Source organism: Condylura cristata, unplaced genomic scaffold (assembly GCF_000260355.1).
Source record: "Condylura cristata isolate star-nosed mole 26May11 unplaced genomic scaffold, ConCri1.0 scaffold00005, whole genome shotgun sequence".
In the NCBI taxonomy this organism is placed as follows: Eukaryota; Metazoa; Chordata; class Mammalia; order Eulipotyphla; family Talpidae; genus Condylura; species Condylura cristata.
Window position 1 is genome coordinate 56,410,548 of NW_004567106.1, and position 72,089 is coordinate 56,482,636.

The 72,089-nt window shown below is 37.5% G+C and overlaps 1 protein-coding gene across 1 annotated transcript; it reads right to left on the reverse strand.

Annotated features, from left to right (window-relative positions):
- Nucleotides 1-18,261: 18,261 nt before the first annotated feature.
- GPR37 (G protein-coupled receptor 37 (endothelin receptor type B-like)) lies at nucleotides 18,262-35,429 on the reverse strand. The gene is made up of 2 exons (XM_004677179.2): nucleotides 33,692-35,429; nucleotides 18,262-19,669 (listed from the first exon to the last, which is right to left on the reverse strand). The coding sequence occupies exons 1-2, from the start codon at nucleotides 34,694-34,696 to the stop codon at nucleotides 18,851-18,853; spliced, it is 1,824 nt and encodes a 607-aa protein (XP_004677236.1). The 5' UTR covers nucleotides 34,697-35,429; the 3' UTR covers nucleotides 18,262-18,850.
- Nucleotides 35,430-72,089: the final 36,660 nt, after the last annotated feature.

A 72,089-nucleotide genomic window follows, 5' to 3' on the forward strand; every position in this document is an offset into this window, starting at 1 on the left:
GAAATAAGAGAGACAATCGCTGGTGTATCTACACTTTGTGTACTTAGCTGGTTAACTCCTTGTCTGACACCTCTGAACATGCAGGGTGTATGCATCAGCAAACACTGAAAAATCTCCCAGATAGAAAACCTGTTGAATGTTACTGACTTTTCTCACATTGCATGTTTGATGGTCAGGAATTTGCTCTTGAATATTATCTAAGTGACAGTTACAATTAAAGCAACTTTGTTTTTAGCACTATGTCTCAGCCATAATTTCCCCAACAACCCTAGAAGGTAGTATAGTGAATACCTGTTGCTTTTAGCTTCCTGGGGCCCTTTCTCCTTTCTCTTGGTAATAATAGTCTTACTCCCCTTAAGAGAATTGCTTACCACCTCCAGATGCTGTTAAGATAATTCTCGAAGAGTTGCCCACAATAGTCTGCCATAAAGCCCAGGCTGAGTGTATGGACCAGCCGTGGGAAATCAAACTCCACTGAAGGTTTAATCTTGAGCAGAGTAGACTAGCACAGAAAAGGTCTTGGCCAAATTCATCTCCATGGTGCTACCCCCCCCCCCCCAGAAGAATTTATATCAGTTACTAATCTGGATTCCAGAACTCCCATGGTTCTTGTATATAAGCTACCTCTGTCCTCAATACATTTATTATGACACTTATATTAGTCTAAGGGAGCTTCCATTACTGTAGCCCATTGTGCTATTATGAAATAACTGACTTTTAAAAAATCAATTGAGTTCTTCAGAAGGGCATGACATAATGGAAAATATATAATATGGAATTAGAACTGTCAGTAGGTGAATCACAAGTTCAACCAAAATAACCACAGTTACATTCTGGTACCATTGCTATCAGGAAGTAGAGTCTATTTTTCTGATCCTTGAAGTTGGGCAGGTTGTAAATGCTGCAACCCATGGAGTAGACTGAAAAATTGCACTAAATAATTTTTGAGGGTAGGCAATAAGAAGGATCTAGATTCCACATGGCTCCCACCCAAGATGCTCATCCTCAGAATTCAGCTTCCATCTTGTGAGGAATCTCAGGTCACATGAAGGGGTCACAGGTAGGCCAAAGTTTACTAGCCCATAGTCCAAACTAATGTCTTAGCTAACAAATAATTTTTGAGGGTAGGCAATAAGAAGGATCTAGATTCCATATGGCTCCCATCCAAGATGCTCATCCTCAGAATTCAGCTTCCATCTTGTGAGGAATCTCAGGTCACATGAAGGGGTCACAGGTAGGCCAAAGTTTACTAGCCCATAGTCCAAACTAATGTCTTAGCTAACAAATAATTTTTGAGGGTAGGCAATAAGAAGGATCTAGATTCCATATGGCTCCCATCCAAGATGCTCATCCTCAGAATTCAGCTTCCATCTTGTGAGGAATCTCAGGTCACATGAAGGGGTCACAGGTAGGCCAAAGTTTACTAGCCCATAGTCCAAACTAATGTCTTAGCTAATAGACAACTCAACCAGCAGCCATGTGAATGAGGGATCCTTGAGGTGATTTCGACTCCCACTCTTTGCCTTCCAACTGAGTCTCTAGACATGCTGGAGCAGAGACAAGCCATGTTTAAAAGAATAAAGGAGATGAATGTCAACATTAAGGTGAGCCCAGATACTAATAAGCCTTTGAAAGTACCACATTGCTCAGGTTTGTAACTCTTTTCATGTTCCTATGATATCTATATTTCAAACAAAAAAAATGTATCTGTCACACCATTGCAGCTGCCAATAGAAATAATAGGAATGCTAGAAAGTACAAGAAGAGGAAACAATTTCTGCAGGGTGTGCACAAGCTACCATGGAACTCTTAAGGGCCACCTGCTTTTCTCACAGCTGCTTCTCAAGACACCCAAGAAAGGAGGCCCCCTTTGGCTGCCTAAGCAATAGTATTTTTAGAGAATTAAATTGAGATGACAGTCTGTCACAGCATTTTGATTTGAGCCTAGATTTTGAAACTTAACCAAATTTAATAAAAATTCTATATTGAAATTGCCCTGCAGAATATCTACTTGCCTTTCTAATGCAACATGTTTAATTTCAGTGGAAAATGTTTCTATTCCACTTGGGAGATGTGGGTTTCTCTTTTTCTATATAATTAATATCATCTACCATGGTAAGTTTATTTCCTTGTCCATAAATCAAACAATACATAATTTTTCTTAGACATTTAATAAAAGCAGACATACTATTACAAGCCAACAAATTCAAGCTTCCAACAGATCCAAGCCTTCAATCTGTATACTCATTACATTTTAAATATTTATCCTAAATCTCCATATTTTTAAATTACTTTTAAGGGGGGAGGGAACTATATTTAAATGACAAAGTGTTAGATACTGTTTTAACTATAAAAACTATATGACTTAAATCTTTTGAATATTTACTGAATGTTATGGTTAGACTCTTGCTAATAGAACTTTATAGAAGTTTTAGTCCTCGGCTGCTTAACCAAAAAAAAAAAAAATGTAATTAGTAAAAGTAAATTAAAATAAGTTTAAAATCATGACCAACAGAAAAGCATTGGTGGATCTTAGCTGAAAAAACTATTTTCCCAAGGATAGAAAAGCTTAGAAACTCGTGACTATTTTTGACAAAATTTTACTAGCGTATTTTCTGAAATATATTAAATGTAACCATACATTTTTATTACTGAAGTTTTTTTTTCATATCTATACTTCTATTCTTTGAAATACATTTTACAAATATATTCTTTAACTTCATTGAAAACTAGAGATTTCTATTGCTAATAATAATTACTTTTACCACTAAGTAATTATTTCCTTACACTGCCTTGTCAATTATCAGCTTTTTATGCCTTAAAACTTTTCTCATTAGGGAACGTAAAAACAAAGAAGAGGGAGAATTTAGCTCGAAAACATGATTCTTTGTTTTTCTTTTTTTAAACACTGTTGACCTAATTTTTTCATACCTAAAACCTAATTCTTTTCTCACATGATTATTAGTCTATGACTCTGTGGCCTTTATGTACACCCCTATGTCTCTTAGTTAATTGTTTTAATTAAAGTAAATTGTTAAAAGTGGCTGTATGAGGAGAAATATAATCAATATCTTTTATTTGGTGACCATATTTTTTTTCTTTGAATTTAGTGATGAGTCTTCTCTGGGATTCTTTTCGTTTCTCATCGGGGAATAGAATGAGTCTCTTTTTAACTCGGAAGTCATAATACAATAAACATCACTTCACTGATGTTATGAAATCAACTTTCTTATTCTGAGTTGGCCCAGGAAGAATTTTGATTAAAATAAAATTTGCTTTTTCTTTAGTTCCATTTTGCTCTATTTGGAAATATACTTCTTCTTATATCTAAATCTTGAAATTCAGTATTTTATCCTTTTACTGCTCTTCCTGTGCAATTCTATTTCTAAGGAAAGATCTATAACCTTAACTGCTCAGTACTAACCTCTTCTGGAGGTATCTGTATTTTAAGATATATAAATATTTTGAGCTTTTATGAATTTTAAAATTGCAGAAAGTGGATACGATTGTAGGTAAGATTAAATGTTGTGATCAGAATTTCTTTACCTAATTCAAAAACTAGTTTTGTAAATAACAACCATTGGTATTAGTCATCTCCCATTATTATATAAACTTTATGTTATAGGAATAAATATATATACCCCTATACCTAGGAAAAAAGGAGAGAGAATTAGATCCTTTCAAATACAGAAGTGTAAATACTGTGTGTGGCACAAGAATCACAGTAAACTATCAACCAAAATGAGAAACCTCGAGGAGTATGTAATGAGATTCCTTAGACACGTATGTGACCTGTAAGGACAAACATTGATTACATGCCATGTTCTGCAGTTAAATAATAACAGCCTCACTGGCCTAGAACTCTGGTCCCTGATGTCTACAAAACTTTAAGACCAGGATGGACCGCTATCTTGTGTAATGATGTTAAAGCAAGTGACCTGCCTTCTATTTGTTTACCTAGAATATATATAGCCCAACTCAGGTGGGCCTTCCTTAGTATAGTAAAATGGCTGTAGCTACTCCAGCTCATATCACAATAAAACTGCCTAGAATAAAGTCCATTTTCTCACAATCTAAAATCTAAGTATGTTAGGCAAAATAATGATCCACACAACAGTGGTCGTTAGAAGCTGCAGTGCATCCCTATCCATGGCAGTGGGACTTTACAGGTGCAGTTAAGTTAAGGATGTTGAAATGAGGAAACCATCCCTGGATCGTTCAAGTGGACCTGATTTAATTACACAAGTCCATTAAAACCAAGGGACTTTTCCCACTGTAATCAGAGAATGATATGGACATGAGAGAATGGTCAGCCAGGTATAGTGTTGCTGGCTTGAAAGTGGAGGAAAGGGGTCTTGAGCCCAGAAATGTGACTGGCCTCTAGAGGTTGGATAAGGAGAAGAGCTGATTAGGAATTAAGAACTGCTAACACTTTGATCTTGGTCCAGTCAGGGATGACTCCTCACCTGCAGAACTGTAACAGAATAAATCCATGTTGTTGATGCCATTAAATTTATAGGACAGTGCTACAACAGCTATAGACTACTACTACTCTGAATGAGGATGTGTGGGTTGGATAAATTGAGGCACATCACTGAACACATCACTATTGCAAAAGAAATACCATGAGCTGATTGAGGTGCGAGTTATGTGACCAAACAAATCACTCTAAAGACAAAGATGGCTAATAAGCAGTGAGCCTATCTTTGGAGCTAGGAGAAGTAATGTATAGAATCTGGTCCTAGGTAGTCTTGACATAAGTTATTTTTTAAATGCACTTTCACCATGAAACTAATCGGCTATAGGACAATTTTGCCATAGAAAATAAAATAACTAGTGACTGTTTTGACGGTTTAGTGTTGGTTGCAGTTAGGTTTCAACTGAAGCTCTATTTTCATTTTTGTGGCATAAAATCCACACCCCTCATAATAGTCTTTCCAGTGACATGTAGACTAGGTGCTCTTAAAAATAATGAATGTTAAACCCTACCTCTATTTCCTTAACAGAAAATATGAAAACAAATCTTAATGGAAATATGCAAAGCCAGATGGCACACTAGATCAGAAACTGATAACTCACCAGTTTGTCAATCTTTTGGCAAGCTCAGTCATTGCTTTCCACCCATTAAAAACATTGATTAGCAATTCTTCAGCTAATTTAGCTTGTTTTCTAATGCCATTTTTACTAACTTTATGTAAAGTTAGTCATTCTCTTCCACCTTCATGTAATAGAAGGTGGAAGTAAAAGAAGAAAGTCTCCCAACCCCCTAAAAAGTGGCTTTGTGATTCCGAAGGAATATAAGGCAAAATGGTCTCATAGTCAATGCATTATGTAGCAAAATTATTTGTAGTAAAAAATTTAAGCCTAGTTGACATAAACATGACCTCTGCCCCACAACAAAGTAGTATGTGGGTGGATGGGTGAATGGGTAGTGTAGAATCTGTATTGGCACACTCTCCTCACAAGGGATGTGAAACTGGTAGCTACTTTTAAGCTCCTATAGTCAATACAACTCAAAGTTACTTGGTAAAGCAGTTTCTTTTCTAAGTGGAATATAGATTAATTTTTCTTCCATGTCTTATAACTTCTTGATCAATGTATTTTTAATGTCTGGGGAGGCTGTAATTTGGCACAGGGCTTTTCTGAAATGAGGTAAATGATGTTTAGTGCTGGGAGACAGTTTGCCTACTGCCTAATGGAAGAAAAAATGATTCAGTGGAAGCAAAATGAGGCTAAGATACAAGTATCACCAACTGTTTATGGGAGTATGAGGTTTTTATTACCTAGAGAGAACAAAACTGGATCATAAACTCATAAAAAATTGTAACAGCAACCTGCCTAATTTATTACATAATCCTTAGTTCACTAAAGCTTTTTAAGAGTTCTTTTAATGCATGTGTATTCATGAAGACTGCTCTTTTAATTTTTCTATGCTTATTTCTACTTCTTTAAATCACTAAATTCTATATAAATATCTACTGTCATTCATGCTATTTTATATATATATATAACAATCTGTCCAGAGGAGACAGATTGAGAAGCTGAGCATCAAGGCATACAACAAAGAAAGAATATCATTCCAGGTTTCATGACCTGGAAGGAAACTGAGTTTCTTCTGGAGGAATGTTGAATGATGAAGAAGACTATTTCTCTGAAGTTAAAATTAATGCCAATAAGATCATTTCCTAGACATGTGAGAACAGTCAATTTTGCTAGAAATAGCATTCAGTTTAGTCAATGAAATTAACATAGACATATACAAAAGTATAATCCTATAGCTTATCTACCACTATCCAAAGGAGACAGATTGAGAAGCTGAGCATCAAGGCATATAATCAAGAAAGAACATCTTCTCAGATGTTTTCATGACCTAGAAGAACTAGCCCTCTAGACCTCCTGTCCTCTCCCTTCACTCACCATGTAACTACCACTACTAATACTAATCCTCAGTTTCTTTGATACCAGCTCACAGTACCTTGGGTTGAGAATACAAGCATATGTGTATGTCCCAAAATAGACAAATTGATTGATATTCTTTAGATATTTCAGTCAGTGAATTTGTCACTGAGTCACACTCTCTGGCTTAGATTGAAAGAGTTCAAGGCCAAGAAACAGACTGGATTTTGGGAAATTCAGCTTGGCAGGATCTCTTGCCTGATTCCATCTCCACATCCAGCCAAGACATTGGCCTTTCTATCAAGAGTCTACAACTAAAATAAACCTTGAAGATATAGCCTAACAGTTTCTTTGGGAAAATACGTGTAAAGTTACAAATAACTAATCTAAAAAATTGAAAAATCTTTGGAATAATATTTTTAAAGTCAGGAGTATATGGATTATATAATTTTAGGGCCAAATCATTTTCCAGATTCATAGTAAATTACACTAAAGGCCTCTGCCTCTATAATTCTCAAATTATTTCAGTAGCCTTAACACCTTACCATGGTTCTCATTCTGCTCAATCTAGCACTGCTTTACAGCTTCCCAGGGACATTTGAAAATTCAGAGTGTGGGGTGAAGAAGAAAAAACTTTCTTTGTCCCAAAGCCCAGGAGATGTCTAATATGTAGGTTCTGAGGGAGAGTGGGGGCAGGTATATAAAGCTTGCTGTGCTACTGTGAAAGCTACACACAACAAAGACCTATCTTGTCCCAAATGCCAGTTGTATTTCTGTTGAGAAATAGTACTAGTTTTTTATGATGAAAAGATAGATTGTGAGTTTCTCATTTAAAACAAAAAGACATTGGAGGTCTGAGTACAGTTTCTGCTACTGGATCAGGAAATGGTATTAGCAGATTAACTTTGTATTTCCATATCATGGTATGTAGCACTGTGTGTGTATGTAGTTGATTTTGTATGAGATTCCATATTTTTAACTGGCTCTATCAATAAAAAATTTCTTTCACCTTTATCAGGAGCTGAAATCTGGTGACATATCCTTGGATCGATAGAAAAAGAATCAAGTTGTAGTTAATTTGATAACTCATAGCAGCCACTCCAGATAGCTCACCGTGGCCACAGGGAATGACATCTCTAGAAACCAGGTCCTAACTCGGCTTGGTACAGCTTGGTCATTCCATGTTTTAAATTATTCATATAATGCTTGTTTCCTCCAGACTTATCATCCAAAGGTGACGGCATAGGGGAGCCTCTGAACACCCATGCATTTTCTCAACCAGATTACAAAGCCCATCATTATATGCACACTTTGCTGATGTAGGAATAGGTTGAAATACAAAACAGGGCTGATCAAATATCAGAGGGGGCTGACCGTTGACACAAAGGCATTCATTCTAGGGACCAACGCAGCTGGATCGTACAGGCTTACTCTAGACAAAGACTCTTCAGCTAAAATCCTCATCCTAAATGAGTGAGGTTTAAACAATCACACAATTAGTTGGTATTACAGCATCCAGTCTTTTTAACCTTAGTGACCAAAGATCTCTCCCAAGCAGTGAACTTTGTAATTGTTGCAAATGCCATATAAATGCCTGACTTGTCTTGCCCAGAGATTTCAGGAGATAAAAGTTAATTCAGAAACAAAGTTCTATGGAAGTCAATGAAGCTTTTTAAAGACACATTACTGAGATTTTTTAATTCCTTGCCAAGATGAAAAAAAAAAAAAGAGAGAGAGAGAAAAAGTTAAATTTCTGTCCAACAATCTCAAAATCAGCAAGACAAAGAAAAATAATCCAACCCCCAAAGCCTACAAAAGGGCCATTTACTATCTGACACCCTGGGTGGACTTTGAAGCCACACTTCTCAACAATCACTGTATTCTACCCATAGAATAATGCCAACCTGTTAATGTGAGGTTTGCCCAATCAATTTGGAATTCAAATCAGGATGAATGCTGACCAAGTCACTAAGACTTGGTCACAAACACACAAAACAAACCAAAATTTTTTTCTTTTCAAGAATAGTAAAAGCAAGATTAAAACTTAATCTCTGTCCATATGAGCCTAATTATATTGTGTATGTTTTTAAAGTGAAGGAACATATAAATGGTTTTTTAAAAAGATATCATTCTATTTATTACATCATCCTTTATTTTTGTACAATGTGTGAATCCCCCCTGAAATTCCCACCGCAGTTCCCCATGCACCATCACCATAGTCCCTTGTGTTTTTCCCATTTCTGTCCTGGTCCTTCCCCCTCCTCCTCCCCTGCAGAATGTCTCTGATCTGTAGTTTCTTGATGATTTTCATTTTTACTTTATTATGATTGCTTTTTTCAAACTGTTCTTAAAAATGTTTAGATGTGAAATGCCAATGTGATACAAACTACCTGTTGAGTTGTGAAATATGACTACATGTTTTAAGCATGGCTTTAAACAAAAACATGAATGTGTTTTAAAAAGGAATAGAGCACAATGTATCTTCCAACACAGCTTCCCTATTATCAAAGTGAAGTTGCTGTGCCAATGGCTTGGCAGCCTGGTGATCAGAGTTCACTCTTATTAGTAAATAAAATTTAAAATGGTGGGAAGTAGAAGTTTCCATCACAACCATCACAATATCTTCTAGACATTCCAAGTATCACCTTCTAAGTCCTATCCCCAGAAACTGTTCTCTTAAGTTTTCAAATTCTAAGGTATGTACATTCTATCAAGTCCAAAATGTTTCCTTTGAATAGAGAAAAGGACATCCTAGTACACCTAAATTCCTACATACATTATCAGCATTAATGCAAACGAGAAAAGTAAAATTACAAGAGACCTTTTCTCTTAAAACTCTAGACAATTATATAGGAAATTTTTTAAATGTCAATGGTTATACTTAAATTGGGTGTTTATAAAAAGTAAATCATATGCCTAGTGGTATAGTAATGCATTCAACTCAGAAGGTTTCTATGGATTTCACATAATGTATTATGTATGAATTATTTATATCCCTTAGAAATTCAAGAAAATATTGAATTCAGTTTGTAGAATTGACAACAATCGGACTAACGGGAAATGGGAATGTCATTTAACAGCTGTGTGATTCATTAAACATTACTAGTTCAAGAGAATGATCACTTTAAGATTGATTAAGCTAAACATATATATATATATATATATATATATATCAACCTTGAAGTTCTGTGCATTTGAGCCACCAAGGCTTCTAATTCTCTATAAATGTGTGGAATGTAATGGAAAACTGATTTAGCACCAGAGTTCTAGGTTTCAAATATCTTATAACTATAATAGTGAATAATTGTCTTCTACTTACACACATACAGTCTCATTCAACCGATTATTATCCTATTTCAGATTGCTACATGTGAGGTGAAAATGTGGCAATAATTCATTGAATTATAATAAAAAATTAAACCTGAGACTCTGATTTTGATATTACATTTAAAAATATGGGAAGTCAGTTTCCTAGTAACCATGATGACTGGCCTCTCATGAACCCTAGATTTTATGATCTTACATTGATCAAGTGAACTTATTCTATCTACAAAGAACAGAAACCCACTGTAGATGAGTAACACTTGGTTTCATACAAAGTCTGGCTTCATGCTACCACTCGATGTTTCTTGCCTTTGTGCATTCCAGCCTTCCTTGGCCTCTCTTGGTCTCTGAACTTGCTCTGGTCTATCTCACTACATAATCTTACCATGGTTTCCCTCTCTATCTGCATTTTTCCTTCTCTTTCTCTCCCCACTTCCAGTCTTTTCCTAGCCTTCATCTAGGGAACATTCTCTGACACTACCACTAGATCAGGCTACCCCCTTAAACATTTTCATAGCACTTTTCTTTCTGAAATTTTCTTTCTCAGCACTACTCATGTTTTCACTGAATATTTGATTGAGGAAACAATGTTCAGTGTCTGTAGGCACTGCCATAGTGAAAACATCAAAGGGATTGCATTATCTAATCTATTCACCGCTGTGTCCACTGGCATCATTAGTACAGTGTCTGCATAGAGGTGTTTATCTGACTGAGAGAGTAAAGGAGGGAAAGAGGAAAATGAACAAAGAACTAAAGTTACTTTTAGGATATTCTGGACTCAGTGACTTTGGGATAGAGAAATGTGAAAATTCAATTGTAGCACTCAGATATTTTAACTTGTCGGTAATACACATCTTTAATGACTGTGGACTACTAGTTTTATGACTTGAATACTATTACAAGAAAACTATACTTCTAAACCTCTGATTTTTCCTTTTGTTACTGCTTATAAACTCACAGTCCTGGCATTTCCTCTGATTCTGCTAAACTGGGGTTTCTGGATATTCTTTAAGTTTAAAGATATGATTATTCTTTCTTTGAGCAAATATTTATTGAATGCCTACTACATGTTTTCTGAATCTTGATAGTATTTCATAGATAGCTGTGAGCGTTCTAACTAGGTGAGAAATATATTATTTGCAATCCTGTAAAGTGTGCTCCTCTTTAGGATTCTTATGTTAAATTACTATCTGATCAGGTTAAAATTCTATGACTTTGGGTAAGTCAATTAGCTTTTCAGAGACTCTTCCATATCTATAAGAAAGCTGGTAATATTAGAAATTTTGAGATTACTTTGAGTCAAAATTAATACAATTCCAGTCTATTATAAAAGCACTATTTTGGTGGATTTAAAATTTAAAAAACTGACAATATAAGTAGCAAAGTAATACTGAGATTCAATAAGTATTTTTCAGTTTCATTCACTAACCACCAGACAATGAAATTATAGTGTATATATTTCTAATTCTCAGAAAAAGGGAGGGAACACTGATAAAACTTAATTAAAAAAATTTGGACTCATTTTAAAAGTTTTCTCCCTCTTTCTTTATGGAAAATTTAGCCATAATCAAGATACGCTGTGAATATTTTACTTAGAAAGGAAACATAGAAAAACAAACTGATAGACATTCCAGGCTTACCTCAGAGATATTATGGACTCATTTCCAGACCAACACATTAAAGAAAATGTGGTAATAAAGAGTTACACAATTTCTTTCTGGTTTCCCAACATACATAAATGTTAGGTTTACACTATGCCACATAATCTACTAAGGGTGCACTATTGTGTCTAAAACAACCCATGTACATACCTTAATCATCAATAAATGTGACACAGAGACATGAAGTAAGTACTTCCTGTTCATAAAAAGGTACAAATAGATTTCATCAGAGCAAGGTTCTCACACACTTGTAGAAAACACAATCTCTGTTAAGTACAAGTGCTACCAGTCATTGGAGTACTTTAAAATATAAGATACATTCAAATTATCAAGAGGGAACCTTAACCAGTTATTTTAGATCATGCCTGAAGACTTTAAAAAGTCTCATCCATGTTGTAAATGAGGGGACAGCATGAAAAAAGAACATATCTTAAACATATTTATCAAGTATTTCTCAGAGAAATCAAATTCCCAGTTAAACAATCTTTGGGAATGTGAATACAGAAGAGAAGTGCTATACCTGCCATAATTAGCACATGCTGAGAATATGAGGTGAAGGAAGGGGCTGTCACATGAAAACAAGGTATTTAGAAATGCCAAAGATGTGAGAATAAATACTACGTATGCATAGATGCTTTACAAATATGGACACATCTGCTGAAGCATAACTTTGTGTCTTGATGGTCTGATGCTTAAGACAGTCAAACTCTAAATGGAGATAAGCCCAAAATAATGGAAAACTTTAGTTCACATAAGCAATCTGCATAGTGCTAATAAATTGTGAAGGTAAGAAAAAATGAGGTCGTTATGAAGTTCATAGTGCTCTTAAGAAATTGTAATACATTACAATATTAATGGCTACATATAATACTAGTGGTTAATTGTCTCTGAGTCCTTATTGTATGAAAGCTGCAGTTCAGTGCATATGTTAACTCATTTAAACTCAGTATTAATGTTCACTAATACATAATTCTCATGTAGTTATAAAAGTCACAAGGACTTGGACATTCTAAGGAATTGTAAATGTTGAAGTGAATAAAGGAGGGACTGCCACCATTACGGAAAACTTCCTAGAAAATGTTTCTCTAAGTGGGGCCCTGTAAGATCCTCTTGGATGCGGGCCTTCCCTGGTGGCACAGTAGGTTAAAGCACAGCACTAAGAAGGTAAAGCCACTTCAGCATGAGTTCGAGCCCCAGCCCCGGAGGTGATACACATGGCTCGGCCGACCTCTCCTGACATGCCCGCTGCTCCCCTTAGCAGTGTACTTTGTCAGTCAGTCTGTTCTGCTCCCCACTTTGTCTCTAGTGAATCCTCTCACCTCCCCTGCACCTCTGGCCTGTACCCCAATAAATAAATCTTAAAAAGAGAGAGAGAGAGAGAGAAAAAAGATCCTTTTGGATGCTTAGTTCACCATGTCTTCACCAGAATCTAGTTTCCAAGGCTTATAGTTAACTTGGAGAAGAAAATTATGTTATGCAGATAAATCATGGGTCCAAAGAGTTTAAAAAAATGGGAAATTTGGTAAGCCAGAAAGAAAGGGAAAAATACTGGATGGTTTCTCTCATAGCAGGAGTATAAAGACCAGGGGAGAAAAATAATAATAATGATGAACAACTATAGATCAGAGACATTTTATGGGGGTGGAATGGGAAATGGGATCAAACATGGTGGGGGGAGGGAAGTGAACTAGACTATGGTGATGGAACATGGGTGATTTGGTGATGGGAAGCCTACGGGGATTACAAATGAGATGGAAAAGGGCACAAAATGATGTAAAAATGAACCATTATATTATTTGAAAAAATGGAAAATTTGGGGGGTTCCACTACATCGAGTGTAAAGCAGAAATCACTGTATGGTTAAAATATGTAAGACCCAAAGAAGTAAAGAATTAGAATATAATTGTCCCCAAACACATCAGTAACCTAGTCATCTAGAGAAAGTGATTAATATTATTAATATTATGTTAAAAGTCCCTAGTCCCATCAAAGAAAACACAATAACCTTGAGGCCATGGTGTATCAGGAGAAATGATCAGTTTGATGAAATTCAAAAGCAATGATAGAACCTAATATTTGAAGTAGTGATCAGTATTTAAAAGAAAGAGAATGACAAGTAAAAATTATGAGCCATACTAAAGTACTTGAGGTTTTAAAAACCTCTTCAATAATGCAGTGTCTGATTGTGCCCTCAAAAATGTGTTTCCTCTGTCATCCTCCCCATTTCTGCTCACAACTCCTCCCTTGCAGGTGTTAAAAAGCCAAAACCCTTGGTCACAACCTGACCTGTTCTCCTTTCACTGCCTACTTTTCAAAGCTGTACCTTTAATATAGGTCCAGAAAGCCTTGGGTTCCAGCTCAAGATGGAGATTTAGGAAGATCCAGCACTTACTTCAAATGGACACACAAAAACTATTATTACACATAGTACAATTTCGTCTGAAAACTAAAACGGCTGCGACACAAACTCAGCACAAAGACCACCTCCTCCCCCTCCAGTCAACACACCCACTCTGACCCACAGTCAGGAGGGCTTAAGTATTTCTATATTAGGTCTTAAAGTTATGTCTTAATTTTTTTAAAGATTTATTTATTTATGCATACAGAACTGGGGTACAGGCCAGCGGCTCAGGGGCGGTGAGAGGCTTCACCAGAGACAGAGTGGGGAGCAGAACAGGCAGATCGAAGGAGTACACTGCTGAGGGGAGCAGCGGGCAGGCCAGGAGAGGTCTGCCACACCATGCGGTCTCCTCCGGGGCAGGCGGGAATCCAACTCATGCGGAAGTGGCTTTAGATTCTCAGTGCTGTGGTTTAACACGCTGCGCCACCAGGGAGGGCCAGTTATGTCTTAATTTTAAAATGAAATCAATGCATAGATTAAGTGTAACTGAAAAATCGCATCACTTCTCTATCCAAAACCATCGAATCTTATTCAGAATACAAAGCGAATTCATTGCAGCTTTTAAGACCCTAGATCTGTCCTCCTTTAAGTTCTTTCTTTTCATCTACCACTTCTCATGAACTGTTCCAGCAACACTGACGAATTTGGATTATTGAAACTATAATCTATTGAAACTATAAACTATGTTTCTGCCTCAGAACTTTAACAGTGTCTCTTCCTCCTGCTCTTCCCACAAAATAAGATAGGAATCACTCGCTTGCCTCAGGTTTTACTTCAGCATTAGCTTTATCTTCTACATAACCCCACCTTACACTGGCACTGCTCCTCTTCATGCTAATTTTCATTATCAAACATATTCTGCATCCTTCTTTTCACTAATTTTTTGCAGCTTCTGTATTTGTCGACAAGACAAGGTTTCTAAAGATTTCTTTATAGCTATATCACATGCACCGCAAAGAACATATGGCACTACTCACAAAATATTTGAACAAATGAGTACAATATAATGAAAGAGCTACGTAGTGCTTCCCACTGTAGTATCACTTGCATCTTTGGTGATAGCTCACTAAAATCCACTTCAGCGTAATTGTTAAAGAAGTGTATCTTTAATTCAAATGTCACTTTTATGAGAAGCAAAGGGTGAGGAAAATGAATGATTAGGGATGTACTTTTTAACATAGATAGGTATTAACATTTCCTTATAAAAAACACAAATTCGGCCCTCCCTGGTGGCGCAGCGGGTTAAAGCACAGCACTGAGAAGCTAAAGCCACTTCCGCATGAGTTCGATCCTCACCTGCCCCGGAGGTGACCACATGGCGTGACAGACCTCTCCTGGCCCTCCTGCTGCTCCCCTCAGCAGTGTACATCATCGATCTGCCTGTTCTGCTCCCCATCCTGTCTCTGATGAAGCCTCTCGCCACCCCTGAGCCTCTGGCCTGTACCCCAGTTCTGTATGCACAAATAAATAAATCTTAAAAAAAAACAAACAAAAAAAAAAACAAAAAAAACCCCACAAATTCAACTGAGTCCAGTAAATTATTGCCTCTAACACAAAAACAAAAAAACAAAAACAAAAACAAAAATGGAAGAGTGAGCATTTGATCCTTCTCTTCTGGAAAGCCTTTGCTCCTGCCACCTTCCTCCAAACCACTGAACCCTCATGGGAAGCTGGTTCACCTTCAGTTCCTTTCTTTACTCCATCTTTTCCACCCCCAAGCTTCATACACACTGTGTTTATCGCATTAAGGTGTGATTTACTTGCAAATATGTCTCACTTTCAGGAATAAACTACATAAGGGAAAGAATGTTAGTGATTGTGTAGCTAACACCAGGCATAAAGAAGTTTAATAAATGTCCACTTAATTGAATATGAGTGTATTAATGGTTGAACTTGAAGGCTTGAAAAGTTTCATAAAAGAGTTTGGTAAAATGGAAAGCATCAAAGAAATATTAAATAGTTATTGTGCTAATCTATGACATATTATGGCATATATATGAATTACTAGGAAGATTATACTTATAGATATAGTTAATGTAGTTATTTAAATTATGTATTTTTAAGACTTTCATTGACTATCTGAAACCCCAAAACATAACCCAAACATTCCCAGTTTTCTGATCAAAATTTTACTAGACTTAATAGTAAATAGTGAGAGTTAACAATTTTTAAAAGTATGTGATAGCAATTGCTTTAGAAAAAGCAATTGCAAAACTATGAGAAAACTTCAAACCACATTGTAACTGTGATGACTGAATTATGAGCTTGTACTTTGACATGATCCAGTAAGTGGTTCATATTTCAACATTGAAAATTGAAAGGTAAACCTAAAAAAAATAAAAGTTCCCACTGCTTCCATTTTGGTTCAGTCATTTATGGTAGCTTTTTATTTTTATTATTTAAAAAATATATTATTTACTGATGCATATAAGAGCTGGGGTTTAGGCCAGAGGTGCAGGGAGGTGAGAAGATTCATGAGAGACAAAAGTGAGGAGCAGAACAGGCCTGTTAACTGAAATACACTGCTGAGGGGAGCAGCGGGAAAGACAGGACAGGTCTGCTGTGCCATGTGGGTCATTTCCTGGCCAGGGATTGAACTTGTGCTGCAGTGGCTGGTATAATTTTATACTGCTGGGACTTAATCACTTGCGCCACCAGGGAGGCCCCTATAGTAGCTTTTTTTTTGTAAGATTTATTTATTTATGTTTACATAACTGGGGTACAGGTCAGAGGTGTGGTGGGTGAGAGGATTCACCAGAGACTGAGTGAGGAGCAGAACGGGCAGATTAACAAAGTACACTGCTGAGGGGAGCAGCGGGCGTGTCAGAAGTCTGCCAAGCCATGTGGGTGAGCTCTGTGGCTGGGTATCAAACTCGTGTGGCAGTGGCTTCAGAGAGCTTCCTAAGGCAGTGCTTTAACCCCTTGCGCCACCAGGGAGAGCCCCCTTATAGAAGCTTTTTAATTGGCTGTTCACTTTCACTGGTTTACCCTATAGTTTATGTAAAACTTTCAGATTAATCTATCTTCTTATTGCTCTTGTGATGATGATGACCATGACGATAATGATGGTGATATAATTTCTCCAGTGCCCAACCTGAAAACACATCTGCCATTCCTGAAGGACACCATCTAAACATCTTTCAAAATATGACCTTTTTATTTTATGATCTTAATGCATATTTTCATCATTTCAGCTTCCCTAAGGATTCTATGTTCATGTAACACAGGAGAATCCATATATCCTTCAGTCCACCTCACGATTCCTTCCTCAGTCTCGTTGCTTAATTAGCTCTCTCTTCCTGGAGTATCTAATTCTCAGACTACTTTTCATCAACCTCTCTGATGGATTATACATCCTATAGTTTTCATGATCTCCAATCCAAGGTGCTTTCTCTCTCTTTTCTGAACTATTGTATGATAGAACTTTATCCCTCTTAACATGGCTCAGCCTGTGTTATAGTTATTTATGGATCTGTCTTATCCCTGCCTTCCTAGACTGCCTGGTTTTGTTTAAGTGTCACTGTAAGCACTATTCACTTTATTCACTGCAGATTATAGTATAGAACCTTTTGATACCAATCAATCAATCTTAATTTATAAAGTTGACAATGTTCTCAGATTCACTGGGAAATCACAATTGTTTACTTGCTTAGCAGCTAAAACCTTGTTCAGGTGTCCTGTACGAGTTTTTCAAAGACCTACTATTAGGACCTGTAAGAAGACAATGGTGCCTTGTTTTTTATTCTCCTTCAAACTCCCTAGAGTACAGACAGTGGTGGAAAAATCCCTTTGAAGAGTACTGAAGTGGAAATAAAGATATTCTGGGCACCATCATTTGTTAATCGGATTTCCTCTGGTAGATGAATGGTCTAGATTAAATGTCTTTAATTTTTCCAGCACTAAAGTTTAATGATTTAAATAATATCATGTTATAATTCAGAAGAAGTAGATGCTCATCTGTTGCACAAAATAGTACAGAAACTAACCTGCTGTCACAAGGCAGTTTCCAGCCAGAAAATTGAGTTTCCCTGTAGGATTTTTCTGTGGACAGAGCCATTACAACTATATTATGCTATTAGGTCACTGTCTCCGCCATGTGATTAAGACATGTCTAAATTCAGAGCACTTCACATAAGCTTCACAGTGCTTCAGTGATTAATATCCAGAGGAAATCAGATTACAAATGTGTTGTTCTGTCATCTTTGATTCTGCTCATTATGACTTATAGTGAATCATGGGATAACATGTATTCTCTATATGCTAGGTCAGAGGTAAATTTCAAAAATAAAAATGATACTTTCTTCCTACTATGCTACTTATTCTTATTTTATAAATAGTTGATGGTAATTTTAAATCTGTCTTAGTATTAAAATACATTAGTTTTAACATACAATGTCATTTTATGAATCATGCATATAAAATAATTTTATTACTAAAAATGCTCCCTAACATAGTAATTACCTGCCTTAAAGGAAAATAGAATTTTAAAACAATAAGGCCTATTTCAAGTTGTTCATAGAACCAGTAATTGTATACTTAAGGCAATTAATGGATTTATTGAATGTTGGTTAAAAGTCGATTGAAATGACATTAAAGAATAAAGTGTAATTTATTTGGTGCTACTTTGTGAAAGTTTTTTGACTACAAATCAATGCACGATACCATATACAATATACTTTCAATCACAACTTAAACATAAAAGAGCCTCCAAAATCACTTGGCTATAATCAATGTACAATGATTATATTTTAAAAACAAAGAAAAAATAGCAATTACTCAAGTTAAGGTGCAGTAACTTTTACAAATAATATATTAGCACCATACCGGATAAACTGATCTAAAACATTAGCTTCCTCATACTTCTTAAATACTAAATATAAACATTTTTTTCAAAGCACAAATATTAATCTGCAAAATCAGTTCTACAGTCGTTAATATTTCTCTCTCTCTCTCTCTCTTTTTTTTTTTTTTTGTATTTTCCCCAGTAAGGAAAAATAGGTTGTAAAAACTTTCACAGGATATGAAAAGCAAACCAATGAGCAAATCTAACCAAACCTATGGCTGTCCCTCAGCAGTGAGTCCCCACAGATGCAAAAGTGGACATTTCCCTGCGTATGGTACTAAAAGGTGAGAGTTCAAGCTCTGTGGTGTACTCGTTGTCATTGTCATCGCTGGTCACTGTCGAAGACTTCTGAATGCACTCATCACAGCAACAACAGCAGCACTCCATAAAGGCCCGGCTGAAGGGTTTGCAAAGACAGAAAAGGAGCACAGGGGTGACACAGGACTTGAAGAACAGCAGGAACTGGCTGATGATATTAAGCAGGTCCATTGTCTGCTGGGAAACCCCTGTGGCCATGTAGGCTGTAACAATATTGCAGATATTTTCTGGAATAATGCAAAAGCCATATAAGATGGTCAGAGCCACTACCGTGCAGTTCATCTGACTTTCTAGCTGAATCTGCCGCTTATTTCCTCGGCTACAGGCTTTTTCTGCTTTGCGGATTTTTCTTGCAGTCACCAAAGAGCAAGTGATGGTGAAAAGTGTGGGCAAGCAGAAGTAACAGCCAAAGTACCACCAGAGCCTTGCACTGTCGTAGGTCAAGGCTAAAACATAGATGGTGTCGGGTAAGTCGGGAGAGATCTTGATGATGCAGCGCTCTGCAGGTGCTCGGCCGCTCACCCCCAGATCCTCCTTGGTCAGCTGGCGGAGAACAACTTCTGGAAGTGCCAAGAGGAGAGCACCTACCCAGATGACAGCTAGTTTGGCGGTGGTTGAGGAACAGTTTTCGATCATTTCATAGTACATCTGAACGTTGGTGGCCGCACGGAAACGGTCGATGCACAGAGCGCATAAGGTGAAGGTCGTGACTCCCAGAGAAGCAACCTGAGGAAGGGGCACAGAATACGTTTATGCTAAATAATATCTGAGAGTTGAAAAAAGTAGCAATAAGCAGATCCACAAAACAGCGAATGCATGTACCCTGACAGCGACAGCTCTGCTCCACGGCAGCTGGATGCAAGTTTGCAAAGATGGAAAACGATTTCCAGTAACTACATGAGTTGGTGACTAGCTTAAATCATTGTTTAAGGATAAAAATGGGGTGGAGGAGGGGACTTAGTGGATCAGGGTAAAGAAGTCAACACTTTATATATGGAAGCATCTGTAAAGATGGGCCAGTCCATTAAGGCTTTGTTGGAGGGTGAATGAAGCATGTGTAGATATAAAAGTGTGTTGTTGTCATCCCAAAGGTATATAGTTGTATAAACAACTGGTGAATGAAATTGGAGGAAAAAGAAGTGTAAATGCAACATTCAAAAAAAGGTCAACTACTCCAAAATTATTTTGTCATAGCCAAGAATACAGAGACCCGGAGATTTCATTCATTAAGAAAATGGTTGCCACTCTGAAATCTACATATGCAGTAAGATTGTGGACTGTACCTCACTTTGATTACTGAAAGATGGTGATGCTCTCCACAGGAGGAAGGAGCAGCAAATATGTTTTACATATACAGATATTCACACTTATTGTTTACAACAAGCCAGATGAGTAGATGTCTATTTCAATTTCTCTGAAGTGCAAAACAAAGTACTTTAATATTACTTTCAAATGCATGTAGTTACATAAAACAAGAAAGGAAAATCTGCATAAGTAACAAATTCCAGACAAATCAGTGACTTTTCCCCCCACTACGCCCCCCCCCCCACACATACAACATTTTGCTGCATGTTTGTGTATGAGTATCTGCCAACCCTGGTGAGAGTTTCCAGTTTGTATTAACTGAAGGCTAGATCAGACGTCTGGGTACACAGAAGGTGTGTGACTGGCAGTCAGATCAACGAACCCCTTATTAGTTTGGGTTTCCTCCAATATTGATTTTAAAAAACAGGAGGGAGGTGAAAGCACAGCACTAAGAAGCTAAAACTACTTCAGCATGAGTTCGATCCCTGCCCTAGAGGTGATCCACATGGTGCAGCAGATCTCTCCTTACCTGCTGGCTGTTCCCTTCAGCAGTGTACTTCATCAGTCGGCCTGTTCTGCTCCCCATTCTATTTTTGATGAATCCTCTCACTGCCCCTGCAACTCTGGACTGTAAACCATTGATAAATAAATCTTTACCAAAAAAAAAAAAAAAAAAAGGATGGAGATAGAGGAAAACTTATCTGAGTTACAGGATTGAGATCTGAGGGAATTAGGAAATTAAGACAATAAAGGAAAAAAAAGAATAGCGAATTTTAACCAGAAACTCAAAAGGACATTTGACTTATGTGAAAATTCACACCATGTGACACATGCCAAGCACACACACACACACACACACACACACAAAATACACTCAGACTCATCCTAGACACTTGAAAGCAAATACCAAATCTCTCCATGGTTCACAGAACTAGAGAAGCCCATGGAGGAATTCCAGGGAACATGAGGTTCACAACTGAAAATCACAATATGCAAGAAACAATCTGCACTATCAGCTAATGTGCCAAAGGAAGTGAGTTACAGAATCAGAAATAAAATATATATGTTTAGCACAAAATAATACTGTTCATCAAATTTAAAGACAATGACAATATAGAATCTCAAAGAAAATCAGAGAAATAAAAAAAATCATGAAAGTATACAGAATGGAGTCAAGTGTAGATACCCCAGTCAAGTCCAGATACCCCAGCCAAAGGAAAATTTGGGATCCAAAACATCTTTGTCACTAGCCATATAGAGCTCTTTATCCAGAGAGGAAATATTCTTATTTGTATATAGTCTAGAAATATAAACAAACTGATAATTAAAGGTTAAAAAGCAAAATTATGTATACACATTTTTTTTTCTACACAGAGGCTTTTCCAGAAATATATGCAAGCGGTATCACTCAATGACCTATACAATATTTACTGAGTATCAGACATTCAGTCTACTGAGGTACCCAGTGTACTGGAATTTGCATCAAGACACTCCTCCGTAATAGGGACACAGAAAGGAACAAGCAGCAGCTGTTTGCCTCCAGGAGATCATGGTCAACAAAGAGAAGGAAGGTAGTTCCCAAAGGCACAGGATAAGCATGGCCCAAGATAAATCAACTGGGAGCATTGTGGGGAGAAATGAAGTAATTTACTGGTTAGCAATTTCATTCATTCAAAAAGTTGCATTTGCATATTTTGAACAAGGAAAATGAATAGAAGGCAAAATGTTCATGGTGTTTAAGATAAGCTATAAATCAAAGCTCACTATGTCAATGGGAGGGTTTGGGCTGTTGCTCAGACACCCAATTATGGTGTTCATTCTCCACTGCCTGCAAGTGGGGATGTTTAAGAAGAACAGCTATAGGTCACTCCTTGGCAAAGAAGCAAGGAAAAGACATATATATTTCTAACATTAATGTCTAATTATTTATAACTCAAGGGATCATGTTGACAAAAGGAAAGCCATTTGTCATAACAATTTTAGCACTCAAAACAGTAGTTGTTTATCTACTACATTCAAGCTGTCACTTTCCCTAGCACTATGGCAACTTGCCCTGTGAATTCTATGAGTTCCAACATCAAATGTTCTCTCCTCTTACACACTACACGTCAGCCAGTGTCTACTGTTCTCTCAGGAAAATAAAGACAGTGAATTCACATTCTGACTTATTCTCATTAGTGGAGATGCTCTCAAAGTGAAAGATAATAAGGGCTAGCTGTGCAGAATGCAGAAATGAAGATAAAATATTCCACCTAAAGGTCTGTATCAGTGCTGATCATGAAGTCACATAAGTTGATAGCCACAACTCCTGGAACTTTCACATAACCACCAGAAATAGAACTATCAATCTAATGATTGACTCCAAAACAGGTATAATTCTTTTAGAATTATCTTTCAATGAATGAATTCACTTTGGTGAAAATTTATTTTGCGCCTATGCTGAAGATACAACATAATTCTAAACGCGAGACCCATATTGTACAACTATGAATAACTTTGGATAAAAGAATGCTTTTTATTGTCAATATTTGCCATTGGCTGGGAATCTGGAAAAACATTTTCTAAAAGTGCGTCAAAGAGAACTATGTGGAAATTATAGCATTTTATGTTATAGGTTTTGAAACTTTACATATATATTAGTTTTTCCAATACATTGATTTATTTGTATAAGAATGTAAAACAAAAAAATAAAACACTCAAACTATCAAATATGCACAAATCCTCAGCAAGGTTTTCTGTGCAGGCTTCACGAAAGCAAACCTTTATGCATATTTCTTTCATTGTGTATCCGAAGTCAATGTACAAGCATAAAGCATGAAAGTTTGTGCTGTGCCTACTTTTTAAATTATGAATAACATTTCTATTGAAAGAAAAACTCTGTGATATAAAATACTAGAGACTCAAGAGAGGCAGTCTACTCAAGGCTTGAAGCATCTACTTGGTTGGCAGTTTTCTGTCACTACCTTCTAGAGAACACCCAACATTCAAGAGATAGCATCTTCTCCATATCTCCAATTTTCAGTCTGGAGATTTAGATGCTGGAGCAACTGTCACAACAGTTGCATTTGCATACTATCTCAAAGTTGGAAAGCATTCAGGAGAGGTAATAGCCTTTGTGAAGATGGGTGTGTGAACAGCATCCCTCTCCTTAGATGGGATCAGCTGTGCTGCACATCCACTTTAATTAGAAGATGTTGACCACTTTGAAAAAAAATAGTTCCAAGTTCTGTATCTTTTATCTTACAAAATAATAAATGTTAGATCAACTTCAAGGTGCACATGTGCTTAAGCTTTACATTCAAATTCTTCCACATTGTATTTTATTTAGAGACGCTGTTTCTCAGGCCACATACTCCAAAGGTTAGTATTGAAAACTTCAAAATTATTTGATCTATAGACCTCTTGACAGATAAGGGAACTTTCCCAACTTTCATCCACAAATTCTAAGAAGTTTCTGCATCTGGCTCCCTGTTTTAAAATTCTTCTCCTCCCTACAGATAATCTCTACAATGCCTTCCCAGTGAAACAAGGCAAATGGTTCAGGAAGCTCACAAGAGCCACAGAGAGCTGTTGAAGAATCCTATGAGGAAGTCACTGCCCCTAAAGCTGAGAGTCTTTTCAGTCAGTTGCCAATAGCAACTGCAGCCGAGGTGTCAGTCTAAGACCTCCCCTATCTGCTCCCTCCTGTGTCACCACTGCAGTGTTATTACTTCAGGTAAGTTTCTGTGAATTCACTTATGCACTAGATTTTATCATGTGAAAGAGTAAGAATAGTACCAACGCCCTTCTCAGTACTTTCCCAGACCATTTATAGAAAGCGTTATTATCTCTAAGGGATTAACGACACACCTCAGAAATTAACTGATAAAAATCATCTGGATAATGGATAGTAGGCTAATTTCTGCTTACTCAGATTGAAATCCATCCATGTAATTAAAGTTTCTAAATGTTGGAGTAACATGAAAAGATTTCTATCACAATGTTTAAATAGATTTGTTTATATAAAGCTTATTAGAAATTCTACCAAAATGAATGGTACAATTATGTGAAATTATAAAACTGTATCATGAAGGCTAGAGTGCCTACATTTAATGACCATATCTGCTGGCCAGAATTCAATATCACTATAAAATATGCTCTTGGAATCTCTTAAGCATTGGCTTATCTGGGGAGTTCTTTGAAGCAACATCATGAGAGATGGAACGAGTAAAATGCAAACTCTTATTAATTAAACCACAATGGGAGGAATAATTACCATCAACAAAAGCAGAATTATAAACACTTTTAATAGCCAAGACAATTAATTTTAAGAATTAAGGTTAGAAGAAATCTGGAAGCAGAAAATTCTAACTATTTAGGAAAACAAGATGCTAGAGCATTTTTTTTTAGTAGATTGATATCAAAGCATAGATACAAGAATCAAAATAAATAACTCTTTAATTTTTTTTTCCAAAAGCAATGTTCTGCTCTTCTTTGTATCCCACAGTAACAACAGCAAAGTTCCTTCAACACTGACCTAGTCACCCCCGGAGCAAAGGGCAACAGCAGACACCTACAGCTGCACTTCCCCACAGCAGACACACATAATGACCAAGAGGTCATGTGCAAAGCAGCCATTCCAATGTCAAAGTCTTCTCCCCTCTGTTCAAGTTTCTAATTGTGCCCTAATAGACAATGAATAAACTTGGGCCACCATGTTCACTCTGTACCACATTCAATCCCTGCTCATTCAAAGTGATATGAAGAAAGAGCACATGGATACTTTATGCCTAATAGCAATCGATAGAAATTCTGTCTCAGCTATAGCTCCACTGCCGTGAGCAAAAGAAGGCACTGTGTGTGAGAGTGAGCTACAAAGGTACACTTACCAAAGAAGCAGCAATTTTCTGCTAAACCTCCTGATAAAAGTCAATGATTGCACTAAGGGGGAGGAAAAGGGAATACCATTGCAAGCAAAATTTCTATTGAATGAAATTGAATCTACATGCTTAAAAACAGTGAAGTACCTGAATTCACCCATTTTTATAAAATAGGAAAATTCCTGGACCTAAGTCATTACAACTGTATTTAGTGTAACTCACAGTTTACCTCAAAAAGATATATAAGGACATCTATTTATGTGCAGTCTTTTGCAGACAAGCAAACCTCTCAAAACAAGGGCATTATTGTTAAGAAAACCCATTCATTTGGGCCATGAATGATAATCTATTATAAATCCAGTTATAGACCTAACAATAGGTCAGGAAAAAAACAGGAGAGGAGAGAAGAGTTTCCTTTGAAACTAAATGGCTTGAGCCTGTAAGCCTTTGGCTTTCTCTTACATTTTCCATAACCTTTACCCCTGCTATACTTCAGAGCAACTTCATCCAGAAAGCGACATTTGTGTGAGCATCAGTGAGGAGAGTGTGTTCATCAGAGCCACCATTTACCAGACTGTAGAAATTAAGGTAGCTTTTGTCAAGATATTTAATCAGAGTGCATGCAAATCATAATACTATGGTGATCACCTCAAAACAGAGAGGATTCACCTCACCCTTACAGCACACATCACTGAAATGAAGTAAAACTCTTCAGGATCACTATTAGTCAAAGAGAAGCTTTCTCACCTTTATCAATATCACTGATATTTAAAATGACACACCTACCTATCACAAATTGCCATTTGTTTCAATTATACCCAGTCTATTTCATCTATCTGTGATTCCCAATGTCACAGAAAAAATTGTTTGAAGGCATCAACTATCATTACTGCTTCATTTTCTTGCTCTCCTTCTTTTGCATAAGCTTAGTAATATTCTGTCCTGTTTTCCAAACAATTAATGTGTCATCACTGCATTCTTGAGCCTGCAAATCTTTCTTTTATCTTTATCATCCCCTCTTGATGAAAATATTTCTACCAATTGCTATTCCTGACTTCTGCAGCACAATACATTCTCTTATAGTTTAAAAATAATAATTTTACTGGTTTGTCTGAAGCACTTTAATTCAATTGAAGTGTATCAAAGTATGTAGTATAAATAAATAAAGCTATAAATAAAATAACACTATAAATAAAACAAGATTAATATAATTTGTTCTAATTTGGAAATCATCTACTGAAATCAACAGATCTTACTGAATTTAGAGATTCCATATTTATTGTAAATAACTAGAAATTCATTTCAAAATGTATTATTTTCCCTGAGACCACAATCCAGTTTACAATCTTTGATATTATGAAAATATCTCTAAATCTTAAAGTAACCTACAATTTCTGTGATTCATTTAGGTTCTGATGAAGTTCTGAAGAATAGTAACACATTCTCCCATATTCTCCCTCTGACTAGGACATTGATTTACATGATGGTGAACCCAACAGCTTATTGCCTGCATCCATTTGTAGTTAGGTAATTATGTTTGGAATGACATTGACAACATCCATTTTAAGACAAAATTTATCTGCTTTCAATGGAAATTCTTTCCATAGTCTTTTGGGGAAGTACACTTTCTTTGATTAGTTATTTTATAAAAAGCACATACTTCTAAGAATAAGAATAGGTAACATAGCTTTATCTATGTACGAAAGAGTTGAACCAAAAAGTAGAACCCGAAAGTAAGAGAAAAGGCTCAGAAGGTAGGAAGTAATGAGCAGAGAGTCAAGAATGCAACTGTGAGTAGTCATGGGCATAAGAAAAATGACTCATTTCAAGCAGGCATCAAATCAATGGCCTTGGTCTTGTTATGCCATGGACCATTCAAGTGTGCTGACCAGTAATACTGGAAATTATCGTAACTGTTTAAACTGAATGTATTCTGTCTTAAGAACAAGCCTGTAACAGTGATTATATCCTGTGTTTTAGCCAAGATTTACAGAAAATACCTGCACCTATTTTGCAAATAGAAAGACCCTGTATTTGAGGTTGCAGCAATCCCATATCCAACTCCACCTTGAAATTTTAGATGATATCATCTCGCTGGCATTAGAGTAGCATTGTAATTAGGATGTTTAAAGGTTAGTCTTGGCAACGTGGTAGAGTTAATTATGGGACATTGGCAGGTCAATTCTTGGGAAGTAAAATGGTAGAAAGACCATTGGAGAATGTGAAGAGAAGTTCAGGGTCAGAACCAAAACCTCTGCATGGCAACCTTCTCCTCCTCAACCACAGTCCACATCTCAGCCATGTGCTTCCAGTAGCACTGTAAATTCTAATTGTAACACATAGCAAGAGGCGTTAAAGGTGGGAAATAACCCCAAAGCCCATGCAATGTTGGAGCAAAGGGTAAGGTAGACCTTCACTTCCTCAGGTCTATTTTGCTTCTGCAGACATACATGCTTGCTTTTATGTCGAAGGGTGTCTTGTTGACATAACTAGATACCTTAGCAGCACTCAGGAACTCACTAAGTTCTCACTTTGATTGGTTCCTTGAGAGATTATCCCAGTTGTGAGGAAAGTCTGTTCTTTATGTCTTCCTTCACTCCTCTCTATAATAGAGTCTCCCCTGTTGACATTTCTTCCTGAGTTCACTATGGTTAAATTAATAGAAGGCATGTTTTTGATATTTTCTGAAGAAAAGCACTCAACTAAATGTCTGTATTACAATGTATTACATTATCGTATAATGCTGTTCATTGCTAAACAACCATTCATCTAAGTGAAAAAACAATGAATTATGATTTACTCAATGTCTCTGTGGCTAATGAGGACTAATGGTTTCAAAACAGCCATGATTATTTCAAGCTTTGACAAAAATTCTGTATTCAAAAGAAATTTCTAGAAGTTCCCTATTGAACAAGTTATCTTATTAATTACTCTTATGAACTTCCTATTCATAGGAAAGATTGAGAAAACAAAACAAAACAAAACAAAAAAACAAGTATAAAATTAAAGTATTTGTAACTATTCATCATGGATATAGGCCATATGACATTTGTGAAGACTGATAGAAAGGATATGATTGAAAAAAAATTAGAGAGAGCAGAGCAGAGCAGAGCTTGAATTCTTTGTCTTTAGTCATTCCACATATAATTGTGCACAGACCCAATTCAGGACCAGTCCTGAATGTCCTTGGTAGGCTCTAGGACATTATTTACTTTTCTATGACATCAGAGCAGCAACCTCTGTTACTCATTTCTGGGGACTTTCTCCACTTTCTCTTACTTTTCCTTTCCCCTCTGCACAGAGTAAGTAGCATACAGGTAAAGTCCAACTAACGTTTAATGAATGGGTCATGCATGAATGAATGAAACATAGCATATATGGGAAATAATTATAGAAAACAATGAATTATTCAAACATTTCTTAATTGGTAGTTGGGTGCTGCTACTTTATAGATAATCCTTTAAAACTGAGTGCCAACTAAAAGGAAATAAAGAAAAATCCATGTTCCTTGTATTTTTCATTGACAATTAAAAAATGATAGCATACTTATTGCAATCAATAACTAAGGACGTATTTGAATTTTACATTTGAATATCATAAAAAATATTTTTATGTGGAACTCAAATTCAGTAAGCCTCATTTTACAACAGTCAGGAATAAAGTTATAAATAAAAACACATGTTATAACTTTTTTTTTTTTTACTTTCTGCTGCAGTTAAGTTTTCACTTGTATGGAAGGTAGAAGATGACTATAATGTGATTAATGGGAAGTCATAAAATATTTGTTAAACACCATTTTCATGTAGTGAATCTATTTTTCCAGAGACTATTAGCAATCTTCAAATTGCTCATAAAACTGTATGTTTCCACTTAAAAGTCCATCAGAACACCATTAAAGGATAATCTGCCACTCAAACAAACATACCATCTGCCATGAGAAATTACTTGAATGTAGGGGTTCTAAGAAAACTTGTGTAGAATTGTGTATCTATATGGTAACATCATCTTCAACTCTACTATGCTTCCTTTCTTTCCTATCAGTGACAACTACAATCTAAATGACTGCTTCTACTCAGTTTTAAAACACTATCCCCCAAACTATTGGAGAATCTGTCTCTTTTCATTAAAAAAGACTCTATATCATCCCTGGCACAGATAACCTCGTGAAATATATTTCCTTTATCCATCTTCCATTCTTCTACAGGAATCTTGTGTCCCAGAAAAACTGAGTGGGGGAGTGTTCTTTAAACTGAAGATAAAATCCATATTATTCAAAACAGAAATAAATTTTTAACAGTGGATCAGGATAAGATGCTACACTGACTCTGGTTTCCACCCAATAATGAGCAAGATGTTTGAGTTGTATAAATTATTTGACTTAACCACTTCCTACACTCCTAAGAGGATAGTGTTGTAGGGACTCTTCCTTCATCTCCCACTGTTATACCCTGATCTATCTCCATATCCACATCTCTTCTCTTCACCACTCTTTTCTGCAGACACAATGATTGCTTTCAGTATATTTTCTGGTGACTACGATGATTCTATAGAATGGTGCTGTCTACCCAGAGTCCTTTCTTTCTCCATCCCCCTTTCCTGCTATACCATCTGCCCTTGATCCTAATGAGAACTATCACTGGGTCATAAACACACCATAAGCCTGGACTAGAAAAGAATAAGTGATCAACTATAAGAGTTACCAGTAGATTCCCACTCGTAGCAAAATGAACTATGATAAAATTCCCTCTTCTAGTGTTGGCCCTGGAAACAGGGTGCACTCCTCAAGCTTATGTCAACAATAGAAATAAAGAGAAAGTTGAAGGCAAATTGCAAAGAGCTGCATTTTCTGCTGAAAATGCCTGCTATTTTTCTATTCTTCCCCATTCTACTACTTCCTTAAGATTATATTTATATTCTTGTAGAAGAAAAGACTGTAATAGAAAAGGGGGGAAAAGGCAAAAGAGAAGATATGGGAGAAAGTTTGTACATATCAGTAACAATCAACTGTGGGTAAAGTTTTAAAATAAGGAAAAAGCATATAAATGTTGGAAAGGGAAAGTTGATTATTAAAAAATGTAGAATATTCATTATAAATCAAGCAGAAGAAGGTGTGTAGTGAAAAAACAATGGAAGAATAGCCAACACATCAAAATATAGACATAAAAGTGAAAAAACATAAGAGTAAAGAAAAATCTAGATAATATAAACAAAATGTCAAGGAATTCTTAGAAGTCTTGTAGTTGAGAGGGAAAAGGCTTGGGGTGGGGGGATTATAGAGAAAGTCAAAGAGCTACCAGCTGTGAAACTTATTATTAATATATAAGAAACAAGATGTAAGAAAATATAAAGAAGCTATAAATCGTATTATATAACAAATGAAGTTAACTGGGCTTATTTTTTTCCCTGCCTACTGAATATAGAAATCTTTCTTAAAAAATGCTAAAGAGGCCCTTCTTGGTTCCACAGTGGGTTAAAGCACAGCACTAAGAAGCTAAAACCACAACAGCACAAGTTCAATCCCTGCCCCAGAGGTGACCCACGTGACACAGCAGGACTCTCCTGACCCGCCCGCTGTACTCCTCAATCTGCCTGTTCTGCTCCCCACTCTGTCTCTGGTGAATCCTCTCACCGCCCCTGCACTGCTAGCCTGTACTCCAGTTCTGTATGCATAAATAAATAAATCTTTTAAAAAAGATGCCAAAGAGTAGAAACAGAAGGAAAAAAAAAATCACTGAACTTACTTGTGAACAAACATTTGTTTGATAAACAAACATCAACATGAAATGCTGACTCTAGGGTCTAACTGCCACTGACTAGGTACACCTGCTAAGAGGGTCACTTCTCTACTTTGAACCTCACCTTTTATCTAAAATCAGGGGTTTCCTGAGAATGCTATCTGATGCTAGTTTTGCAGAAGTCAAAAACCACAGTAGCGGATGCTGGGATTCCCCTCTCAGATTGTGTCTTCCAAAAGTGCCTCCAGAATGAAGTGTTGATTTCCCCCACTGTGGGAACCACTGGCAGTTGACAGCTCTTAGCTGAGTCCCTGTTCCACCAATAGATACACTCAGCTCAAGGTGAGGTCTCCTTTCTGAGAGCAAATTATATCCAGCAACTAGTTGGTTTTGAACAGATGGGTTGGGCTCCCTTGACTCAGGACTTCTCTGCAGGACTGCTGATTCCTAGCACTCCCTTTAGTGTTGCTAGGGTCTTTGAATCATATGCAGCACAGGTCAACTTCTCCCTCTGCCCAGTCCTGCTTCTGTCATTCCCTAGCAGGAGTTGAACCTGAGCATAGACTCCATTAAACTTCCTACTAGCAAATCTCCGCATTACAGCCTGCTTCTTTCCAGAACCAGAAATGGAACAGGCATTAAATCCCTCTTGTATGAAAATAGCAGGGGCTCTTGGAAGCATAAATGTCTTATTTTGAGACTTAACCTTTATTTCTCCCTGTCATCCTCAGGAATTATGGAGCTGATACTACTGTCTAATTATTACTTTCACAAAGTACACTAAAACAAACAAAAAAAAGTTCAGAATAGGAATACAGACAGTATCTTGAGATTTGCATTCATTATTCTAGCAGTAAAAATATGTTATAATATATTTTCGAGAAAAAGGTGAGTAAATTTTTTTTCCCAAATCTTTGCTTTTCTGTGAAAATTAAAGTCTAGGACCAATAATTTAAAAATAGAGAAGGCTGTAGATGGGGTGGGGAGGGCGAACTACAGGGAGCAAAAAAGTAGTAAATTGTTTCAATGTTTAAAAAACAGGTTAAAATAATATGTGATTAAGGAGCAGAGAATTAAATTGAAATGAAATGCAAATATAAATATTTATATTTCTCAAACCTCAGAGAGAAAAAAAATTAAAACACAAACAGAATAAGTGTATCACTCAAAACTCATGGGGCACAACAAAATAAGTTTTCACAGTTGTTCTCTGAATTTGAATGGATTTTTTTTATTTTAAAGTTTTTTTTCAAGAACAGTTACTTTTTTCTATCCTCTTGATTGTTTTTCTTTCCACTATATAAAGGTCTCTACATATCCACTACATGTAAAACAAACCAATATACTTTTCTCTCACTGGGGGCCGGTAACTCTTCTGTTCACTTTATGGTTTAGTTTTGTGTTGTCCTTGCATATGTGAGTTTCTTTTGCATTATTTATACAAATTGTCAGCTGAAATTGACCTGGAAAAGTCAGTTTGTAGGCACATACTCTCTAGCATAAATTCAACTTCCTGTGCAATTCAAAAGTAAACCATGTACCCAATAAATTAGATATTTCAGTTACTTAAAGCTTGGCAACAAGAGAAATCCTGGATTCTGGTAAGTAGCAACAGCTGATTTAACAAGCATTTGATCCCTGCCAGAATGACTGAGTGTCTTATTTACTGTCTCTTGTCCTGATGCTTCTTAGTAGGTACTGTTTTCTGTTTACTTATCCCTTCGCTTGAGGCCATGAAACAATGTTGAACATGGTGTCACTTGGCCCTGGTTCCAGAGAGGATCAGGGAGTCTAGAATATTTACAGTTTCCCTTCTTCTGCTTCATAAATGAAATGGACAGTCTGAATGGAGAAAATCAGGGGCCAGCTGGCTAAAAACACAACTGGCAACAAAGCACTTGGGCCTCTTCCAAGAGCTGGTGTTTAAAGAGAGGCCATTTAAAGAGCAAATTCCAACTACCGTAATAAAGGCTCAGGATACGAACTGTAGGATGAAACAGTAAAACTGACTCAACGATTTCACTCCAAAGTTTGAAACTTATTACATGACCCCTTCTTATGAAATGTTGAGTTTAGAGCCAATCCCTTAAAATTACCCATCCCTTATCTTTATAATAAGTGACAGATCTAGTATACTTAGAGAATATCAAATTCTGTAACTTGATGTGGAAGGAAACATTTAACTTTTACTTAAGCTCATTCATACAACAAATATTAAGCTGTTAAGAAATGGAGAGGGGGAAACAGACAGAAGAACTGGCCTATATATTTAGATAGGAGACATGGCAGACAGCCAAAGATGTTAAACCTAATTTGGGAGGTTATTAATATATTATGAGGCCAAGTGACAAATAAAGTCAGATTCTCCCTGTTAAATAAAATATTGCTCCAATTTTGATATTTAAGAGAAACACTAACTTCAGGGGGAATCATATTAGAAAACTAGACCTCTAGTACATAAAGGATTTACGGGCTTTATTTTTCTTGCTAGGTTTTGATATTGTCAACCATGAACTGGCTGCTTATTAACCATAGACTCTGATAGACTCCTAAATCAGAAATATATAACACCATAATCAGAGGTAAGTTTAAAATCTAAACAATTCTGTGCATTATGACATCAAAATCATTTCACATCCTGGAGCAGATGCATAATATGTGTGTGCACCGATGCATAATATGTGTTTGCATATGCATGCATAAATTAACTAGGGGACAATATGGAGGAGGGACCCAGAGAAAAAGTGAAGGCGTTCAGCAGCCAAGTAAGTGCATGGAGCAGCAGTTTTGATGCTATAAATCCTGGAAACGGACAAAGCTAGTAACTTGAGACCCCCGGAATGCATTACCTCTATATAGGGCACAATCTTGCAGGAGAAGTCTTCCAGTAGCCACTTCTTCGTCAGCTCGTGGAAGATGACGAGCGGAAGGCAGAAGAAGATGATGAGAAAGTCCCAGAAGGCCAGGTTAGCCAAAAGGGAGTTGGAGATGCTCCGCATGTAGTAGTTGTGACACACGATGCACATCACTGCCAGGTTGCCAATGATGCCTGTCCCAAAGATCACCACCGACAAGCACATGACCGCATAGGCGCCATATGACTCCTGGGTCAGTGGGTAGAAGGGGTTCTTCAGTCGCAAGCGCCTGTTGGTGCTGTTGCCCTGGCGGCCTCCCCCGTGTTCGTAAACCCCTTCACCTGAGGACCCATTCTGGGCTAGAGCCCTACCAGGGGGTGCAATTGTCCGCCCTTCGTGTCCTGAAGGTCCATGGACTGTCTTGGGAGGGGGTTCGTAGTGTGAACCCTGGAGTTTCCCGGCTCTCCTTGGCCAGTAATAAAGATCGCTGACTCCGGGGTCGGTCCTCACACTCTGTTCGTGACTTGGCCCAGAAACGCGAGCGCTTTTGGGGTCCTTCTTCTCCTCTGAGGTCTGGAGGAAGAGTTGGAGAGCCGTCGGGTGCCCTCTCCCCAAAATGCGAGGGTGCTCCTGAATCCGGCTACCCTTCCTCCTCCAGGAGCCAAGCGGGTCGCCCGCAGTCGCCCCCGCCCCTTCGCTGGCACCTTGGGCATCACCCGCGGCGGCCGGTAGCTCCCAGGAGGGCGCCGTGCGCACCGCTGCCTCCCGCGGCTCCTCCCTGGGCGCAAGGGCTTGCAGGTCAAGAGCAGAATTTCTCGGTCGCCAAGTGTCCCTGCTGCGACGCTGGAGCCACCGAGGTGAACAGCTTTCCCCCAGACAAGTTTCGTTCCTGGGCGCCGGAGCTGACGCGAGTGCAGGAGAAGCAGAAACCTCCAGCAGAAACAGAAGCAGCAGCAGCCGCCGCCAGGTGCAGGCGAGAGGCGAGCGCGCGTCCGGCATGGCTCGGTGAGGGCTCACCGGGCAGCCACCGCTCGGGCTTAGGACCGACACCTGCTGCCCGAGTTGCTGCTGAGAGTTAGAATCATGTCACAGACTCATCCCCGCGGGCTACGCCGAGGACGGCCTTTGGGGTCACAACCTTCCCCTTTTACAATCCTTCTTCATTTGGCATCCTATTCATTTCTCAGCCAAATACATCGCCAGGGCTGCGTATCCTCGGGCTTCGGAGAGGGAAATCGCTGCTCGCGGTGACTGACCTTGAAAAGTTGCAACCAGCACCAGACTGTTGATCAGTGTTGCAACTGGGAGAAGCCCGAGCGAAGCCCCACGCTCCTCCCTGTCTTTGGGTGGATGCCTTCTTGGTAATAGCTGTTCTGCCTATTTACATCCGTTAGATGCTTCTTTATCCAGTAGCAAGCCCAAGTCGCTAAAGGCAAAGAAAAACAAGTTTCCCTTCTTCCGATGCCTAGTGGCCACAACCCCGCTCCTCTCCCGCTGGAAACAGGTTGCAAACAGCAGACGCAGCGTGGATGCGCCTGGGAAACTCTTGCCCCACCTAGCCCCAGCGATTTGGGTGGCTCCAGCTGCCAATAAGCGGAGTTCGAAACCCGCGACCACTGTCAAAGTTGCTTCTCCAGCTCAAAGTTGACCGGGGGTCGGCTGGGTGGGTGTCCCCGAGGAGAAGGGAATCAGCGATGGGGTTGGGGAGGGCGGGCCCTGCTCCTCGGGGGACTGTGCCGGTGGCCGCAGGAGCTTGTTGCTGCGGCAGCGGGCGCCGCCGGGGCGGAGAGTGTGGTGCCTGGAACCGCCGCGGGCGAGGCGGTGCGTGGCCGGGAAGGGGGAGGGTGGCCCGGCCTCTCCCCGCTGCTCCAGCCGCTGCGCGCGCCGGCGAGACCCAGCGCTCAGCTCCTTGCCTCCTCCCCCTCCGCTTCCTCCTCGGAGAGCCGCTGGTTTGTGGGGAGACGGGATCCCCTGGTGGTTTACGACTCACTAAACCCACACATGTTTCATTCAAGCCCTTTGTAGCGGTTTTCACTCGTAGGAGCTGGAAGAGGCGAGGGAACAAGGGCGGAGGCGCGGAGCCTGAGCCTCTCCAGGCTTAGGGATGGGCGGGACACTAATTCCCCAGCTGTCGGAACCAGCCAGACCGGCCCAGCGCCGGGAAGGGTGGAGACAGGACGAAGCCGAAGCCCGAGCGGGCGTTCGTTCGTTTCCCAGCCCGGTGCGCATGCCCAGGTCTTGGTCCCCAAGGAGTGGTAAGGTGAGGTACGTCTTAGGTATTCAAGAACCAGGAAGGATGAAAGGTAGCTCTGAGGTTTAGTCGTAGAGAAAGAGCAGTTCTGCGAGTTTCAGGATGCACCATTATCTTAAACACTGAGTTGGAAAGCATCCAAAGCACAATGGAAGTAGTTTGATGAGGTAGTGGGAAATGACAGGTGGGGGGAGCTTTGCCTGAACACAACCCCAGCTTTCCCAGCCTTCATACTAAACTGTACCCTCTTGTCCCTGCTGTCAGGATATAGTTAATAAAATAGGCAAATATCAAATTTATTAAGACAGAGGAAGTGATAAAGATCTTTTGAAGTGGGGGTGGGGGGAGGCTACATTTTGAGAAAATACAATGAAAAATATGGCGCCAATTTCGGTAGGAAGGATAAGGCCCTCCAAAAGAGGCCACTAATTGTATTACCTGTGAAACTTACTTTACCTGGCAAAAAAAAAAAAAAAAAAAAAATGCACTCTTCAGATCTATCAGTTAGAGATATAGAAATAAGGAGAATATCTTTTGTTGGTGGGTCCATTGAAATGACAACGTCACTAGTTGAGGAGTGCATGAAGGTCTGAGTGAAGTGGGGCCAAGAGTCAGTCCACCTGTTCTGTTACCCCCTCTGGTGAATCTTCTCAAACACCTCTGGCCTATACCCCAGTTCTATATGCATAAATAAATACATCTTTAAAAATAAAATAAAACAAGCACTCCGTGTACTTGCTCAGTCTGATTTATCCTGATGTAAGGGATGGCAAAATGACATCATTCCTACCAGTTTGCATGCACATTCTTAACATTTCCATGGCAGTTCCCTCAGTATTCTTGTTTTGGGCACACACTTCCTGAAGTTTGTTCTGCAATTTTTTAAAAAGATTTATTTATTTATTCGTACAGAACTGGGGTACAGGCCAGAGATGCGGAGGGTGAGAGGATTCACCAGAGACAGAGTGGGGTACAGAACAGGCAGATCGACGAAGTACACTGCTGAGGGGAGCAGCGGGCGGGTCAGGAGAGGTCTGCCACACCATGTAGATCTCCTCCGGGGCAGGCGGGAACCAAACTCATGCAGAAGTGGCTTTAGCTTCTTTGTGCTGTGCTTTAACCCGCTGTGCCACCAGGGAGGGCCCTGTTCTGCAAATTTTTATGACCATGACTAAAACCACAGAGAGCTTCAGTCACCCTATTAGGACCTGGAATATTGTCAGCCATTTATCTTTGGGGAATACAATTTTCTTACATGCAAAGCAGGGATACTTTTCTTGTTCTCTGTGCCCACCAAATTGCTATGATGACTAGATAGATAAGAAAAAACTAGATAGATAAGAAAAAACTTCATGAATTGTACAATTTTTTTTTACAGTTGTTTCCAAAATTCAACTAGCGGTTGTTATTTGAAAAAAAAAATGCAATGCCACTGAAAACATATAAACCTTGAAGGAAATGATGTTTGAGAATCAAAAGTCTAGAAATAATAGATTTACTTTATAAGAAAAAGTTGAAGGTATTCACTGCAAAAAAAAGAAAAGGAAATGTCTTTCAAATTATTTCCCATGGCTAGTCTCATATGTATCTGTAATTTTTTTAAATGGGAACAGAAAACTAATCTACTTCTACAAAGTCTACACTAGGCATTTAGGTCAGGAAAGATGCTGGCTAATCATTGTCTGGTTTACATCAGAGGCATTTATCTGTATGAGAACTGATTTGAACATGGACTTTTTTTCTACATCAGCATTCCACAGGGTTTGTAATATATAGTATTGATTTTTTTATATACAAAAGCATGTAAATTATTACCTGTCTTGACATTTCTATACAGTGTACTATATTTCATTTAGTGATTGGTGTGCTGAACTAAGACACACTACAAGAGAAATGACTATTTCAAGTCTTAAGATACATCATCCAGCCAGAGAAGTTTAACTCAGCACCCAATTCACTTCTCACATAATTTTCCTACCTTTCGACTTCAAAAAATCTAAAAGGACTGTTTTTTTAAAAGAAAGTAGAACATGCAACTGATTGGTTATAATTTTCTGATATTTAGAAACTTTACGGTTGTGGTTACAAAATCTCTGTGTTCTTCCTGGTTGTTTGGAATATTCTACTGGTGATTTATTTCATTCCCTTCTTTGTCTCATAGGAAAGCCTGATTAGAAGTAATGAAGAAAAATGGAACTGTTTGGGATAAAACACCAAAATGAGTACATTTATGTTAAAAATAAGATATAAATATTAAAATATTTAATGTTTAAGGTGAAACAGTAATTAAAATACTAGGAAAATATAGTAATATTTAACATTTAAAGTGAAACAGTAATTAAATACTAGGAAAATATAGTAATTGGGTTACACAAAATATGCTTTAGCCTCTACATTGTATTGCATAGACAGTCTTCTTTTTTCAAACTGGAAAACAATGGAGATGCAAAAAAAAAGATAGCATTAAAGATGAATTAACACGTATCTTACCAAATAATCAGCTCTTGGTGGAGGTAAATGCTTTGATGCATTAATGCTTTAATGCAGACCCACTTTTTTAATGAAAACCCAGTTACTTAACTGACACTGAGCCTACTATCATATCCCCAGAGACTAGGGCAACTTAGGCTTTAGTCTCTTACAATTTCTCAAATAGTTTATTTTCTCTAGCAATTACATTAATTCAGTTTCAAATCCTATGAATAATAACAGTAAGCACAACTTTTCAACAGTTAATCCAAAGAAAATGTGATATTGTAGAGGTATGTGTTATACTTTCTTCTGTGACTTAGAACCAAGTTATATATTCTATCAATAAAATCTCTCCTAAGGCTCTCCAAAACAAATCATACTATTCTACTGTCTCTGGCCAAGCATTATTCCTCAAATGAGTTCCTTTGTAACTTTAATACTGAATAGTATGCAAGTATAAAAGCATATCAAACTGAACTGCAGAAGCATAAGTCTTTAAAATAAAAAATACTAGTCAATTTTAATTTTTAGCAAGCTGACAAGAATGTAATTTTTCTACACAGAGCCAGTAAGGAAGATCATGGATTTCTGTAGGAAAAGTGAAATGTTAGGATAATTAGGAAGATTTTTAAGAGAATACATCATTGATTTGGCTTTCTTAGCAACCTATTAAATTTTAGCTCCAGCAAAGAAATCGATTCAATGGAGACATCTAAGCCTTGAGTCTTGGCACTTTAGCAAATATTTTCCTGATTAGTAGTTGAAATATAAATGGTGCCAAAACAAGACTTGCTTTTTGAGAGTTATAAAGCTCTATCCTAAAGATTATAAACAGAAGGAAAATAATACACTGTTCCAGCATGATCTTTCTGGTTTGTGTTTGCTTTCTAGAATTTTCTACAGAGAATTTATCTTTTTCATTTGGGACTGAGATCCAGAGAGAAAGAAAAAATTGTAGCTCCACTTTTATTTTTAACTTGGTAAGTGGAGTAGATATGACTGAGTATTATCATGACACCTTGATCTGATAACATAGAAATTTGGAATGGTAATATTAATAAAATGTTAAGGTTTTGTTCAAGGTCATCAAATTTGGAATCTAGAAAGTTAACTAAATGTCTATATTTTCAGGTCCCCGTGTGCATTCACTTCCAAGACTCCAGCGGGTCCATGGAGGGCTTTTTCAAGACTGGTTTCATGTTAAACCTTTCATGAACTCAACATCCTCTCCCGAGAATTCCTGTTAGGAGTAACGTTTTCATCAAAACTGCAGGTAACAAAGGAACTAATTATCTCTTCTGGTATTAGAGAGGGAACATGGATGATATATGAGTGAGAGCCCTTGTAGTATTCTACCTCCCAATCACTTCTAGGGTCACTTCTGTGATTCCAAAAATCACTTTTCCTCAAAGGTAAGACTTCCATTCATGAAAATATTGGGCTTCATAAAAACATGCTGTATGTAAAACGAAGAATTTGACCGCCAAAAAGAAATCAGAGATCAATAATCCAGTTTTAGGGATAAGAAAATGGAGACCGAACTAGATAGAGTTTTATGCCCCATATCATGCAAAACAGGAGAAATTGAATCTGAATTAAAAAAAAAAAAGTCTTTGAGAGGAAGAAGGGATGCCACCAGTCATGTTCAGAGAGGTTCCTGAACAAGGTGGGTGGAAAGAGGGTAGGAGGCTAGGAGTTAGCTATTGAAGTGGGAGGAGGAAGAATTCATGCTGGACACAGAGGGGCTGACTCCAGCAACAACTGGGAGAAAAGCAAGAGGATGAGGTAGAGGGAACTATCAGCAGTTCAGCATTGGTAAAAATATGTGAGGATTTTTGTTCTTAAAAAATAACTTACTCTCAACTTAATTTTTTGAAGACTGACTAATTAGGATAATGCTTGGGTGCTATTGGATTTCTATTTATTTTGAGTCGAATGATATTTAAATGTGTATTAACCTTTCATTTATTGAGCATCACTCGTTGCCTACCTGCTTTGGGCTATGTGTGTGGATGTACAGTGATGAATAAGATCGTCTCAAGGCGCTTACGTGGTGATAGGGAATTCATTCAAATAAATAGACATTGAATTAAAATACACCAGGATGAAGTTAGCTCTAAATATGAAAAGGGGAATTGCTATGAAAACATAAAAGCGGCATCTTGTACAGATTGAGAAAGTGGGCAGAGCAAATGTCCCCTAAGAAAAAGTTTTAAGTTGAGACCTAGAAGGAAACATGGGAAGGAGGAAGGCAGAACAGCTAAGACAGAGCTAACATTAGACACGACAGACTTAAATAGTAGCAGTTGTACAATGCGGCCAAGAATAGAGTTGCAAGTAGAAATGAGGAGGAACAAGGGGAGAGAAAGGATTTATGAATGGATTATAGGGATGGAGAAGAATTCCCTCACTGCTCTGGATTCTTCTCAGGCAGGACAAGCAAACAGATTCAGAGAAAAGGAAAAAATTTTAAAAATTAATTGCATATGTTTGGAGAATCTACATCTCTATCTATCTATCTATCTATCTATCTATCTATCTATCTATCTATCTATCTATCTATCCCTGGGTTTAGAATCTAATATATATATACTGAGCTAAAGAATGGATTGGGGTCCAGGGATTCAAGGAGGGGAGGTCAAAATAGAAGAGGGTGACTCATGACAAACAACAGATGGTCTATAATGGGAGAAGTTTCTGATAAAGATATGCCCTACCATATATACATAGGTCTCTCCAATAGAAAAGCTAATTCTGGTAAAAAAAAAATCCTATTCTGTTGGCTAAGGAAGTAGTAAAAATTATTTGTGAACCTGTAAATCTTCCATTGAACTCATGCTGAAATAATTTGCATGCCAAAATGACAAGTCTCGAGGAAGTCTGTTCTGAACATCTTAGATAAGATTTTCTGAACATGTTGGGTGACCTATTCTTTAGGACTAAGATCTCCCTAACCAAGAGACTTGGCAGAATGTTCTAGGAGTGATGAGAGTGAAAGCAGGTACAGAAACTGAGGTATGAGCCATCCTTTGCCTCTGCTTTTTTCTGCAAGGTTCCTTTATTCTTCCAGCATCCCACCTTCCCCATTTATGCTGCAAAGATTCGCTATCAAATAGAGAAAGAAATAGTGAGTTCCAATGGAGAGGATCCCTCAGATACGGCCAGAGGACATGCAGACATTGAAATAAACAGCTTCCAGGACACTTTGAAGCTCTGTTATGCAGAGAAGTGAGTTCAGAGAGTTGCGGTGCATTGCCTGTTATGAGAAGGGGTTCTGATAGCCAAAAGTCTCAGGTCCTTATTTCGCTGTTTAGCAAACTTGTGATAACTGATATATATGAAATCAGAGCACACGTTGGTAGGCCACGTGTTCCCAGTAACTCATTAGCAAACTTTTGTTTTAGTTAATGAACTCTCCGTGAAGAGACTGAAGTTTGTACTGCTGGCCACACACACTTCCTTGTGAAAAACACCCACACAGATTGTTGTCCTAGTACTACCTCTGTCAAATTGACCAAAATTTGGCCAATGTTTCCATGGCTGAAAATTTCCCAACTGGGAAAGACCAGAAAGAATGTGGAGAGCAGCTCCAATTTACATAGAACATGGCAGCTGCCGGTTGTCATGTTTCCAGAGAGGAAAAAGACACAGAAAAGCAGTCAGCAGCTAGGAAGACAAGTGAGAGACTCAAGAAGCCCCTCCGCTCCAGAGGTTTCTATTCCTCAATCCAGCTGCCCCTTGGTCCTTGGAGTTCATGACCTACACTAGTGCTTTTTCACTAAGCTGAGCTGAATTGAAGTTCAATTTCTTGCTTTCAAATTTGTCATTGCTATTACTGATTCCTGAACATGATGTCTTCCCTGTTAGGTAAGTCTGAATATTTAGCTCTGTCCCCCAACATCTTATACACTTTTATCTATTCAAATGGTCTGACCTTTACAAAAAAATTCGTAAGTATCAGCACTGCAAAGGTTTTTAATGCACATTTAAACCTGACAGAATAACTATAGGTTAGACAATAGCAGATGTATACAGAAATGATAGTATTTCTAAGATGATGGATTTTTTAAATTCATATAAGGCCTTTTCTTACTTTTATACAATAAATAAAACTACGTAATGCCTATAATCCATGGAGATTTTTATACATAGAAAGATTTCCTCTATAGGCCTATAAAGGAAGGGGATAAAGAAGAGAAAGTCAAATCCCTTTTACACCCTTAGCACTAAATTATCAAAGATCAGTTTGAAACACAGCCCTCCTGTGGAGCTGGTATGGGAAGCTGACTCATATCTGGCCCTTTCATGTCAGGATGCCCTTGAGTCCAATTTAAAAAAAAGACAGTTGAGTAAATTTAAAGATCTAATTGGCTTTATTTAATGATTCATGACTCTGCAGTGTCCCATCTAACATATAGAAAGGAGTTCTGAAGAGCTATACCAAAAGGAATAACCTTTTTTTTTTTTTTTAAAGAGTTATTTATTTATGCATACAGAACTGGAGTCCAGGTCAGAGGTGTAGGGGCAGTGAGAAGTTTCACCAGAGACAGAGTGAGGAGCAAAACAGGCCCACTGATGAAGTACACTTTTGAGGGGAGCAGCGAGTGGGTAGGGAGAGATCTGCTAAGCCATGTAGGTCACCACCCTGGCGGGGGATGGAGCTCATGTTGAAGTAGCTTTAGATTCTTAGTGCTGTGCTTTAACCCACTGTGCCACCAGGGAAGACTTTTATAGGCAGAAAGGGTTGAGGTAAGGAAGGGGAGTTATTTCAGGCAAGGTTATCTTTCTATGGGGGCAGTCAGGGTCTCTCGGGAAGATCACCCATAATTGCTGACTAGTATTTCCAGACTCCTTAGTTAACAGCTACATTTCTGGAAGAAATTTGGGTGGGAATCTATAACCGACATTTTAACCCAGGAAGAAGCTTTTCCTAACTCTGGCCCAGTCCCTAAGAGGTGAGTGAAGAAACATAATTTCTTCTTTCAAGACTCAAACCAAAAACAAAGGAAACAAGCACAGTACTTAAATAAGAATAGGAGATTGTATTAAACAAAGAAGTGATTAGAGGGCAGTCATTTAACAGGTCTCCATGACACATTGTATTTACTCAACCCTGAGCCTGAACAAAGGGAGGTGAGCCAAAGTAGGCCTGAATTTCAAGTTTGCAGCAGTCAAACCTGAGCTTCAAAAGTATACAAAGGACACAGTGGCAACCGAGGAGGGCATTGTTATTTCTAGCATGTTCTACACTTTTTTTGAAAATCAGGTGACATTATGAAAAAAGGAATTCAGAGTTTTATTTGTTGAGGATATTTTGTTGCTGTTCTGAAATTGCTTATCAAAAATTACTATAATTTTAAGTGATTAGTGGGAAATAAAAGACTTAGAAATTGGCCATTTTAATGGACAAAAACACATTTAGGATTAAAACATAACTTAAATCAGTACTGGTCACCTACATCAGAAAGCCTGGGTTTCAACATATATAGATTACAAAACTGAAAAGAAATCAACTCTTGTATTAGCTATCTAGGATAATTTTGACTGTGCCTAATTTTTCTTATACATTTTATTCATGAATACTTAAGGCACTGTTTAAGGAGTATAGTATTCAAATATATATAAGTATTTTGTGTTGAACTAATTTCCATCTTAGTAATTCATATCTCTTATATGATTCTTAAAAGTCTCTGTTTTTCTCATGGGGCTTGTGGAAGAGAAGAAAACCCTAAGACTGTAATTATAGGTCTGAGATCACCATTGATATTAATAAGTAATAATAGCAATAATGGATCATTAGTAATCACTTATGTAATAGATGCACTTTTACCTTTAAAACAGATAGTGTTTAGGGCCCTTCCTGGTGACACAGCAGGTTAAAGCTCAGCACTAAGAAGCTAAAGCCATTTCAGCATGAGTTTGATCCCTGCCCCGGAGGTGACCCATATGGTGAGGCAGACCTCTCCTGACCCACCCAATCTGCCTGCTGCTCCCCTCAGCAGTGTACTTTGTCAGTAGGCCTGTTCTGTTCCTCACTCTGTCTCTGGTGAACCTCTCACTGCCTCTGCACTTCTGGCCTATACCCCAGTTCTGTATGCATAAATAAATAAATCTTAAAAAAAAAGTGTTTAAAACTATTGTGTTGTATGTGATCCATGCATAAGAATGAATCTGCCCAGTCACTAATAGAGAATTCTTTAGTAACCTGAGGCACTCCAGCTCTCTCCCCACTCCTTGAATTTAGCTACTTACCAAAGTTGAAATAAGCTGTACTTGTTTCTTAAACCATGGCCAATTGTACTTGTCCTGCAATTACTTAAATTAATAAATATTGCAAGAAAACCAATCAGATGTGATGATGGAAATAAACCGTTGCCTCTGAATATATTATAATGATTAAAATGCTAAAGTAAATGGGAGTAAAACAACTGTAAAATAGGACAAAAATATATAATGCTTATAGGTGTGGTTTATGCAAGAAAGACGATGAGGACTTTCCATCAGAAGGTCCCACTGAAATTGCTGCCTTTATCTGTGTAGATTGGTAAATAATCAGTACATTTATATGATTACAATTTATATGATTACAATACACTTCAGGTGTATACTATACTGATCAGTTTTTAATGAGTCCTCAAATCTTGTGCTTTTAAGATAGAACCATCTATAGGATCTACTTGAGAGCCATACGTGAATTCCTAATGTAACTATTTATTAAGATTCCAGCATGTCAATCATTCTGGGGCTACTTTTATACTAGTCCTATTTTACAGTTGTTTTACTCCCATATACTTTAGCATTTCAATCATTATAATATATTCAGAGGCAATGGTTTATTTCCATCATCACATCTGATTGGTTTTCTATGCAATATTTATTAACTTAAGTAATTTGAACTTCAAATCATTCCTTTCCAATCTCTTTTAAATTATGAACAAGGTATAGGCAGCATGAACTCTGACAACCTGAAGGAAGCAACCTGAAGACAACCTGCTCCGAAGTACCCATCAACAATCTGCTTTTAATCCTGCCTATTATTCTAATTATTGTTAAGGGAATTTATTTCTTGATCAAAGCTGTCTGTTTATCCAACTTCGTTCGCCCAGGCAGAGCAAAGGCTTATTACTTTCACTTATGGCATTGAATATTAAATAGCAGACATTTTGCCTGGACCAACTTAAATGAAGTGTTACAGTATCCTAGAATGGCTTGTGAGAAGAGATATAGAGGACCCTCCCTGGTGGTGCAACAGGTTAAAGCACAGCACTGTGAAGCTCTCTGCACCACTGCAGGATGAGTTCAATTCTCCATCAGCGAGCTGACCCAAATGGTGTGCTAGACCTGACCTGCCCCAGAGGCTGCTGCCCTCAGCAGTGTATTTCAGCCTTTCTGCCTATTCTGCTCTCTATTCTGTCTCTGGTGAATCCTCTCACCACCAACTCCACCCCACCCCCACCGCCCCTCCACACACACACTCACACACACACATACACACACACACACATCTCTGGTGTGTATCCCAGTTATCCCATGCATGCATAAATAATTTTTTTAAGAAGAGACATATACAGATTTTTAAAATGTTTATTAATTCAAGATATTTTCTGAAGATTAATATACTAAAATGTGGTGGGCAGCGGACATACACAAGTGTGAAGCTGCAGATTCTGGGCACATCCTGTCTTGCATCTTGCATGAGCAGGTGATACTGTTTCTCACTCCTGCAGAACTAGGGTAGAGGTCCCCCAGAAGCCATAGAGGGAGTTGTTGGCCTTTCATCCAGAGCAGGATCTGTGTGGGTCTCTGCATACAACCACACTTCCCCATCCGTCCTCTTTCCTGTTGCCTACTTCTATTGTTGGAAGAACTAACTGCTTTTGTTTGAGGTGAGCACTACTGTGCAAATGACAGCGCAGTGTGCTTCCATGGACATCAAGAAAGGAGAAAAGATCTATAAAGAAGCTTGATGTGCCGATTACCCTAGATTTGGGGAAGGTTTCTTTTAATTATTTTGAACCAAGAACCATGAACACTTACTTTTCTGAAAAATGTGAGGGCAATAACTCATATTTAAATGCTAGGCAAGGAAAATACAAAAACAAAAGTAACTAGAAAAACTACTGTTTCTTGATAAAGGTGACTTTTAAAATCTATGTATTCAATTCAAAAATTCTCCATCATTTTCTACCAGAGCCTGTACATTAAAACCATGCTAGACATATTTTTTCACCCTGTGTCTTCAGCAATCCAGGTTACTAATGACAAGCTTTGCTCATGAGCCTTCCCTGCAGGAAAGTGACAGTCTTTGAGGTGGAGAATTTTCTCCAACAGCAGACCTACCACAGCTGGTCTGTTGGGATGAATCAGCAGACATTCAGCTTTCTGAGCCCATAAGAAGGCAAATAAAAATTATACCAAATGCAAGCATTTTTATCAAAAGCGTTTGGCAAATTAGTAGGTACCCCAAGGAATCAGAAGCATGGGCAGAAACAAATAATATTTGATTAAAATCTTTGGATTTCAATAGTGTAAGCAGATTAATTAAATCTTCTATTATGTCCTCTGATATTTAATTGCACATTATATAAGTTTGAAGTGTGGACAATGTTAAGTTTCACACAATGTTCAGACTTACTATTCACTTCTACAAAAACTTATCAACCTTTTACTAGTTTAAGGCACAATACTTGGCACTAGGGGAAGTCATAGTTTGCAGGAACCAGCATAGACTCCTTGCTCACCGAGCTCATGGTTTAATGGGATGGTGGGCACAGTGATGATGTGTTTATATATGCAAATGTGCAATTGCAGTGGAAGCAAATTTGATGATGAGATATGGGATGCTTAGAATTTATGATTGGAGTATATTTTCCAACACAGTACTTCTACAAAGATGTTTCAAAACGTTCTTAGACAGTGGGAAGGTTGTTCCCAGGCCTGGTAGCAAGGGGATGATCAGTTGAGGGATAAAGGAAGGTCGTTAGAATTAAAATAGATAGTGCCAGTACTATGGCATATGATGGGGCAGAAGAGAGAGGAAGGACTCAGATCATGGAGGAGTCATGAGCATGATAGAGGGTGTTACATCTATCCTGAGAGATGTATGAAGCTATTGGAGTTTTGAGTGTGTATATGTGTGTTTCCGCAGCTGCATGTGCTGGCGGCCCTAGGGGCACACTCTGTGAGATGCATAACAGATCAGATTTGCTTTTCCTCTCTATATTACCGACAGCTATCTTTGTTAGTCATTTCTCCACATAAGACTAATTGGCGTAGAGTATAAAGTGGTTTTCTAGCTATATTGTGGAAAGTACCACTGTGGTTTTAGACATAAAGAAAATATGACAGAAGTATACATAGAAACACCATCAGAAGTTCTGTGTGTGTGTGTGTGTGTGTGTGTGTGTGTTTCATTTGTAAGGTAATGCAGAAAAGGTCTTTTTAAATGTCTGAATTGTATTTTATAATGATATGTTTTACTATTCTTAACATGAGAAGCAATAGAAACCTCATTTCTAAAACCAATTAAGTGTTTAAATAATCGCATTTACCCTGTTGCTCTTGAGCAAAATAATGAATAAAATATTAAAAGTTATATAACCACCAGTATTGATTACATTTAAAGGTGACGTGCTCCCTCTTTGGGAGTTTAAGATGTAGGAATTACACAAGAGGTTGCGAACATAAAAAAAAAAAAAGTCAATGTACTCTCAGTATTGTACACTTAACGCTAATATACAGAATAATAATAAATTGCTGTTATAAGTAACTTTAGAAATAAAGAGGACACAGCTGATAGAACATTATTTTTTTAAGTCAATGCAGTAATACAGCCATAGATCCGTAGAATTATGGACAATGTTAGGCATGTCATGCAATTCCAGTTCATTGATCAGCGCCTCTTCCATGCTAGGTGATTTAAACCTTTCCATATGTAATCTTGGTAGCTAGTTATTTGAAAGAGGCGGGGAGGCTCATAGAGCTGGAAGCTCAGGCCTGCAGCAGCCTGAACCCATATAATAGAACTTCACTTCATTCCACCTCCATGTAAACATTCAGAAAGGAGCTAATTTTGTTTTCCACTAGTTATTTGCACCTTGTGAGGAGGTAGGCTTATAGCACGCAGCCAGTGTCTCCTGGTCCATCCCATTGGAGGATATAGACAATCCTTGAAAATGGCAAAGAAAGTTTCTTCTTATAGGCAATTCCCCATGAAGCTGAGTAATTCCCCCATCTCTGCAACCTCATGATGTTAGCCCCTGATTTATGTAACTTTTTCTGTCTCTTTAAATTTCCTAACCATTTCCCACTAAAATTCACTATGCTTTCTGTCAGTTGCATTACAATCCTAGCATGACAACACAGAAATTATTACACTCACTTTAGAAATGAAAATATTGGTTCTGAGTGTTACGGTAACTCACCCACATGAAGAAGCAAATAGTTGAGGGCCTGATCAACTCCAGAAATGTGGCCTGTGTGGGAGTAACTGTTAGAAATGCCCGGAGGCATTTCTAACAGTTCATTTGGTGCAGGTAAAGGGTCTTTTATGAACTGGAAATGGCATGAGCTTCCTCGATGTATAACTGAGTGGGGAAATTTTTGGTTGTTTTTTCAAGTTGTACATGAAAATAATAATATGATATTGTGAATTTGTGTAAGCTTCAAACTTTAAGTTCTACAAATAAGGGAAGTTACTCATCTGTGTAAGGCCAACATCAAGCAAAGAACTAGCTGGGCCTGTAACAGTCATCTCAGGATAAATACTTCAATTTCAAAATTTCCAAAATGCCTTTTGATCTGAACTGTCTTATTATGTAATTAAGGTGAAAGGCCTTACCTTGGTTATTTGGGGACACATTAAATGTGGTATTTCTGTGAGGATGCTTTTGGAAGAGATTTATGTTTATATTGGATATAAAATAAGAATGACGGGATATACTTAAAGGATTGTTTTTTTGTTTGTTTGTTTTTTTAAGATTTACTTATTTGTACATACAAACTGGGGTACAGGCCAGAGGCTCAGGGGCTGTGAGAGTCTTCACCAGAGACAGAGTGGGGAGCAGAACAGACAGATGGAAGAAGTACACTGCTGAGGGGAGCAGCGGGCAGGTCAGGAGAGGTCTGCCACGCCATGTGGTCACCTCCGGGGCAGGCAGGAATCGAACTCATGCGGAAGCGCTTTAGATTCTCAGTGCTGTGCTTTAACCTGCTGCACCACCAGGGAGGGCCAAAGGATTGTTTTTAAAACCAACATGCAACCATTTCCCTTGGTTCCCAACCCCTCATAACCACCATTTTACTCTCTGTTTCTATGAGCTCAACTTTTATAGATTTTACATGAGTGGGATAATATTTCTGTGTCTTTTTCTGTATGACTTATTTCACTTAGCCTTCATGGGGTGACACCAACTTTGCATTGGGTTCCCATTTTATCCATGTCTCCCCCAATGCTTGATAGCTTGTCCTTTTAATTATAACCCTTCTATCAGGTGTGAAGTAATATTTCACTGACATTTTCACTTGAAGCTCACAAATAACTACTGACGTTGACCCTTTTTTTAGGTAGCTACTGGCCATTTGTGTTCTTTGGAAGACACATTTGAACAGACTGACCTAGCTACTTGGTTACTCTGCCCACTTTTGAATGGATCATTTGAGTTTTTAAAAACTTAATTGAATTTTCTAGGTATTATGGATATTAATTTTTCATCAAATAAGTGGTTTACATTTTCTCCCATCCCACAGTTTGTCTTCTTCTTCTTTTTTTTTTTTTTTATGGTCCAGAAGGTTTTGAGTTTGATGTAGTTCAATTTGTTTATTTTTCCATATTTTGCCTTTGTTTTTGTATCATGACTTTTTAAAAAGTTATTACCAAGACCACTCTGAAGACTATTTGACAACTCTGTAGCCTGAGACTAGAGTAGGAACTAAACATTCAGAAACACACCTAATTAGTGGTAGACTCTGGACCCAGGTGTCTACACTCTCCTGCTTTTTCCTTTAGGGCCTGAATTGCTTCCCTAGGCAATGGTTTAATTTGAAGAACAGCTAGATGTCAATTTGCCAGTAATATTCCATTTGGGTTCCACTTTTCTTACTTTTCCTCAGAAATATACATACCTGCTTCAATTATTTTGAACATTAGAAATCTATTGAAAAATGTCATCATTTTAACATAACCTGTGTTTATGGGTGATAGTCTTATTTCTGAGAACAAATTTAATGTGAACTATTCAATTCATTCTAGCATAATTCAATATCAATTCTGTTTAATTTTCAGTCTGTTTCTGAAACTAATGCCCATTGACCTGCCAAGAGCGGTAGTATAGTGCTTCTACTGTGGACATTAATGTCAGTGATAAGATGACAAGATGAGCAAATCAAAGCCTTTATAATGCATGACACATACAACTAACTCAAGAGAATAGGGTAAAGAAAACAGTGCTCCTAAAATTAGACCCAGATGTAGAAAGTCTTAATACCAGAGAGGATGAAAAATTCACTCTCCTTGTTAACCAAACTACATAAATGTTTCCACACAGTCGATAATGCTTTAAGAAATTAAACCCAAGAAAATCACAGACATATTCAAACAGAATAAAAAAAGTAAAATATAGACAAAACTATTTTTTGAATAGGCCAGAGGCAATTTAAAGCCTCACCCTCAAAAGATAAGTTTGTACTTTGTATTTCAGAACTCTTCAGGGATACATGCAGAAAGGCATTCAGAATCCAAAACCAAGGTCCACTGTATATTCAGAGTTATGACATCTTTCATATCCTGGATGCTTACTGAGGAATAAAGGCTGTGTTAATGTGGCAGTCTAAATTACCCAGGAGATTCTGATCAGAAGGCATTTGCTTGGTAAGTGTAGTTAGGCTCTAGTACATTCATGATTATAAGCTGGGAGTGCCTTTGGGTGAATTTACTGTGCTACTAAAAGCTCTCTTTTAAAAATTCTGAGTGGATGTTGTAACTTCAGTTTTCCTCCAAAACCATTTAGAATTTCTGAGAAGCTCAACATAATCACTCTCTTCTACCCCAGCTGCCATTGATCTAATTAAAGTTCTACTAACCTCCAAATAGAGCATTGCCATGATGCATTTTAGTTTTGTGTGGATGTCTCTGTGATTGGGCTGATTTCTCACAGCTAATTTTCTTCTAGAGGGTTAGGTCAGAATGCTGTAGGGAAGCCTTCCCATCGTGCCTTGCAGGAGGCAAGACCATTGGGTGCCTTTACCAAAGTAGAATTATTAACTGCCTCCTGCAGTCAAGCTAGTTAATTTGATCACATGTATTTTTCACTTTAGTTTGGCTAGATCTTTATATAGCTATAGTCCTTCATTTGTAAATCCAAGTTTATATATAAACTAATGTTTACATACAATTTTAACATCAACTGTAGATTACATGTATAAACAAAATGTATAATTTGCACACTGACTACAGACTTTCTTCAGAAAAACAACAATTATTTCAGGGGAGCTTTTGGAATTAATAGAAATCTGTTCAGTTGTGATTTATGTGCACTTCCAATTTGAGATTTTCACAGAGGAAATTATGACAGTTGATTAACATGCAAATGACATGTTTATGTAGAATTTAAAATGAATTTTGACAGATGTATGAATGCCAAATATAAAAATTGAAAGCTTCAGTCTTGTAAGGAAGATCACACAAAACACTGAAAGATCTGCTTAACCTGAAAAAATACTGAAGGTCAAGAGTTTTAATGAATACTTCCCAGCTAATTTTTTATTTGTTGATACCAGGTGAAACATAAAATGTAAATATTCCAAATTATTAAAGTAATAAAATACTCCTGTACTCAAATCCTAAATTTTGACATCTATCCATGTTGTTGTTATAATATTCAATGAAGTAATGGAGTTTTTAGACATAGCTTCAATTTAAAATGAATATATTTTAGTGAGTATTCTGAGGTAGAGTTATTTTTCTTTGTTCATAAATATTTGAAAATGTATTACTGTTTCTGAATCCAGATCATGAAAGTTCAACTTTTGTTGGGAGCTTTATAAGCTCCTGAATTTAAAACAGAATTGTTTGGAAAAGTATGAGAGTAAAAGAGAAATACAAAAGCAATTAAATTAATGGTACCCATCTCTGCTTTACTTAATTTTCTTCACTCAATTGGAAGGCCCTCAATTAATATGAATGAGCATTGAGCATTCCTTAAGTATTAGCTACTGTGACACTAGCCATTGAACTAATTATGTATTAGTCATTATCTCCTTTAAGCCTTGATATTAAGCTTGAAATTTAAGCAAACTGAGGCCAAGGAAATTAAATAACTTGACAAACCTCACGTGGGAAATGTGAATTATAAGAAGAGTAGAAATAGCAGGTATATCATGGGCAAAAAGAACTGAGGTCAGGCGCTCTCCCTAGTGGCACAACGGATTAAATCACAGCACTAAGAAACTAGCCACAGTCACTGCAGCATGAGTTCGATCCCCAGCCACGGAGGTGACCCACATGATCAAGCAGACCCCCCCCGACCCTCCCACTGCTCCCCTTAGCAGTGCATTTCATCTGTCTGTTCTGCTCCCCACTCTTATCTCTGGTGAATCCTCTCACCCCCTGCACCTGTGACCTGCACCCCAGTTACTGTATGCATAAATACATAATTTTTTAAAAAGAGATGCCAGATAATAAAACAGGGGAGGAAGACAAGGAAAAACACACAATGAAGATGCTTAGAAACTACCTTGGAAAAGACTTAGATAGACCAAAGAAATATAGAGATGAGGATGAGAACATTGAAAAAGGAAGAGTTCAAAAGACTGAAGAGGGACAGAAATTCTGAGAAAGGAAAGGAGATAGAACCAGTTTGTGTGTGTCTGTGTATTTTGGAGTAGTTGTGAAATTTAATGTGTGAATTTTCAGCATACTAACTCCCCATGCTCAGGTTGCTTGGTTCTTAGTAATAAGGAATAAAATGATTAGAAGAACACTCACTGTTGTGTGAAATAAACTTTCAAAATTGACATCTGCTTAGAAATTTTTCATTTTTATAGGATTTTACTTCCTTCTTAAAATTCTTAAATAATCAAGATATTTATCTTGAAAACATATTTAAAAAATTTCCCCCATTTCTTTCGTAGACTTGGTTAACAGGTCATGAAAGCTCACTAAACCACTAGCAGGCCCCTGGGATTTTAGTCTAAAAATTCTGCCACATCAACTCCTCGGTAATGCCAGACACAAATTAGAAGGGTTAGATACTGCTCTATGTTCATTACAGAACTACTTGCAAGAACACAACCTAACTGTTCAGTGACAGATAGGTGGGCCTTCCTAATACACACACACACACACACACACACACACACACACACACACACACTGGAATGCTACTCAGCTAGAAAGAAAAATGAACTTTTCTAATTTGTGACAATATAGATGGAACTAGAGGGAATAATGCTAAGAGAAATAAGTCAAAAGGAAAAGGACAAATCTCAACTGTTGCCTTTGATAATCACATCCTAGTTTAAATCCCAATGCCCCATCTCTGTATGGCAAGCCCTGCAGTCCTACCAACTAAATATTTCAAGAATCTAAACTATTTATCCTACTGTCATGACCCCAGTTCAAGTCATCATACTAAATTTCACAGGACCAGCCTAATAAAGTACAGCAGGTCCCATTGGATCTTCCAGAGTCTCTGATCAATGCTTCATCTTCACACAGCTTTGACTTCATGTGTACATGAAGCATCACAGACTTTCTCCTGAAAACCTCAGTGCAAACTTGCTCATACACGTGTGAGCTGGCAGAGAACACTGATATTCCCCTGCCAGTCCCTTGCCTAGAAAAATGGAACTATCCGATTATGATCATTCTCCACCAAATGCCTATAACAATGTCTATAAAAGGCAGGCAAATGGAAGGATGATAAAAGTTAGCAAGAAGTATGTGAGAATAAAAAGAGACAATAGCAAGCTGTTAAGCTCGCCAAGGCTTTCATAACTGCTGGCGTTTGGATAAGGTAGTTCTTGCAGACCATTAGGCAGTAGCCAGCTTGTTCCACTGACAAGACTGAGGTGCCTGCTGCTCTTACAAGCGACTGATATGTCTGTATGAAGAGGAGAAGAGTTTTATGAGAAGTCTTGTGCTTTATAACAATGAAAAAGTTGGCAAGTCTATCCACATTATAGTTCTTACAAGGAAGAACACACAATTAGTAGAGTGCATTTTAAAGATATAAATGACCGAATTCTATGTTCAATATTCTGATCTACTATATTCATTTTGTTCATTTAGTTTTGTGAATGTTTTATTAAAGTGTAATTTTGTGGACAATTGAATGCATTGAGATATTTCCGTCCATCTTTAGATTAATTATTAATTCACATTCAATTTTACATCTTTAGATGTTTAGTTATACCTCTGTGTTGACCACTTTCAGTAACATGTAATTACCATATGTGTCTTCAAAATGTCATAGTTCATTCAGAGTGGTGAGTCCACCTCTAGGTTACCTATCCAGAGAGTAGAAAAACATTGATTAAAAAAAAGATATATATATATATATACTCCTAGTTATGTTCATTGTAGCACTTTGCCCAATATCCAAAATATGGAATAGCAACCAAAGTGCCCAACAAAAAATGACTGGATAAAGGAGGTATAGTGTGTGTGTGTGTGTGTATAGAGCTTTAGATATATGTACATATACACACAATATACATACTTAACATATATATTATTTCAGCTATAAAAGATTAAATATTGCCTCTTACAACAACATAAAGGGGGTTTGAGATGATTATATTAAGCAAAATAAGTTAGAAAGAGAAAGAAAAATACCATATAATTTCACTCATTTCTGGAATACAAAGAAATAAAGCTAACAAAATAAATAAATAAATAAATCCTTAGATTTTAACAATGAATTAGTAGTTGCCAGAAAGGAAGGGGATTGGATGGGAAGAATAGGTGTGTGGGGGGGAGGTTAGCTAGACGATAGTGGATGGTAAGTAGAAGTTTGGTGTGCTATAGCATATAAATTTATTTAAATGCAAAACTGTATTTCTAAAACTTAGTACTATGAACCAATAGTATGTCAGGAAAAATAATAAAATGAGTAAAATAAAGCAATAACAACCCAGAGCCTTTTTTTTTTTCTTAAAGATTTGTTTGTTTGCAGTCCTCTCTGGTGGCGCAGCAGGTTAAAGCACAGCACTGAGAAGCTAAAGTCACTTCCTCATGAGTTTGATCCCCACCTGCCCCGTAAGTGATCCACTTGGCGCAGCAGACCTCTCCTGACCCACCCGCTGCTCTCCTCAGCAGTCTACTTGGTCAGTCAGCCTGTTCTGCTCCCCACTCTGTCCCTGGTGAATCCTCTCACCACCCCTGCACCTCTGGCCTATACTCCACTTCTGTATGCATAAATAAATAAATCTTGGGAAAAAAAAAGATTTGTTTGTACATACAGAACTGGGGTACAGGCCAGAGGCTCAGGGGCGGCGAGAGGCTTCACCAGAGACAGAGTGGGGAGCAGAACAGGCAGATCGACGAAGTACACTGCTGAGGGGATGAGGGGAGCAGCGGGTGGGTCAGGAGAGGTCTGCCACGACATGTGGTCACCTCCGGGACAGGCGGGAATCAAACTCATGTGGAAGTGGCTTTAGCTTCTCAGTGCTGTGCTTTAACCCGCTGCGCCACCATCGAGGGCCCCAAAGAGCCATTTTTAAAGTTATTTTAACTAAAATGTCGCTTTAGGTCAACATGCTTTGCTTAATGAATTCTTTAACTACATGCACATAACATGTTTATAAAAAGCACTGTAAGACCACAAATCTGTATGGCAGATAGAATAAAGTTCAGTGCTAAAGCATAAAGATGGTCGGCAGATCAAGTATCAAACATCAGATTTGGAATTATGGCCAATGAATTACACTAATCATTAAAATAGTTGAACACTGCAACTAACAGGGTAATGATTCTCAAACATGAATATAGTTCTTACGTGTCCAAAAAATGGTTGGTTTCCAGGGAATTAAATACCAAGAATCTCTAGGAGCAAGTCATAGCCTGTTAAATGACTCAGTGAAGCAAAAACTAAACCTTAAATAGTCCCAGCTTGCAGGAGGCTGGAATGACCACTGTTGTATAATACTGTCATCTCTTTCTAAAAGGATATGTTCTGTTTGCCTGAATGGATTATGAGTTTATGTAACATTAACATTTTCTTTCTTTGCAGTCTAAAATATAAGTTATTAATGTAAATGATTACTAAATTACTAATGATTCCATTCAAGAACTGACATGACCAGATATGCATTCTGTAAATATTTTCTAACACTGTTAACAGAAACACTGCAGCCATTCAACATTACAGTAGCTACCTGTGTAAGTATGCTGAATAGTTTTCAAGTCAACCAAAATTCAAAACTTCATAAATGAGAAAAGGAAAAGTTGTCTCATGGACCACTCAAGTCTACTGATTAAAAAAAAAAATGAAGAATTGAAAGCTTTATCCTTCCCTAAGTTTTTCAAATCTCTACCTTTGAAGGAAATATTAACTATAAAAGGCACATACTATAATTATTAAATTCTAATTATAAAAGTAAATATTGTAGATAATCTAACACATTTTAAAAATCCATTCCCAGTTTCTTCTTTTTCTTTTCTCTTTCTGGTGACCTTATAGGACTTGAATGTTTTGGATAGAAAGCAGAACTCATTATGTAGAAAAAGCACATGGCCTTATTTTAAGAGGCTCTCTTAGTTTTTCAAAATGAAGCATGAAAATCCAAATGGAGACAAAGAACTTGGAGTACTGGCACACTCTAGCCTCTTGGTGGTGTCATCTGTCGCTAGGCCGTTTCACACTCCCCTTTGGAGCAGGTCTAGCATGTACACCTGTTCATCCAGGCCCTCCCTGGTGGCACAGCCGGTTAAATAAAGTGCAGCAATACGTGAAAACTGCAGTGCTTTAGTGTGAGTTTGATCCCCACCATCTCCCAGGTGATCCACAGGGTGAGGCAGACCTCTCCTGAACCACCCACTGCTACCCTCAGACTGCCTGTGCTATTCCCCACTCTGTCTCTGGTGAATCCTCTCACCTGCTCTACCCCGCTGGTCTGTACCCCAGTTCTGTAGACATAAGTAAATAAATCTTAAAAAAAATAAAAAAAAAAACTTCATTCTAGCCTGCAGTGCAAAAGACATAAAAAGCAAGAATCAGAGTAGCACTTCCTATAGTATTATATATATATATTATATAGTATAGCACTTTCTATATTATTCTCCTAATAATAATAACAACATATAGGCACTGCCCCTAGTTCACCTATACCCCCACTTTCCCCATAAGCCCTATAAGTTTTTCAAAGTATTATTTAAAAATCCTTGGACAAAAAGAAGTCAGAGCATATCATACATCATTTTTGTTTCCTGCTTAATCAATACTTCCCTGAAGAAATGAAATTCAAAACTGGCACTTATTTAAATTGTGGATGGGAAGGGATAATAGAAAAAAAATACTAACCATAATCTCCAAGCATCAATACGCTTACTAATATTGAAGAAAGCACATGATTTGGGAATAATAAAATTTTGTTCTGCCAATTTACTGAGTTGTTTTGATTATGTCTAATAAGTTTCTCGGTTAACATTGGATTTTCTGTCATAGAACTTTTTGTAATATTTTAATTTTGTGATTTTCCCTGTATTAATACTACTGCATCTGTTTCAAAAGTAAACATATTAGCCATAATTTCTAGAGCTTTAAGAAGCGATTGTCATTATATGTTTCTTTGTCTTTCCAAATTAGATTAGAAATGATTCTTATAATCCATTTATTAGTTATAATGTTGATTATGGTTCTAATATACTTTATCATTAGAAATCTATAAAAAAGTTCAGCAAAGACATAAATACAAACTTCAGTTTTGCACATAATAGATATAGATTTCATGAATAGGGAAATTTGTAACTTACCTCACATCTTATACCAAAATAAATTCTAGGTAGATCAAAAATGTAGAAAGAAAGAATTAGACTTTAGAAATATTTGAGTAAAATTATGGGGTAGGTATGTTTTATCTTTGAGGTCCATGAGATTTCTAAGTCTGATAGAATAACTAAACACATAAAAGAGATTACCATTTCTGTGCTTTATTTTCTGTGTTTGATAAATCCATTGCAACCAAAACAGGGATCAGCTCACCTGTGCACAGGGACGCAGGCCTAGTTGTGGACTGAATCAATTAACAAAAGTAAAATTATTTAGTACTGTACTTGGTGCATCATAATGACTCAATGACAGACAACTAAAAAATTTACAATTGTAAATTGATTAGAAATAGAAGCAGTTATAAATAGCTGAAAACAAATACAAAAGATTAACTAAAGGGATTCTTTTTTTTTTTCCACACAGAAGAGTAATCCAGAGCCAGGAAGTCAGCTGAGCCTCTCCAGGTACCACAGGGACTCTGACTCTTTAACATTCCATGATCTTTAGCTTAAAGGTTTCTCTCCTCAGCTCCCTGCCTTGTGATTATGAAGAGATGCTCACTCTCAGGTGATTATGTGGGCCTTTCAGGCAGGGTAGAGGAGATGGAAAGAAAGGTATGACTTTAGAATGATGTTTCAACTTGACTGAGCTCAGGAAAGCAAATCGTTCAGAAAAAAATCTGTATTTATGTCTCTGACACAGATGTGTATTATGTGGTCATTACTAGCTGAAACATGTCTGGGGAGCCAACCTACAACTTTTGCCATACATATTAACAATGAAAAAAAAGACATCAAGACACTGGGCAATAGCTTTAGCCTTTGCACTCACTCTTACTGAACCTCTTCTTTGCTTTTCAACAGTAATAGCTAATCATTAAAAAATAAAAATGATATTTACACTTCTCTCTTCATTATTTTATAATCCTCCTCCCACCCCCCGTATATGTATATATATAAACTTGAATAAGAAGAAAGAAAATATATTACTTGTAAGCTGACATTTCAAAATCATTTTGGCACCTGAACACATTCATAAATTTCAATCTCTCTGTTGACAGTAGAGGATGAGTGACATTTGTTGTATTTCTGAGATAATAAAAAAGGTGGGAGCCACACCTTTGTACTATGTGCATGTAGCTTTCTCTTTTATGATAAATCTGAAAAAAACAAGAGCAAAATTAAACATTGCTCTCAATTGATTATTAGGAATTTCTTTTGTTTAAAAATACCTACTTCAAGGACAAAGACCTGAGGAATTTCACACCTAAACACTGAATAAGTTGAAAAAGATTATGCAATGCAATTTCTCACACTGAATTTTAATGATTTATTTTAATCAAATAACCTCTCATTTCTTAGAAAAGGTCATGAAAGAAGAGAATGACATGCTAGAGATAACCAAAGCTTAGGGTGGGGGAAAATAAAAGTATGAAGGGAGTAGAGAAATATTTCATCAATTGTTATGCCTGGTAAGAAATATGTAAAGAGTAATTACTTAATGAATGGCTATGGTAGTAAACATTTTACAATATGTAAGTGTATCAAATGAACACATTGCACAATGTCGTATATATACATATATCAATTTTATCATAATAAAAATGGGCTATAAAAAAATGATTGAAAAGCAATGGACAACTACCAAATTAAACTCTCTGACTCTGCTGTTGAAATAAAATCTGTATTAAACAGCCTCACCTTCTTAACACACAATTTTTCTGATATAAAGAGACACACCTATAAATTATTTGCGGTTTAATTCTATTAGAGAAAACTAGCAAAATTTTTTTTTATTTTAAATGAACTGTACATAATCTCCATTATTTTGATTTGCATTGTGCACAAAATTTCAAGGTCAAATGGGCTTCCTGCCCTCCTGTCACTATGCAGGTACACTTCCTTTTCTCTTTGCCTAGTAAGTCTGTCCTTTTAGGTGTAAAATAAATAAAGGTCAAATGCAGTTGCATCTGAGATCATAAAATGAAGATTTCTAAAACCTTGAGAAGAATCATCTGCTGGCTTTAAAGAAAGAAAATGTTTTGCACTATTTTATCACTGGCATATAGCTGATAAACTTCACAAAATTTCTTTTAAGTCTTATAAAAGTGATTACAGGAGGCTTCAAATGATGGTAAATATTTTTATATTGGAACTTGGAAAAAATGCCACACAAGGAAGTAGTGGTAGATCTTATGATAAGTACTTATCAGAGCAATAAAGAACACATTTGAGTCTGGGTGAAACTTCTTAGCTGAACTAACATTCTCAGCTTTCCGGATGCTTCCATTCTTTAGAATCACACATTAGAGAGTTGTTTAATTTGTTCTTGATAATCATAAAGGATTATAAGTCATTGTTACACTGCAGATATTCATGCATCTGTTAAACAAATGAACAAAAACTTTCCTAAATGATCCTGTTAAACTTTTCATTAAAATTCATAGCCTAGGGCCCTCCCTGGTGGTGCAGCAGGTTAAAGCACAGCACTAAGAAGCTAAAGCCACTTCAGCACCGGTTAGATCCATGCCCCAGAAGTGATCCACATGGTGCCACAGACCTCTCCTGACCTGCCCACTGCTCCCCTCAGCAGTGTACTTCCTTGATCTGCCTGTTCTGCTCCCCACTCTGTCTCTGGCGAATCCTCTCACCGCCCCTGCACCTCTGGCCTATACCCCAGTTCTGTATGCATAAATAAATAAATCTTTAAAAAAAAATTCATAGCCTGGGGGTTAAAGCTGCAGCAGTATCAAACTGTCACCAGCCACTGAAACATGATTTCCATCCCTGACCTGGGAGCTGACATAAATGGCGCAGAAGACCTCTCCTCTCTCTCCCCCTGCTCCTGTCAACAGTGTATTTTAGTAGATCTGCCTGTTCTGCTCCCCACTTTGTCTCTGGTGAGTCCTCTTGCCCCCTTTCCACCTCCACACCTCTAACCTCCATCCCAGTTCTTGTATGCATAAATAAGTAAAATAAAAAAAAAAAGTAAAACAATGAAAGTAAAATTCAATGCCTAACAAAATGTTCAGGACAAGACTGAAATTATGGGATTAAATTCATTCCTGGTTTTCAACTTTGAGACAAATATTGGCTTTCATATAGTCACAATTTTTCAAGGCTATTATTATTGTTCTATCAGGCTTAGGCAGGACAAGAACAAGGACAATTTAGTTTGGATTTGATGCAAGACTAATCTCATAGAAATTTACGTCTAATCTTTTACTCAACTTTATTTGAGATCAAAGGAGTTTCTCTATAAAGATATGTGGGCGGTGGCTACATACAAAGACTAGTTAGTATTCTGATGTTCTCCCTCATAATCGAGACTTGAATGTTATGCATGTGATACAAAGTGAACGTTTTAAGCTGTTGAGTCTAAAGCATATCTTTGTAATATGTGCAATGAGTTTCTTTAGCATTAACAAGCTACAGATTCATTCCCTTTTTCATTTTGGAAAGCAATTTCAAGTGAATTTCTGACGGAAGAATAAACAAATCCAAAGTACGCAATCCACATCGGCAGAGAGTGCATGAAATAGAAAAATGTGAATATTGCAAAAAAGATATAGTAAAGGGATTTTTTTTTTTTTTGCCTATCTAATCCAAAACCACTAAAGTGAAGGCAGTGACATCCAATTACTTAATTTTAGGAGTCAGCCTTAAATGGCCTACTGCAGCAGAAATTTGAATGTCCTTGTTTACTTCAAGAGCAATCATTATTTTCTTTACAGCGTCATTTTAATATCCATTTAAAGGTGTAGAGGAATTTAATCATTGAATTCACATCCTAACTCACAACTGAAGAAAGCAGCAAAAAGTCTTGTCAAATCTTTTAATATTACTTGGAACGTTTATTCATCTACAAAGTCCTGAAAAAAAAATTAAACTTCTAATTACCAAAGGCATAAGAAATAATGAATTCTGCTCCATGTAGTAAAAGATATTTTATATGATATTAACTTAAGATCAGCAACGGTTTTCTTGAATTATGCATCATGTCTGGAAACCTTTTCAAATGATAATTATAGATACTTAGATGGCTAATGACATCTTTAAATATGATTTTCTTTTGTATAATAGGAAATGACCAACCATACATGGTGTGCAACTTTATTGAATAGTCATTAAAGGAAGTGATTTTGTACAAGTTTTGAATAGTCAAGGCATTCATCATATAGAAGCATTCTTCCATATTTGTATCAATAATTCCTGGCGACAACTGAAATTTTTTTTTTTTAAAGATTTATTTATTTGTGCATACAGAACTGGGGTACAGGCCAGAGGCTCAGGGGCGGTAAGAGGCTTCACCAGAGACAGAGTGGGGAACAGAACAGGTAGATCGACGAAGTACACTGCTGAGGGGAGCAGTGGGCGGGTCATGAGAGGTCTGCCACACCATGTGGTCACCTCCTGGGAAGGCGGGAATCGAACTCATGCGGAAGCGCTTTAGATTTCAGTGCTGTGCTTTAACCCACTGCGCCACCAGGGAGGGCCGACAACTGAAATTTTTAAAGAAAGGCTTACTAGATTGCAAAATGGAAATAACTAGAAAATAGCATGCTCTATTATCTTTCCTTTTTATCCTAAAGCGTAATAATACCATGTAAGACCATGATAAATGCTCCGATGGAATGAGGCTGGTTTATTCCTATTGCTAGGGTCTCTCCTCATCAGTGGGTAGAGTAAAATTGAGTGAGTTAGTTTCAAATTTATTTTGTTTTAATTTGAATAGGAGTTGATATGTGTACTCCTTAAAGATTCTGGAAAATATAAACAAATTCAAGAAAGATAAAAAAAAAAAGAGAGAGAGAGAGAGAGAGAGACAGAGAGAGAAATCCCCAACTCTAGCATTTTGACTGGTTCTGCCTGAGATGTTTGAGGGAGGGGAGTATCTTATAGTTGCTGATTCTCAGTTTCCTTACAGATTCTCAGCAGATCTGAGATTGCATTGGATTTCAGCTATCTCTCATCTATCTATCTGTCTTGATGATCAGTAAATTATATGATCAGTATTTTGGGACTTTGTTTCTACTTTTCAATACAATATTTTGGGGCATTTCATATTCTAAATGCTTCATAATTCATAAAGGAAAAAACAGGCACAATGAAGAATTGTTTCTAAAAGATTTTTAATTTAGTGCCACAAAATAACTTTACAGAAAAAGTTCAACTCCTAAAATAATTGAAGGTCTGTTTTTAAATCAAGCTTCAGAAAAACAATATTGTAACACAAGATTGGGAACAAAAGAACAAGATACTGATACTGAAATGTCAGGTTTTCAGGCTTAGTCTCCCAGCCAGGAACAGAACCTTGGTGGTCTAGTGGCTGGGATTCCCACTGCCACTGCAGCCTGGGATTCATTCCTGGCTGGGAGACCGTGCCTACAGGGGAAGAGGAGAGCCTTTTCGTCCAGAAGAGAATAGAGCCTCAATAGTCTGTTATCTTTGGTCCAAATTCCATGTTGAAGGTTTTTTTGTCGTCTAACCTGGAGAGAGGTAGACTCTAAATAAATATATTTCATTTGTACCACACACATGAAAGTGCATTTGAATTCTCTCTACAAATAGGAAAGACAGTGTCAATTATTGCTTTGAGGCTGGAAGAGGAACAAAGGAGCATATGGAGTGGGTCAATATTACTGGTTGGACTTGGTAGAAAGTGCACTATAAATTGTAAAGCATTCTTCAAATGTATGTTATTATTTCTTTAAGTCTGTAATTTTCCATTTAAAGTATCACCTGCTTTCTAAATGAACTGCCAAGCATTTAAAGAATACTAATGGTTACATTTTGGTTTGCCAGAACACTAGTTCTGTTACAGATTGAAATTAATAGTGGAAAAAACCTCCACTCAGGTGAAGAAACGAAGTAATTAATTTTCTTCTTTCTTAAAATATCGCAACAAACCAATACAGACCATCTAAAGTTCTCCAAGAAATATCTTTCCAATGCCAAAAAGGAATTCTCATTTTGGAAGAGAAAAGAAAACCAAAAAAGAAAGGAATTGTGAAAGAAAGGTCAGCAGTGGTTGTGGAAGGTACTCTTTGGTTTCTGTTTGCTTTCCCTTTAGGCTGTTATAATGTTTGTTTGTTGTTAAATGGTGTTTGAAAGGTGGCCTATAAAGCAGTTCTCTACCATTTTCTTCCCTCTTTGCACTGGAATACTCAATAAATTAAGTCTTACTGGGTAGATGAATTCCTACTTTAGAGCAATCATCAATAATTGGATACAACACAAATGTCTCTGGGCAAAAATGAAACAAAGATTAATTAATTGAAAGAACTATCAATAACAGGAGGGATTTAAACCATCATTGGCTTCTCCAGTCTACAATATGGACTTCTAAACTCTTGGAGGACTTTAGGGGAACAGAGGCTAGAAAGTGGGGTCCTGAAATGATTTTCCACATTTCAAAAAATGAAGAAAATTGTGCAGTTACCCAAGAGAAATCTGCACCATTTCCTTGCTCTTGCTTAGGAATAGGTGAATTTAGTTAGCGCGATTTATATTAATTCCAAGTAAACACTCTTATTATTACTTTTAATAAATAGACATGAGAAAATGTATTGATAGGTAAAAATTCATTGCTATAGTCTTTCAAACTAATCAGTGATGAAAACTTGGAAACAAGTGGTTTTTTTTTTTTTAAAGATTTATTTATTTATTCATACAGAACTGGGGTACAGGCCAGAGATGCGGAAGGTGAGAGGATTCACCAGGGACAGAATGGGGAGGAGAACAGGCAGATCGACGAAATACACCACTGAGGGGAGCGGGCAGGCCAGGAGAGGTCTGCCACGCCATGTGGATCTCCTCCAGGGCATGCGGGAATCAAACTCATGCTCGAACTCATGCAGAAGTGGCTAAAGCTTCTTAGTGCTGTGCTTTAACCCGCTGTGCCACCAGGGAGGGCCCCCACAAGTGGTCTGTTTTATAGATGAGAGACCAGAAAAGCTAAGTGACTTACTCAGGACTATGTGTATTAGTGAAGAAGCCTGACTGGAGTTCAAATTTGCTCACTCCTGATAAGGATGGACTAAGCATTTTGATCTCTACTTCTGCCTCCACTTCGAAGTTTGTAAGTGCCTGGTGCCATTCCATTGTAGTCTGTGTGGTCCCCATGTTAAAGGAACTCTGCAGAGTCTTATAGACTCCACTCCCTACTCCAGCTTTCTGGACTCTGCCCCCTACTTCAGTGATTGGGAACTACAACTCCCAGAAGTACCAGGGAGAGAACTGCAAGGACCCAAGGGCGGAGCTAGCAGGGATTCTGGGACATTTGGGGGATAAATAGGGCGCGATTGCATCTCACGCTCTCTCGTTCGGAAACGGCTCTCCACACTGCGCGACTTGGTGTTTTCAGTCAGCCTAGCCGGTAAGGTATTCCAGTTACTTGTATCCTTTTCTCTTTCCCTGGGTTGTTTTCTATTCCTTTCCCCTTTTGTAAATAAACCCATTATTGACCCTTTTGTGTGTAACTGCAGTATAACTGAATTGTGAGTGTGCAGGTGAAGCCCCACAGACAGGCGGCCCAGTCCACTCTGGGCTACCCTGTAACACCCGGACTTGGACAATGCAGTCCTTTCTCTCTTGTGCTAAGAATCCTTCATGGTTCTCTATTTTCAGTAAAATTTCACTTAAGATTTTCAAATTAATTTTTTTAAAGATTTATTTATTTATGCATACAAGAACTGGGTTACAGGCCAGAAGTGCAGGGATGAGAGGATTCACCAGAGTAGAGAGTATAACACGCAGATTGACTGAAGCACACTGCTGAGAGGAGCAGGCAGAAGGGTCAGGAGAGTTCTGCTGTACCATATAGGTTACCTCCCTGGCCTGGGATTGAACTTGTGCTGCAGTAGCTGTGGATAGCTTCATAGTGATGAGGTTTAACTCCTCACACCAAAAGGGAGGTTCTATATTAATTTTAAACATTCATGACAACATACATAAATACCTCTTTACAGACTGGTTTGTATTCTATGAAGGCTTAAGGCTTAAACCATAGAACTGAAGTTCTTCCAAGAAGGGTTGAACCTTTCATTAGGTACACATTTGGCAGAGAGAAATTTCTGGGAGAGAGCCAGTGTTAAGGCAAGTATGAAATGGATTTTCTTAATTTTCCAAAAGAAGATTGATACATTCAGAGTAAAGGAATCATGTTATGAATGTGTATATAGTTAATCCTTTATATGTGCAGTAACTGGATTGGGCTATGTGGCTTAACCTTCTCTGTCACGAAGCTGAGTGTGTGGCCTTTGAAAGATTTGCTGTATTACTACTTTAGGGTAATTATGTGTCATAAAGACTGAAGAATACAAGGAAGTCAGGTCCAAAAAAATTTAGGTGCCTCATAGGGTCCTTTTTATTTTCTGAGGAAAATAAATGACGATATATGCCACTTGCCCTTCTTGCGATCTCACAGAAGAAAGTAATTTTGCACATTCAATATTAGAATTTCAGTTGCTTTCAAATAGGTGTCAGTATGGTATGTAGAATCATAAAATAAATATTAAAATATCTCAACAAATACTCTGGAATAAAAAATATACTTTAATTTACATTTAGATTTAACTAAAACCATAGGAACTCAACACTACATGTGTAGTACAACATTATCCTTGAAATTTCTATCAAAAGAAAAGACAGGTACATGGAGTCATAGAGCCCATTCCAAAGATGTTACCACGTATCAAAAAAAAAAAAAAGACTTTCTGAAAAACAACTAATGGCTAGTGAACGAGTTACTAAACATAACCACTTTGCACTGAGAACAGCACTGGAAAATCCATAGTTCTACCTGCATTTTATTTCTATGTGACTCAAAGAAACTAAAGAGAATTTTACAAACTGACAATATTGAGAACACATTTCCCCAAGAAATTTATGACTTTTCTGCCTTTGTTTCACTTACATTTTATGATTAGCAAAATATTTTTGCACACTTTCTCAGTGTTTGCACATTAAGCTATTTTCTGATCCTCCCCCCACCCCTTGTCTCTTAGCCAAGCTTTCCTCCCTATGAAAAAATTTCAACCTTACCGGCTGTTGATGGTTGATATTTATCTTGAATTTCCATTACTTCCCTTATTTTTCACAATAAGAATGAAATACTGAGAAAATGGGATTTGAAATAATAACTGTCCAAGATACTTATCTTAGGACAGAATTCTTTGGTCAAATGGCCCCATAACATTACACTATTTTTCCATTCCCTTTTTTGGGAGCTTAATTAGATTGGAACTGAAATGACCCTGAATGTGCAGTTGTTTCTCTCTCACCAGTGCAGTTGGGTTTGTTTGGATTGTAAGGAATCCACAAAGAATAAAATAAAATTCACTACTTCATTTTAAGAGAGTAGCAACAAAGATTCCTGTTTGATACCAATGACATTACATTCACACACACACATACATATATACACACACAGACATTCATTCATTGATTTCAATGCCATTGCTCTGTGCTCTTTTGAAGTAGGTGATATAACTAGTCCTAATTTTCAAGAGAGGCTAACCAACTTCTCCAAGGTCAAATAATTAGGAGTTGAACCCATGCACTTCTGAGCAAGAATCTAGGTGATACCCCAGAATGTAGTATTTTTAAAGTTCCCTCCCAGGTGATTATAATATGAATGTAGGGTTTAGAAATGCTGACAGAGTCAGATTCTAGATCAAAAATTGTCAGAAACAGGCAGGTAAAGTTATATTCAAGAAGCAGGTATAGGTTCCATACCCTTATTTCTAAAGGAGTGTTTGAGTCCTTTACCTACAAAGGAATCAATCTGGGAAAATTGTTAAAAATGTGTATCACTGAGTCTGAGACCCACAGAATCTTTGTTCAGTTTGCATCAAAATTAACTAGTTTTGTTTATTTTTTTTAAATTAAAATTTCTGAGTACCAGGTAACCACTTCTTTAAAAATCACCTTAGGTGATAATATATTCCAATATTCTAAGAGCTTGACTCTGGGTGCTCAAGTATTTTATTCATTCTAGGAATATTAATGAGCGCCTATTATATGCCAGGAATTTTTAGGCCCTGGGAAATAACAGTGTGCAAATAAGATTCCCTGTCTTCAGTGAGTAAATGCTGTTGTGGAAGGAAGACAGAGAGAAGGAATGTCAGATGGTAAGTGCAGTGGAGAAAAATAAGTGCGGGGGGTGGAGCATGATGGGGTAAGTGCTCTTTTGCATGGCCAAGTTTCTCTTGGTGTAGAACATATGAGAGAGTAAACAATAGACAATGGAATAGCTCAACCTTCTTGTGACAAAAGTAACAACATAAAAATACAAAGTCCTTGAAGGAGAGTTAGCCCATAAGCTGAAAAAAACAAGACTACCAGTGTTTGGAGAGGAGAGGAAAAAGTGATAATAAAAGATGCAGACAGGTAGCAAAGAACTGGATCACATTGCTGGATAAAGGCCATGGTAGGATGAAATACCTGGTAGTTTCACTCTGTTGTGGCATAGGGTGATTACACCTGAGGGAAAAAGGGGCACCCTATAAACTCCAAATACCACTGATCAGGCAATGTTACTTGAATTAAAAAAAAACAAACAACAACAACAAAAAAACCCAGTGGGAAATGACAGGGTCTGGTGAAGAGTGAACCATGATGGCTTTTCAAACGAAAGAGAAGACTCAAAGATGGCTAGATCTAACAATTGGACACTTAGCTTAGTCCATTTGGTATAGGTAAAAAACACTCCCAGCAAATTCCAAATTGGGCATGGAATCATTTCTGTTATTCGATAAGAGCAATTAAATCTGTTGCATTTTTCATTTGCAATTAGGTTTTGTTCAAAATCTATAGCATCCCTTAGGCTAGGATATTGAATTCTTTCTAACACTCATTCTTAACTTCATTTTTAACACTCACACTATTTCAAATATAAAACTTGTTTTACTTGTGAGGAAAGCAGTGCCTTCCATGAAGCACTGAGGTTGAAATACAGGAGCACGTATCTTCCAAATGACTGTGATTCATTACAACCCACATTCTTCCTGACATGACAAAATGGAATATGAGACTTTTATTTCATTACCTGCAACTAGAATAGGAAAAGGTAAGAAGTGCTAATTTTCTCCATGAAATTTATATCAGAGGGGAATATTTTTCCTGTGGTGATTCATTAATGCTTCTAACAATTCTTAAATATGCAGAGATATTTAAAACACTTTAAACTAATCATTAATAAAAACAAATCAAAAAAATGTGCCTTAGCTAAGAGCCAAAAGGTGACAAGGGAAAAATTTCACTGCTGTTTCTTCTACCTTCTGGGCTTACCTCCTTCCATTTTGGATCAAGTCTCTTGCATTTTAACATTACTATTAGTTCAGTAAACCCTAAATCCTCGTTTAGTGTTCTTAAAAAAATTACTTTGATTTTGAGATAAAAGTTTTGTGTATCTCCTAGTTACATGGTATAATAGCTTTTGTTATTTTGTTAAACACATGCTGCATATTCATGTGCAGTTTTGTTCAAAACCCACGGTCACTTAGGCTAGGGAAATAGGATTATTTTAATGTTCACTCCCCTATTTAACTGTTTTTTTTTTTTTTTAATATTTATTTATTTATTTATGGATACAGAACTGGGTACAGGTCAGAGGTGTAGGGATGGTGAGAGGATTCACCACACACAGAGCGGGGAGCAGACCAGGCAGATAGATGAAGTACACTGCTGAGGGGAGGAGCGAGAGGGTCAGGAGAGGTCTGCCACGCCATGTGGATCACCTCCGGGGCAGGAGGCGAACTCATGCGGAAGTGGCTTTAGCTTGTTAGTGCAGTGCTTTAACCCGCGGCGCCACTAGGGAGGGCCCGTATTTAACTGTTTTAATAACATTAACAAAAATGTGTTCCTCGTCTTTTATTGTAAGCCACTTTTCTGCATTCTTTATCTTAACATCCATTTCAGCTTGGTCATTGTAGAAAAAAATTACCAGTGATTCCAAAATTAAAGGACAAGTATTTTATTTGAAATCCTTAATAGGGAATGGGCATATAGTATTTTCTATCTAAGCAAGTAAAACCACAAGCATGCTTATTTACTGCAAGCTTTGTTTTTATCTGATAGCTATTACAGAAGCTTGTGGCAGAAAGTGATCTAAGAGGTAACCAAACTTCGCAAGAGACTTTAAATCCTAGGACTTTGGTTTTTTTTTTTAAGATTTTATTTATTCATACAGAACTGGGGTTCAGGCCAGAGATGCGGAAGGTGAGAGGATTCACCAGGAACAGAGTGGGCAGCAGAACAGGCAGATCGACGAAGCACACTGCTGAGGGGAGCAGCGGGCGGGTCAGGAGAGGTCTGCCACGCCCTGTGGTCACCTCCAGGGCAGGCTGGGATTGAACTCATGCGGAAGTGGCTTTAGCTTCTCAGTGCTGTGCTTTAACCCGCTGCACCACCAGGGGGGGCTGGACTTTGTCTTTTAAAGGAGGTCAAAAATCTGGGAATTGGTTGCAGACTGTTGAAGACAAAATGGCTTTATATCTGGGAGTTCATTTACAAAGAACGAAAAAAAACATTCTGAAGGGTTAGGAAAGAAGCCTCCATCAGAACATCGGGATTGTTTACGGTACTTGCGTTAGATACTATAGCAATACCTAGTGGGGTAGTTTACTAATCGATCATAAGGTTAAGATTTTTTAATAAACACATATTCCAAATCTTGATTAGATGAAAATAAGAATTTCAAACAAGATGAAAACATCTTTCTCTGGCAGTTGTAGACTAGATTATCTGGTAAATTCCAATATGTATAAAGTACCCTGGAAACTGAACTTAGAGCAAAGAATAAACGCAAGCACACCATACTATATACACATGAACACAGGCACATGCATGCATATACACCACACACACCAGTGGGGCTTGTGGACTAGATTTCAAGGGAAGAGCAAATAGACATCATTAAGATATTGATACAGTTTGAAATAGAGAAGTCTGAACTATCCATATTTCACCAATTAGCACAGGTGAAAGTGTTCCTCTCTCTATGCATTGATATGTTATTCTTATCTTTGTAATTGATGCCTTAATACTTCTCACCCCATAAAATGCAGTCCTAAATGGAAGGGTTATCTAGATCAATGTAAGATAATCATGACTTTGAAATCCTAAGTGATCTTGATTCTCCTAGCAACTTAAGTTATAATACTACAGAGAAAAGTAATACCTAGCATGATTGATTCATTTGCTGGCTGACACAGAAGACGTGATCTCACATATCTGAGCACATTGGCATGTTCTTGCTTAGGAGTTCTGATACTATTTACAGGTAATAGCAGGAAGCAGAAAAGGTCACCATGACTGGAGTTTATGAGTTGAGTTCTCCTTTTTTTCTGGAATGAGTAGGAAGCTTTGACACTATCCAGAGATCCTGAGGGGGCTATCTAGGAAGATTTTTAATTTCCCCTAAAGTGATGTTCTAGATGTGACTCATCATGGCCTCATAGAGCCTCATTTCCTAGTAAGAAAATGACAAGACGCTTTCTCCTTGTTATATTAACATATATTAACATTCCTTTCAGAAGGGATTTTTTTTAGTCATGAAAGAATTTTCAAGATAGCTGCATATGGGTAGAGTCCTAATCTGTCTTTGGAAGTCTATACCCATCTCCAAAATACTGATCACTTGAAAACTTCCAGGAAATACACTGATACTAAATCCCAGG

What these genes read in the sequence shown, in the direction of transcription:
- GPR37 (XM_004677179.2), bottom strand. Translation starts at nt 34,696, where the DNA reads ATGCCGGACGCGCGCTCGCCTCTCGCCTGCACCTGGCGGCGGCTGCTG. An exon ending in AGATTGTGCCCTATATAGAG is followed by an intron (nt 19,670 to 33,691) that starts GTAATGCATTCC and finishes CCCCTTCCTCAG; the next exon opens with GTTGCTTCTCTGGGAGTCAC.